The 53,562-nt window shown below is 45.8% G+C and overlaps 1 protein-coding gene across 1 annotated transcript; it reads left to right on the top strand.

Annotated features, from left to right (window-relative positions):
* The first annotated feature begins 12,799 nt into the window (after window positions 1-12,799).
* Window positions 12,800-36,093, top strand: LOC117710154 (myosin-3). The gene is made up of 40 exons (XM_034504813.2): window positions 12,800-12,860; window positions 13,668-13,885; window positions 15,831-15,974; window positions 16,410-16,566; window positions 17,002-17,029; window positions 17,354-17,462; window positions 17,680-17,772; window positions 18,396-18,459; window positions 18,544-18,642; window positions 19,997-20,100; window positions 20,180-20,318; window positions 20,903-21,021; window positions 21,107-21,256; window positions 22,291-22,461; window positions 22,547-22,853; window positions 22,968-23,038; window positions 23,915-24,002; window positions 24,091-24,208; window positions 24,576-24,699; window positions 24,793-24,929; window positions 25,496-25,751; window positions 25,957-26,199; window positions 26,293-26,469; window positions 26,578-26,723; window positions 26,803-26,893; window positions 27,609-27,998; window positions 28,090-28,216; window positions 29,153-29,271; window positions 29,460-29,656; window positions 30,045-30,228; window positions 30,844-31,009; window positions 31,315-31,439; window positions 31,822-32,130; window positions 32,243-32,446; window positions 32,519-32,644; window positions 33,447-33,617; window positions 33,717-33,821; window positions 33,960-34,055; window positions 34,151-34,288; window positions 35,947-36,093. The coding sequence occupies exons 2-40, from the start codon at window positions 13,682-13,684 to the stop codon at window positions 35,971-35,973; spliced, it is 5,823 nt and encodes a 1,940-aa protein (XP_034360704.1). The 5' UTR covers window positions 12,800-12,860; window positions 13,668-13,681; the 3' UTR covers window positions 35,974-36,093.
* Window positions 36,094-53,562: the final 17,469 nt, after the last annotated feature.

The raw sequence follows: 53,562 nt of genomic DNA, 5'->3' as shown, positions 1-53,562 counted from the left end.
GCATATCTGGGATATAAGACTTCAACGCTTAGTAACTTGCTCTAGTTTAGCACAGTAAAATTGAGTGATGCAAGGGCAGGCTACACCAGTCGAGAAAGGGAACAAAGAGACTGAAGAAAGCAGAGCTCTCAGCAAAGTTTAACAAACCCAGAGGGAAGAGAATGGTCAGACAGGGCTTGGAACCATGTCAGAGTCAGGGCCCATGTGCAGGGTCTTCCCATTCCCATTTCATGGCATAGAAAATCTATGGCTCCAGAGACCCCCCCAATATACCCTAGGCAGGAGAACAGCAACTAAATCTGTCATGGCACTGAGAGGCAGTGAGTTTGCTCAGAGGCCTTTGGGGGAGTCTCAGGGAAGAACATAGGGAAAGAGACAGCTGATCGGTGTCAGCCTAGCAGTGAGACCACTCCAATGATCCTTGTTCCCCATTTAAATTCCTTTTTATGAAATGGGCTGGAAATACTATCCTTACAGTCCAGCCATCTGAAGTATTCCTGGGTGGGTCTGCAGTTGGCAGCTCATTATCCATTTTCTATCCGAGGATGATGTAAATTTAAGAGACCAGGCAGAGTAAGAAAGAGCCTTCCCCTCTGCTTCCCCTTCTGGGCCTTGTGGTCTTGTGATGGTCTTGAGATTGTCTTACCATCACAGTATCAGGTCCATCATTGTAGTGGTGTTGAGAGGAAGGGCCCATATGGGTCCCTTTGGGTTTGTTGAAAAGCTAATAAAACTTTGGTGAACATGACAAATGCAAATTATAACATGGTATCAGTTTATTACTTTATAAACAGGATGTACATACTGTTGCATAGCCTTATATATGTTTACTCTTTCTGTCTAAAAAATTTAATATATAGACAGCCTAATATTTTTCTCCCACACAGCTGTGCTGTGATCCTGACTTTGGGGGCAAAGGCTCTGGCATTCTTGAGCTTTAGGTCCAGTCTACACAATGCTTTTAGTTCTTCCCTTCTTTTCTCTAGAGCTTCAAAGGGTGAGCCTTTGTTTCTTGTAACCATAATACCCAGAAATGCAGTTATGACATGACAGACAGCAAAGGCAGAATGCATAAAGTAAGTCATCTCTAGGCTTCATCAAAAACAAATAATTACTAACACCAATGGATGAGAAATGTTTATGGGTCCATAAGGAAATTACATATGAATAACTACAGAAAAAGCCAGGCAAAGAACGTAAGTGCATAGGTCCCAAAAGAAGAATAACATGTAAGTTATAGATAGAAAACATGGCATTACTAGTGATCAATAATGAAAATAAAAACAGTTGAATTTTGCCTCAGGACAATATCCATTAATGATGACTCTTGCATAGAACTGGTAGAGAAATTATGGAAATTCTGGATAGTGGTTTTTGCAGTAGGTAATAAGCCTGTTCTTCTTTATCTACGGAAATAACTGGAACAAGTACAAGCATTTGCTTATTACAACATTTTTATATTAAATAATGTAAATTAGTATGAGATGCAGAGCAACCTAGGTGGCTAACTACCTAGGTGGTTTATCTAGCTGATAAACAGTGGTACATTCATAAATGGAAAGCCACAGGATCATTAAAATGAAGCTGTAGGATTGTGAACACATCTCAGTGATAAAGCACTTAGCTAGCGTAAGTGAGGCCCAGGACCACAAAATAACTACATATAAGTAACTTTAAAAGAAGAGTTGTTGATTAATTTTTAATGGTATGAAAAGATACTCAGTATGTACTTTTAATCAGTAAGCTACAAGAGTTTGATCTCGTTTTTTTTTTTTTTTTTTTGCATAAACACACAAAAAATACCAAAATGTCAACAGTTGTTCAACAATGGAAGTACAGTCATGAACTTTTTTATTATTTTTGATCATCTGTTTGTTGAAGTAATTATTTTTTAAAAAGCCATCAGTCAAGCCGACTAAGCTTCAGCGGCTCTGCTTAGCTCAATCACATGGCCAGAAGCCACGTGCGCACCACAGCTAGAAACGGCCAGCCAGAAACACCAGCCCTGCCACCCATGAGACACCAGCATGGGAGATGGCTCTGCCAATCTTCCACACTGTCTCTGTAAGGTTGGGCATTGCCCAGACCATCCTGCCAACCATGCAGGCCTGGTAGAAAAATGAGACTCTAATGCTTAAAGATTAATCAAAGGCTTATATATTTGGTAATAATCAATAACAAGATTCCCTTACAATCAGAGGTGTAACCCAATACCCAACCTAGATATACCAACTACCTTTGACTGCTAAAGACAAGTGAACAACAGCCTCCATGTCTCCCTCTCTTATTCTCCATCTCTCCCTTAGCTGTTCCTCTTCCTTCTCCTTTTCCTCTCCTTTTTCCTCCTCTTCCTCTTTTTACTTCTCCCACCTTAGCTCCTCCTACATCTGTTTTCTTAGCTTTTCCAAGAAAATATACATTATGTTTATAAAAATGATGATATTATGTAATAAGAATGAGTTGTTGGGGCTGATGAGATGGCTGCATAGGCAAGAGCACTTATGTAAATACTGAGACCTGAATTCAAATCCTTAGCACCCACATAAAACAAAGCCAGGCAGGAGGCTAGCTGGGGCTTGCTGAGTGCCAGCCTTACTCTAGATTCCGAGAAAGATGTCTCAAGGGAATAAAGCAGAAGAGATAGAGCAGGACACCAGTGTCCTCTGGCATTTACATGTGTACATGGGGATATGTATCTTCACACACACATGTGCTGTGATCCACTGTTAATATCTGCAAGGGTTTTAGGAGTAGTCATCTTGATCTAATTTCCACCAGCCATGAAAGTGAGCCGTTGGGTTTGCTGTTGCCTTGTGTGCTGGGTTGTTTTGACTGGAGAGAGAGGCATAATAGGACTTGGGTTCCTCATGCATAGCCTGGGAAGACCCTGGGAGAAATGCCTTTGGTGTCAGGCTTTCATGTCACCCCAGAGAATGTAATATATTGTGACAGGCAACACTTCCCCTCAACATACCTACAGACTTGTGTCTCTCTTATACTCATTAAGTGACAGAGTGACAGACTAGAGATGAGGATTTATAGTTTTTTTTAGTTCACCTCCCTGCTGTCTTTTAATTTTACGTAGAAAGAAACTAAGATCAATTTAGCAAATTTAAACTGTACAGGGGAAATTTGTTTCTTCCATAATCCAAGACTATTCTCAGTGTTGAGGCAGTGAGGTAGCTACATGACCCATGCACAGAGCAAGGACCAGGACCTCCCCACAACCCCATCCCCCTGTGCAACACTCCCTGCTGAGTCATGGCTTCCCTATCAATTAAGTGGGGATCTGGCCACCTGCTCTGCCTATTCCCTGGGATTGAGGCAAGGCTCAAATAAGATCAGGAACAAATGAGTGAAGCATTGGTAACACACGCACAAGATTACTAAGACATTTGACATATGAAAGTTCCCAAAATAGAAATGAGAGAAAACGGACAAGGAATATGGAGATGAGAATATGAGTGGCCAGCAAATACAAGACATCCAACTTCACAAGGAAGCAACACCCTCAATACCTCAACATTGCAGTTGTCTAAACAAAACTTGAACAATAGCAATAACCATGCTAACACAGAAGGGAGAAATCTTACGATGTTCAATTCTAATAGACAAAGACTCACAGGCAACTAAGGAGTGTTGAGGGTGGGAAAATTGGTCTCTCCCAGAGAAGAGCCCCTTAATTGGTTACCCAATACAAGTGGTTAACCTTGATACCACGTACACACAAGCAACACCAAATGGACTCAGCAGGTTGTGTTTATATATTCATAAATTTATATATAATAATAAAATAGCAATAAAAAGATGCTATAAATTTAAGATAGAGTGAGGGTGAACATGGGAGGGGCTTAAGGGAGGAAACAAGTGGGGAAAGTGACATAGTTGGATTTTAATTAAAATTTAAAGTTTATATAGCAATCTTGAAAAAAAATAGAAAAGACTCAAATAAAATACACTGAATATTTTATTGTATTTTTGTCATTTGTCATTTGTGGTTTGACTATGCCAATTTTGTTTGCTATCAATCTTTTAAAATTATCATGATGCTGATCCTAACATCTCTCCTTTTCTGGCTTCCCTTACCCTGTAGGGAAAGTTCTTGAGGTTATGGGGCTCTAGAGCTTTCAACCAGGTCCAGGCTCCCACAGGTCAACCTGAGCACAGGGCTCCCCAAGCTCTACATGCTCCCTTTTTTTCAAAGACCCTCTCTGGGGGATTCACCACCTCAACCCACTCAAGGTCAGAACTGTGGAAGAGTATTCCAGTCCTAAATCTGGACCTGTCTTTTAGAATAAAATGTATAATTGTTTTCAGAAAGAAAAAAAAAAAGTGGGTGTTTTGAGACAAGGTCTCTTTATCTAGCCCTGGCTGTCCTGGAACTCACTATGTAGGACTAGGCTGGCCTGGAACTCATCGCATGGATCTGCCTGCCTCTGCCTCCTGAGTGTTGGGATTAAAAATGTGCATCACCATGCTTACCCTTGGTCTCATGGCCCAAGATAACTGCTAAGGAACTGTAAGACGGATGGGGCTGAGTTAGACAAAGAATCTAAGGACACTGGGGAATCTTCTGTGGAGGTCACATGAGCAGGTGATTTGTGGAGAAGTAGCTCTCTCTCTTTTCTCCCTTTATCTGGGTCCCTCACCTTCACTCCTCATCATCAGAAGATTTCCTGAGTTCCAGTGACCCAGCAGACTGGAAGAAGGCATATGGGGAAATCACACTTCCAATATTTATCTGGGGTCTGACTGTTAAACCGTAACATTTAACTCCTTCCCCAGATGACTGAGGGGGGAGAGAGAAGTGGGAGAAAGGGGAGAAGCTAGTGGCTGGACCTAAATGTGAGAAACCCACACCATATGTGGTGTGTAAGTTCTCAGCACAAGGGAGATGGAGTCTGACCCCTTCCCCTCTCTGTTTCAGGACAGACTGGTGAGGCCTCAGTCTGCTTCCCTAGGCCACGGCAGCAGCTATTTTAGAATATACCTATCGTGAATCTGCTCTGAGTGTCAAGATGGCAGAGAATAATAAGGAATTCACCTAGGTTTTCCTTAGTACTTGTTTCTCCACATTTGGACCTGACATGTTGTTTAATCTGATGTGTGCAGGCAGGTGTGCTTCCCACTTTCCCCTTCCTGAATGCTGCACTGCTTATCAGAGTCCATCTTGGACTTGAGATGTTGCTGCCTTCATTGTCAGCTACCTGTTTGTGTTTCACAGATGTCTCCAGAGCTTCTGTCTGAACTTTCTGCCATGTCCCTTTGTCTTCATGCACAGTATGACTCCATTATGTGTGGACTGTGGCATGTTTTGTTTGCTTCATTTGTACTATTTATTGATTATTTATTTATTTATTTATTTATGAGACAGGGTCTCACAATGTATACCCAGTGGCCTGGAACCCACTACTTACTACATAGATCAAACTACCTCCAACTCACAGAGACATAGAGATCCTATCTCTGCCTCTCGAGTGCTGGGATTGAAGGCAAGCACTGCCACATCAGGTTGTGGATTGTGTTGTAATTGTTGGAATGGCATTCCTGTGGCTTGTCTCGTCTCTGGTTTGTTTGTTTGTTTTGTTTTGTTTTACTGTTTATCATTCATATCTGAAATTTGGCATTGACTTTTAGGCTCCAGGGGGAAAAAAGTTGTTGGGTTTTTTTTTCTTGGGGTTTCAAGTCTTGCCATATTAGCCTGGGGATGGATGAGGTCTTTATGGTGTGGAGTCATTCCCCTGAAGCAGCACTCATAGGTTGCATACCCCTGTTCACCTGTTCATTTCTTTTCTTTAATTAAAAAAAAAAAATCATATCCATTGTTCTGGGTCTTCTCTTCCCTATGGAGTTCTGTCATTGAACTGGCCATGCCAATGCTGCCTTCTCCACAGCTCCTTGGCTGTGTTCCCATCCTTCAAGCCCATGTTATCCTTCAAATTAAGGGCTGTTTTAGGATGACTATTTCTGTGGTCATGATCAAGGCAACTTATAAGAAATGCGCTTTAATTAGGGGCTTGCTTATACTTTCAGAGGGTGAGTGCATGAACATGATGGTCAGAAGCATGGCAGCAGGCAGACATTCATGGTTCTGGAGCAGTAGCTGAGCGCTTAGTTCTGATCCGAAGGCAGAGGAAGATAGAGACTAGCCTGGGGAGGACCTTTGAAACCGCAGACCCCACTCCCAACAGCATACCTATTCTACTCCAACAAAGCCACACCTCCTATCCTTTCCAAACAGTTTCTCTAACTGGGAACCAAGCATCCAAAAGCGGAAGCCAATGGGGAGCCATTCTCATTCAAATCACCACAAGGACTACGATTTAAATCTTAACTGGCACCCTCTGCCTCAGTGACCTTTCTTCCTGGGTTCTGCTTTCACAGTGCCAATTGCTCTCCAGCTCACAGCATTGGTAACCTGATAACACCTTTGATCTCTGTCTTCCATGCTTGCCTATTGTCAGGGGCTGATATCTTTCTCCTGTAGCATGGCCGGTACCTTTCACTGTTGTTAGCGAATCTCCTGGCAAGGGCTTACTTACCTCTTTGCAAGTTCCTTCCTTTACAACTCCTTTTCTCCTGCCCCATTAGAGTGGTGGTTCTTCGCCTTTCGAGCGTTGCAATCCCTTCATACAGTTCTTTATGTTGTGGTGACCTACAACCATAAAAAACAAACCCATATTTGTTGAAAATTTCATAACTATAATTTTTCTACTGTTATGAATTGTAAATATCTGATATACAGGATATCTGGTATGCAACCCCTCTGAGTCATCCAATCCCCCGAAGGGGTCTCGACCCACAGGCTCACTCACTTCTTTCAAGGTACTCCATGCTTCCAACCACAAGAGTCCCATCAATCATCTCAGCCCAAGGCACACTTGTGACAGTAGCTGTCATCTCCTCTGAGTCAGCTGAATGTCCCAAACCAGATGAACACCCTCCCTTCCTGTCTTTTCCTTCTGTTTTTACCAGAGTGTGATGTTGTGTCCTTATGTGGTGACTTTTCCACACCAGCGCCGGCTCTGCCAGATTAAGAGTTGACATTTCCCAGAAGCTTCTTCTGGTTAATTTTGCAGGTATCTCAGCTTGTGGCATTATCTCTGAATTAACTGTCTCAGCTCTCTGCTCAGCTAGTTAATGAGGTGCTTCACCGCCTGGCTTCCACATTTTGATTCTAGCCCGGTATTTGCTGGCTGAAAACCCATGCTGGCTTCTTTTTCTTCCCCATGCTTCGGCTTCCTCAGCTCCCTCTTCAATAATCAAAGCTCACACTAGTGCCTCCCGAATAGTGTTTATATAATAGTGCACCAACTGTGCTCTCAAAATCTTCAGTGCCCAAGAGAGACTGAAAACGCTAGTAATTTTTACTCGTGTATTCACAGTTAGCACTTATAATGGGATACACAGTAGAATGCAGACAGATTAGCTTCTATTCCATTGGCAGAATAGGGAGCCTTTTTAAGACTGTGTTTTGAACATATTAATTTTTAGACTAGGTAACACATATGCCAGTTCAAAAGTATAAAAAGGCAAACTATGTCTCTCCTCCATCTCTTTAGCCATGTGCTTTTCTTTCCAAAGGAAAGGAGAAATCTGGGGCTCCAGAAGCTGCTTATTGACTGGTGATGATTTTCACTGGTCTACAGCTTACTGGGGGTCTATTTTTTTTCTATATCCATGTAAGTTTACTCCTCCTGTCCTTTTTGGTACTTCTGTTCCCCTCAAAAGACCTTCTTCAGACCTCTTCTTCACTAATTCTAGTTTTGCCCTCATTGATACCCATGGGATATGTTCTAAGGCCCCAGGAGAATGCCTGAAGCCACTGATAGTGCCAAGCCCGACACGAAGTACATTTTCTCCTATATGTACATACCAGTGATCAGTTGGATTTATAAACGTGGCATAAGCAGACATTGATAGCAATATGAATGAAGTCAAATCATAGCAATAAACTGTAATAATGACTTATGTAGATGTAGTTTCTGTCTTTTGAAAAATCCAGACAAGATCAGATGTGGTGGAACAGGCCTTCAGCACAGGAGGCTGAGGCAGGAGGGTGGTGAGTTGGAAGCCAGATTGAACTACATAGAGAGCTCTTGTTTCAAAAGGGCAGGCGGGGGAGTCTGCCAAACACTATAATAATATTTTCAGGCAGCATTCTACTTAGAGTAACAGAAAGCATGGGAGGTAGGGGACGGGTTTGATTCCACTTACCATCTTGTTCTACACAATTAGAGTTAATGTCTTACCTTCTTTCCACCCCTAGAGATAAAGGTGTCCTTGAAGACAGAGATATTTCTCTCCTAGGGTCTTCCCCCTTGCACTGTTTGGTTCTATGTCTTGTGTGTAAATCATCCTCAATGTATATGTCCATCACTCAAAAATGGATTTAAAAATCAGATGGAATATAAAGAGATGTAGCCACAAAGTCCCCTAAGTAGATTCACTCCTAATGTTGGAAAGAAGAGCTCTACAATGGGACAAATTTAAATATGGACTAAAAGAAATGATATAGAAAATTATTGTTCACTGTATTAGGTGGATAAGTGGCTTGTGGAAATGGTCCTTTTCTTTAGGAGATACTTAATGAAGAGTAAAGTTTCCTGTCTGCAGCTACTTATTCACAAATACACAGCAAAATGGCAGAAAGGGAGAAAGAGAAGATGAAGAGAAGAAGAAAAAGAGGAAAAGAAGAAGCAAGAGCAAAGAGGAAGAGAAGAAAAGGAGGGGAAGGAGGAGGAGGAGAAGGAGGAGAAGGAGAAGGAAGAGAAAGAAGAACTGAGCAGACTGGCTAAGTATTGTGTTGCTTTGCACAAGGGAGATCATTGTGATGCTTTGAACTTACCTGTACATTGAAAAACGTTTCATTAATAGAAACAAAATGGGAAAACCATGCCTTGCTGACTTGAATTGAAGGAAGAGCTTTGGCCTCTCTTTGCTTGAATTCCTTCCTGGCTCAGGGCCCCTACTCTTTGTCCCAGAACCAGGGAATGGTTTTGGACTAGAATAATGGAGCCCCTTATTTCCAGTGACACCTAATTCCCCTCACCGTGGGACGTGGAGAAGTCACTTGATCCAGGAGGTATGTGCTCACTGAAGCTGACTTCATGCTCTGGCACACAGTGGTCCTGGGAATGCTGCTTCATGGCTGGGAGCCCCAGCATCCACATTGTGGGTTCAGACATCAAACAGGAGGCAGATAGCCAGGGAGGAAGCAGCTAGGTCTCACAGGGCGGGTGGGGAGCACCTGGCCTCCTGACCCTGCCTGCATTCCTGAGACACAGTCCATGTTTTTCCAGCTCCTGAGGGATAAATGAAGCCCTGGGCTCCGGCTGTGGGGATTAGCTCTGCCTGTGTGATGGCTCAAAGAACAAGGGTTCCTCTGTTCCCCAGAGATGGCTAATAATATACTATATGTCATCTGTCCCTGTTTATCAGAGGAAGAATTCCATGCCAAAAGAGCATCCAGTTTGCCTCTGAAAGCTGCCTCTTCTGGTGGCAAGAAAATTCTAAGATTTTCTCTTTAGAGAGACACCTTAAAATATATTATCTGATCTCTTTCCTTGTCTGCAATTCAGTAAACACACATTCAGAATAATCCACTCAAGCTTACCCCTTAGGAAGGTAGTCATACCATAGTGCATTCAAATGGAGAAAACAGCTTACATTTGACAAACATCAGGGTGCCGAACACCCACGGTGAGCCAAGTATTCAATACTTGAATACCTTATGGAATGCATCTAACTAGTCCACAAGATACACATACCACTCTCATTTGGCAGATGAGAGAACAGGTCCCTGAAGCACAACATCCTATCCTATGGTTTAGGTGTAGTGACTGGGGTATATCTTAATCTCAGCCCCACGTTCTCTCTGTAGCAAGCCACGCCCACCACTGCTTTGCGCACATCTTCCCCTTTCTCCAGATCAGTTCCTAAAGCACCAGCCTCTTGGTTCTTTACACACACTCTTTATACTGCTTTTCTGGTCATAGTTACGGCTGCCGTCCATGTTCCTCAGAACTTGTGAAGTGCTGTCCTCTGTCTCCAATGCTGCTCTTTTCAAAGTCTCTGGAACCTTCCTCTTTCTCCCACCTTCAAATCCTTACACATAAAGAGGGGTATTTAGCAAGTGACTTCTTGGATCCCTCAATTGGACCTTTTGGACTCCACCGTGCTTTCTGCTAGGCTTGGATCTACTTGGATCTACTTGATGGCAATAGATGAGTCTGACGGCAAGAAGAAAAGATAGCTGACTTTAGAAGATTAGTAGGTACAAGCCACCTGTGCAGAGTATTTCTCATCTGAGTCCTGGGCGTGTGAATGGCTCCAGTTATACAGACGACAGATACCTACGTAGGACAAGTGCCACCCAACAAGGACTGCCGATGAAGAAGAAACTGGAGGCACTCATCTCTCCACCTGTGTGTGCTTAATGTCAACGACATAGCCACAGCCTCTTGCATTGTCCTTGGGGGTCTGTTGTTGCTCCCTTGATGATGACTAGCTGACATATGTCTGTCTTGCCCATGTCTTTGCAGGATCTGAACAGGAGATACCATGGAAGCGTGTGACAATGTGCCACTGGGCAAGAAACTCAGAGCCGGGAGACTATACTCTTCCAGGTGATGGGTGGACACTTCAGGACTAACGGTGCTAGAAGGAAGATGGACATTTCAGTCCAAACTAGAGCAAGAGGAGCAATAAGAAGGCATGACTTCACTGTGGCCTGATGGCACAGGCATCAGCCAGCCTCAGCATGCTCTCCAGATAGTCACTTCCTTTGCCCGGTCTCTCTGCTATGAAATTGCCTAAATCTTGGAAGGGAATATCTGAAGGCTATATGACTCATTGCCCACAACATGGTTTATGTTGGGGAAAGACTATCTTCTGATTCCACTGTATCTCCTTGAAGTGTCCTAGATAGGAAAGAACATACAGAGGATGTTTAATAATGGTCCCTATGAAGACTTTGGTCCTCCTTTCTCCCTTCTTTCCCTACCAGTGTATGGGTAGGCTGGGAGGGGAGAGTCTTTATCCTTAAGTGGGATATATTGGCATGCCGTTCTCTATTAAATGAACAACCATGGTCCCATACAACTCAGACCTTCTCCCCAAAGACTGGGTCAGGAAACAGAGGAATGGAAGTGGACAAAATTTTCAACTATACCTTAATTCTCTTGTTAAGGCTTAATTTTCAGGTCCTGATTTAGAAATGACAGCATCTGTTAGGCAATACCCAGCCCCCTTTCTCTTCAAGCCACTACAATCCCCCTCACCCCTTAGCTAGGCTGGCAGCTGGCCTTTCCTAATTGGTAATATGTCTTGATAACCACAGGCCCCTAAGCAGCTGTCGTTGTGAACATGGGCTGGTGGCATAACTCCCTGTCGTTAACTTGGCTTGTTGGTCCTGCTAGTGCTCAGGAAAGGATTAAGTAGATAATGATAGTAATGAGACAGAAAATAATGAGGGAAAGGAGAGAGATGGAGAAGGAGAAAAAAACTATAATCCAACAGCACAAGTTTCATAGTCGAACTGTCCCGACACAACCTCGGGTTGTGCCGAGTCTCGTTCATAACCCCGAGGGGGAATTTCAACAGGTTCAATCCTGTTTTATTCATTTTCTCATCGGTGAGCTTTCTAAGCAAAGAGCATAACTGTGTGTCCCCTGTTCCCAAGTGGTAGTGGCTTCGGCTGATTTCAGGGTGGGATGGTCTGCAGGCTGGGGTCAGGCGGGGCTCCTAAAGCAAAGACCATCCCATTGCATTAGGTGGAGAAGCAATAGCCCTGAGTCCAGAGCAAGGCATCTCAAATTCCCAGCTTTCTACAGTTGGAAAAATGGTTTCGGACCCTGCTCATTTCTATATATACTTTTCCCTTGGCAACGACAAAAAAATACGTGTGGAGGGGGCCAGTTCTCAGCCTGTGGTGTCAGTCATTCTCTTTCCAAATATAGAGGAAGAATGAGCCCAGGGGGTTAGTAGTGGCCTATAAAAGCCCAGGGGGCGGCTCTCCTCTGTGCTTCCTTCTGTTGCAGTCAGAGGTAAGTCTGATGCTCTCTTGTATCTCTTTGGCCTTTGCTGCTTCCAGACCTGGTTCGGCCACTGCCCTGGGCTGTGGCCCTCCCTGGCTTTGTTATAGCAGTGAGTCTCATTTCTCTTCTCAAGAAATACAGTGGGGTGAGATTGAGGCTCAGTGCCCAACAGCCCACTGCCTCTAGCAGGTCATGGAAACTGGGGTCCTGCACACCCTTCTTTCCTCTGCTTGGGAAGGATCCTGTTGGACACACATGGGCCTGTCCACCATGGCTCCACGTTCTCCTATTGCCTCCCGGATCCACAGAGTGAACAGGGCACACGACATTTCCTACCTGGACTCTTTACTTATTGGGTATTTAGTCACTTCAAGTCCCCGTGTTTGCTCACCAGGTTTAAAGGAGCCAATCTCAGTACCATCTGCAGTTTCAGACAACCAGGAAGCCTGACCCCACTCGCTAACTGAAGCTTTTATTGGCAGGGACTCAGTCCATTTAGAATCCTTGCCCTGTTCACAATGGAGGATCTTGCAGTCTGAAGAAATTGTCGGAGTGGGCCGGAGGAGCCAACCTGCCAGGCAGTTGGTAGCTATGCCCAGCTGTAGACCACGGCCTGTCTGCAGTTTTAGGGCTAGCCTCAGGGTTAAGGCTCTTTCTAACTTTCTAGTCCTTTGTGTGTCTTTGTTGAGCCTTACCAAGGTCTGGTTCATCCTAGAAGCAGACATCATGGATCCATAAGCTTCTCTGTGTGCTCGCTCTTGCAGGTCCCACAGGTCCACAGCTGCTGCTGCTGCTCTCTGCTGTCCTGCCGGTGTGACTCAGGTGAGAATTAGGGCCACATCCCAGGGCTTCAGGAAGTTTTCAGGTAAACCCATGTCACCCACTGGCCCCTCACGCCTGTGCCCCTGAGGAGTTACAGAGCTTAAACACAGAAGAACAAGCTTCCTCGCCAGGGCTGCAGCTAGAGTCTCTCTTTATTGTAGTGGTTTATTGCTTTTTTTTTTTTTTTTTGAGACAGGATCTCACTATGTAGTGCTGATGGCATAGAACTCACTCTGTAGACCAGGCTTGCTTCAGACTCACAGAGATCCACCTGCTGCTGCCTCTGAAGTGCTGGGAACAAAGGCATAGACCACCATGCCTGGCCTACAGTCTATTCTTAGTATTCTTAGCATGCAAGAAAAAAGCCATGTCAATTCAAAACAGTTCAAAGCTGCCTCTGCCATTTTCTGCTTAGGATTCTTTCTTTGAGGATCCCTTTACTTATGTTTTTCATGGTATTTAATTTTGAATGTTCTGTTTGCCCTACCTGTGCTTCTCAGAAAAGAAAGACAAAGGGTCTAAAGTGGCATTTCAAAGATGCCTTCACCAGACTGAAAGAATGAAGACACTTGGATTAAACAGATTCTATCTAAGCCCATGGCATACAGTAGCAACCCAACAAATATGAGCAGATTATATTTTTCCAGTGCTGAACCCTTGTGTGAAGCCCCACTGTGCATGGAGCAGGCCAGATCTCCTTGACCTTGTCTGAGAGGCTTTCCATCCACTGCAGGGTGGCAGGTTGATACGAGGCTGCGGGCTGCAGGCCCAGGGAGCAGCTGGGTTTACCTGTGGTTTGTTTTGCAGCCGACACCGACACCATGAGTAGCGACACCGAGATGGAAGTGTTTGGCATAGCCGCACCTTTCCTCCGCAAGTCGGAAAAGGACAGGATCGAAGCTCAGAACCAGCCCTTTGACGCCAAAACCTATTGCTTTGTGGTTGACTCAAAGGAAGAATATGCCAAGGGGAAAATTAAGAGTAGCCAGGATGGGAAAGTCACTGTGGAGACAGAAGACGGCAGGGTAAGGCATTTGCTCTTTCTCTTTCTCTGCTCCGGCTCAAGCTCCTCACATGACGTTGCATAAGCATATACCTCTCCTCCATCCACTTCCAGAATTCAGTATCTGAAACACAGTGCTAGGCATCTCAGACACCAGGAAAAAGAGGAAAGAAAGCATTAGCCTCTGTAGCAGGATGGGAAATGAACCCCTAATGGCTGACGAAAGCATTTAATTTGGGGTGTCTTTTATTACTGTATTGTTCTTCGCCAGACAACCAGCCTCACTGTCTCAAGGGTGGGATGTTTTTAGAACACCCATCCTTTGTAGGTTTGCCTAGCTCCGTCAGTGGTCATCTAACCAAGGAAAGAAGGGTGATGTATAAGGGGTCCTAAAAGACAAGGTCAAAGAACCAGGTTCTCCGTATCTGGAATGGGATGTGTGACTGAGTTCACTATATTCTGTGGGAGGAAGGGAGGGATTTGGGGCTTTAGAAAACCCCGAATCTGGAAATGTTACAAGGAAGAAAACCAAAGAGCTGCGGGTACGGCTCAGTGGTAGAGCACTGGGCCAGCACATGCAAAAGTCCTGCATTCAGTCACCACGTGTGTGAGTTTGTGTGTGTGTGACAGAGGCAGAAGCAGAGACAGGAGCAGAGAAGACACAAGAGACAAACGGCGTCATTTGGTGGAGCAGAGTTGAAATGGGCCGCACCAATGTGGAAGTTCCCAGAAGGAAGGCATCTCCTCACATCTGAGAATGGGCTTCCAGAGCAGGAAGACTTTCCAGAGCTAGACTCAACGTAGGATTTTCACAGGGTCTAGGGAGAACATGCCTGAGAGGCATCAAGAGAGCCCACAGCCCAAATGGATTAAAGGAGGGAAGAAGGGTAGTAGCTCTGTGACCCACAGTGCTCACAGACTGGCTATTTCCAGAGTTACTCCTAAAGAGAAAGGAGGGCAGGGGCAGACAGCCCGACCCAGGTCCTTCACAGAGGACAGCCCCGGGGCTTGGTAGTGGAAGTCTTCCTTTCAAAGCCAAGTTCTAGGGATATTGCAGAAAGGGAAGGGTGGGCTAATGGCTCTTCCCCAAGAGCAGGGAAGGTGGCAAAGAAGTAGAATGGGGCGTGGTTCTCATCACTGGGAGACTGCTTCTACATATATGGGGGCATGGCTCTCAGAGCTGTATGGCTGCTTTACATAGATGGGGCGTGGTTTTCCTTGCTGGACAGCTGCTCCTGCATAGATGGGGGCGTGGTTCTCAGGGCTGGACCTCTGCTTCTACAGGGCTAGTGCCTCTCTCACTAGCTCAGGGCTACAGTGCCTCTTCTCTCATTCTCTGTTGTCTCCAGTCAGGATTGCTGCAGACATGCTCTTTTCTCTGAGCAGGTGGGAGAGCTACAGGGACAACTAATGCCATAGCCAAACAGCTTCCTTTGGCTCCAATTCTGTGACACAGACCACCCCCCTCCCCCCCCCCCCCACACTTAGTCCTCAGAAATCTTTCATCACATCGATTGTCATCCCCTAACCCCAGGCCAGAGAGAGAGAGAGAGAGAGAGAGAGAGAGAGAGAGAGAGAGAGAGAGAGAGAGAGAGATAAAGAGAGAGATAATGAGACATAGAGAGACACAAAGAGAGATAGAGAGAAACACACACACACAGACAGAGAAACAGAGACAGATCAATAGTCCTGAATGGACTTCATTCATCAATAGAGATCATTTCTTTATAAATTATCAAAAGAAGTCTGAGATAATAGTAAAGGCAAAACTATATATATTCCCATAGACCTATGTGGGAGCAGACCACATGCTTTCCCACTGCCACATACCATCATAACCTTGTTTACCTTCACTGTCACCAGGCATTTCCTGTGCTCACCTGGTCTGCAGTCCTAGGATGCCAGACACACACAGAAGTCCGATGGCTGGGGAACATTAGATAAGCCTCGTGACTCTTCCCTTTCAGACCCTGGTGGTTAAACCAGAGGATGTGTATGCCATGAACCCCCCCAAGTTTGACAAGATTGAGGACATGGCCATGCTGACACACCTGAACGAGCCTGCTGTGCTGTACAACCTCAAGGACCGATACACATCCTGGATGATCTACGTCAGTGGCTACCCACCAACAGGCTATGCTGGGGCATTAGCTTGGGGTTGAGGGGATGGAGAGAGGGCGCTTGGAAATTCCTGTTTGCCTGGCCAAAAGAGAGAAGATTAAGTAGAGAAGTGAATGGCCAGAAAAGCCAGAGATAGATGGGATGGGAAGGGGAGGGATTGGAGGAAGGGAGGTAGGGAAGGAGGAAAATGGAAGAGGAGCAAAGGTTGGGAGGAGGAGCCTTAGAGAGCAAGAAAGCTGAGGCCATTGTGAGCATGGCGTTAGCTGTGGCAGGACTTGCTGCTTTCCCCCTTGAATTTCAGTTACTTCATTTGTCAATAGAAATCATGATTTCTTTATGAGTCGTCAAAAGAAGCCTGGGATGTTAGTAAAGGCAAAACATATATATGTATGTAAGTATGTGTGTATTTTTTTTTTCTCCCACAGACCTACTCAGGCCTCTTCTGTGTCACTGTTAACCCCTACAAATGGTTGCCGGTGTACAACCCAGAGGTGGTAGACGGCTACCGAGGCAAAAAGCGCCAGGAGGCCCCGCCCCACATCTTCTCCATCTCTGACAACGCCTACCAGTTCATGCTGACGGGTGTGTTTTCGAGGAGGAAGTATAGGTGTAGGAAGTGGTACTAGACAGGTTCAGGGACACGCTGGTGCAAGGCCCTAGAGAAGGAAGGGTAAGGAGGAAAAGAGGCTTTAGGTCCTTGAGGTGAGGAGTTTGCATTTAGCATAAGTATTGGTTAGACCATAGGGAAAAAATTATTCTTATGGATCAGAAGCAAAGACTGACCATATTTGAGGTCAGAGGACGAGAAGCCTCAGTTTTCATCAAGGGCTTGACTTTTCTGAGTCTTGTTCTCAGGGCAGACACTTTTTAAATCCCCACCTATGACTAAGCAGACAAACACAAACAAGTAAATAAATAAAGGGATAAGGGACTCAGTAGTTGAAACCTGCTGCTTGCATGACGGATAAGAACCTCTCTGGACATAGCCATCAGCTCTGCTTTCTTCCTGTCTCATAGATCGTGAGAACCAGTCCATCCTGATCACGTGAGTATCCCTGCTTACAGAGGTTTCTCAGCTGGGGCCATGGATGTATTCCTTGGCTCTGTTCATTAGACAGTGCTTGGAGCAAAACCCATGGTGGAAAGACAGGTTGGGGGAGGGTTAAAAAAAAAAAAAAAGCCCCAGAGAACTAGTAGTACCCATGCTTGGATCAACTAAGGCTGTAGCCCAGGTCCTGTGGCCCTCTGTGTGGTCACTCATGTTCATTTGCTGTGTGTGCCAGATGTGTTGAAGACTACTGGATGACATCTCAGGGTGCTGGTTTATGAGCAGGACTGATTTCTCTGTTTTTTCCGTCCTTCTAAATAGCGGAGAATCCGGGGCCGGGAAGACGGTGAACACCAAGCGGGTCATCCAGTACTTTGCAACAATTGCAGCCACTGGGGACCTTGCCAAGAAGAAGGACTCCAAAATGAAGGTGGAGACGGGAGCAAGGAAAGAGAGTGGGCTAGGGTGGAAGAGCATGAGGGATAGCGTGGGGTTGACCATGGGTCAATTGGTCCTTAAGTCATCAAGCTGCCAGAATGACAGGAAGCGAGGCAGGCAGGAAAAGCAGAGCAGTTGACCCTACTTTTTAAAATGAGGATTTTGGGCTTACAAACACATTTCCCCTTCCTCCTGGATTTCTTGCTTAGGGGACACTGGAAGATCAAATTATCAGTGCCAACCCCCTGCTGGAGGCCTTTGGGAATGCTAAGACCGTGAGGAACGACAACTCTTCCCGCTTTGTGAGTATGATAGACTCTTCTTTTCAGCCTGCTGGACAGTCCTAGTGCCTGAGCTTGGGGAACTTACAGCCCGGTGGAAAGAGACTGGGAAAGAGGCAAATGCACAGGCCATGTGTATGTGAGGTTCAAAAACTCACGGCTGTAACTGAGAAACTGGGGACCAGGTCCCCAACAGATAGGGCTGGCTGGTAAGGGCTTTCTGGGGGTTGGATCCATGAGTCAAAGCTGCAGGGTAAGGAAGGGTTGAGAGGAAGAGTGACTTCATGCTCCCGGTGGTGGGATGGTGTGTGGAGCACTCCTGCAGAGGCTCCATGTGGCAGGTGGAAGGCAGAAGACAGAGAAGAGACCGGTCACTAACAAGGGCATTAGACCTGAGGAAGACTTTGGGTTTTGTCTTAAGCACAGTAGGAAGGATTCTGTAACCAGGGAAGTGATTGGTTCAGCACCCTAGTTATTTTATTAATGAGATCTGGGAAGTCCACGGAGAGGTAGACACACCAAATGAATAAAGAAGGGACAGGAGGGAAGACTACTGAGGACAATGATTCTACAGGCAGTGATCAGGAATCCAGAGGCAGTTCCTCAATCATGGAGGGACTTGGTCTTCCTCTCCCTCTATGCAGGGCAAGTTCATACGCATCCATTTCGGCACCACTGGGAAGCTGGCTTCTGCAGATATTGAAACTTGTAAGTACGCTCAGTGGAATGGGTGAAGCCTCTGAGCCATGGAGAGCATTGTGTCCCCTGACAGGCCCTGTGCTTCTGTTCCAGATCTGCTGGAAAAGTCCAGAGTCACCTTCCAGCTGAAGGCTGAGAGAAGCTACCACATCTTCTATCAGATTCTTTCCAACAAGAAGCCCGAGCTCATCGGTGAGCTGATAGGGGTAGGGTGGGTGTGGAGGGGATAAAGTCACCCTTAGGGGACCCAGGAGAGTTAGTTGCACATGTAGATGACCCTACAGCCAATGGAGATTTATATCAGCCATGGGATGTGGCTCTTTGGGCAGCAACTGTATCAGTTTTTAAAACTATGTGGCATTTACGTGAGTATGTGTATGGAGGTGCATGTGTTGTCTGCTGGTGTATGTATATGCACACATGTGTGTACAGAGGCCTGAGAATGACACTGGTTGCCTTCCTTGATTTCTCTCAACCTTGTATATTAAGGCAAGGGCTCTCACCAAGCCTTGAGTGACTGTAGCTTGCCAGAATGCTACTGGGACCCATATCTCTGCCTTCTGATTGCTGGGTGCTGGGCATTACAAGCAGACCCCCACATCCACCTGACTTTTTTTTAATAAGTTTTGGGGATTCAAACTCCAGTCCTTATGCTTTTATGACAAGCACTTTACCTGCTGAGCCATCTCCCCGTGCTCACTGTACCAATTTGAAAAACCTGATCAGATGTGCTGTAATGGGGGCAAAATCGTTATTGGTTCCATGAGTAAGTCGGTGAGAAGTTAAGTAATTAATGGTCCTTGAGCGCCCCCTTGTGTTTCAACATAGGAACCAATCTCAGCTCACAAAAGTCAGTGCAAACTGATTAACAACCCAGCCAGGGAGGGTCATTCTATCTCTATATTTTTCAGCAGATAGAGACCCGTGTGCTCACTACCGTCCTTACTTTCTGTCTGTAATAGCTAAGCCTTCTGATCTTCATCCTGTAAACAGGCTGCTGGTTTCCAGCCAGCTTTAGAAAAGCTCTCCCAAACAGCCTATGCTTTCCCCAGCTTGGGCTCCTGTCCTGGCACACGGTCATCCAGTTTTTCTTATTCACTGTCCCCCACATACACTGGCATGCAAGATCCACTTGCAAAGCAAAAACACAAATATTTTTTTCTAGGGTTCTCAGCTTACATGGCGTGGGAGACTGCAGATTCCCCTAGACCAGTGGTTCTCTACCTTACTAATGCTGGAACACTTTAATACAGTTTCTTGGTGATCCCAACCATAAAATTATTTTTGTTACTACTTCATAACTATAATTTTGCTACACATAAGAAAATATCTGTGTTTTCCAATGGTCTTAGGAGACCCTTATTTTTTTAAAAAAATCATTTACTCCCAAAAGGGGTCATGACCCACAGGTTGAGAACCACTGCTCTAGTGAGTTCTACTTCTGCATTTAATTTTGACTCCAGTGGTTGAGGTCCCAGGCCAGGGCTCGGGAGCATACTTCCACCTGGTGGAGTTTTAATTACACGTTATGAATTCCTCATTTCAGAGTTGCTGCTGATTACGACCAACCCTTACGACTACCCATTCATCAGCCAGGGTGAAATCCTGGTGGCCAGTATTGACGATGCTGAGGAACTCTTGGCTACAGATGTAAGAAGGGTCACAGAAAGGCGGGGGAGCCTCCACATAGTGAGGGCCATGGGCAGACAAGCTGTTCTTTCCATTGCAGAGTGCCATCGACATCCTGGGCTTCACCCCGGAGGAGAAATCTGGACTTTATAAACTGACAGGGGCTGTGATGCATTATGGGAACATGAAGTTCAAGCAGAAGCAGCGGGAGGAGCAAGCTGAGCCAGATGGCACCGAAGGTACAGTGTCACCACAGCAGGCTACAGCGTGGAAGCAGAGAGGTCACTCTCCTGGGGCCATCCAAAGCCTCTTTTTGAAAATGATTAATCTGTTTTCCCCTCTGGAGAGGTGGATGAACCTTTTCTGGGCCTGCAATGGATATAAGAAACCACCACCATCTACTTAAAAAAAACACTTATTAGTTGTGTGTGTGTGTGTGTGTGTGTGTGTGTGTGTATGTGTAAGGATTCTATACCTCATGTGTTGAAGTCAAAGCACAACTTTTAAGAGTCAGCTCTCTCTTTCTACAATATGAGTCCCTGGGACCAAACTCAGTAGCCAGGTGTGATGCCCCATGCCTGTACCCACTGAGCCATCTCTCTGCTTCGTTTGCCCACTTTTGCTGAATTCCTGAAATGTCTTATTCTGGATGCAATGTGAAATGGCCAGGGCTCTCTGGAGCCCAATCCTGCTGCTCCGTGAAGTCTGCCATACTCTCTGAATGGTGTAGTGTCCCGGGCCCCACTGATACATTTAAGGGATGAGGAATATGAACACAGCTTTCCCTTTGCCTCTCTGAACATGCTCTTTCCTTTCTGACCAGTGGCTGACAAAACAGCCTACTTGATGGGCCTGAACTCTTCAGACCTCCTCAAGGCCTTGTGCTTTCCCAGAGTGAAAGTTGGGAATGAGTACGTTACAAAAGGCCAAACTGTGGACCAGGTAAGGACTGCCTCAAGTGCAGGAGGGGTGTAGGACCATGATGGCTGCTGCCTTCTTACTAGTTTGCTGGCCTTTCCTCCGACAGGTTCACCACGCTGTGAATGCTCTCTCCAAGTCCGTGTACGAGAAGCTGTTCCTGTGGATGGTCACACGTATTAACCAGCAGCTGGACACCAAGCTACCAAGGCAGCACTTTATTGGGGTTTTGGACATTGCGGGTTTTGAAATTTTTGAGGTTTGTATTGTTTATGGTTTTTATATTTTCATACAGGAGTTTTCATAATCCTAAAAAGATGATTTTCTTGTAGGAAGGATAGAAAGAGCAAGTTGGACAGGAGAGAGAGAGCCTATCAGGACAGTTTGTGTTATTTTAAGACAGTTGGAGAGGCTGGGGAGATGGTTTACTCAGTAAACTGCCTGCCTTGAAAGTAGAGAGAGCTCAGTATGATATCTACAATACCCACACTAAAAACAGAAATGCTGGGCATGGTGATGTGTTCTCAGAAGTGAAGACGCAGAGACAATCAGATCCACGGGCTCACTGGCCAGTTGGGCTCCCTACCAGAAATTTCCAGGCCAAGAGTTCCGGCCCAAAAGAACAAAAGAACAAAAGAACAAAAGAACAACAACAACAAAAAAAGATGGGAGGTAGATGGGTGAATGTTGCTTGAGGAATGACACCCAAAGTTGTCGTCTGTCCTCTGTAGGCACACATGCATACACACCACACACACACACACACACACACACACACACACACACACACACACACACACGTGTATCCACACATACTTGTGCACGTGTGAATATACACATACCTGCTGATACACACAGGGCTGTAGACTTCCTTCAAGTGGACTTTCAAAAGGTATCACCAAATAGGTAAAATAAAGAAAAATTGAATAGAATGCCAGAGAAGTTGGTACTGTTAATGATGTACTAGTTGATATCATTATCTGACTGTTTCTAAGCTAGAAGCAAATGTATATTTAGTGTTTGCCGGGTGGCAGCTATGCAGATGGGGATATGGGAAGCTTGTAGTTTAGTTGAGAAGAAACAGAAGCCTTTCGGGCATGCAGAAGCATAAACACAAAACCAGTACACAAGAGGGGCCCAGAGGCAGGAGAACTGTGTAGGTAGAAGACTCATGGTTGGCTCTGAAAACATAGCCAAGCAGGTGGGACCTGCTCCAGGAGGAGCAATGCTGACAGCGTTTGCATTTTGAAAGAGGTCTAATTTTTCCACATGAATGTTATGTTTTGGTATCAGTATAACAGCCTGGAGCAGCTGTGCATCAACTTCACCAACGAGAAACTGCAACAGTTCTTCAACCACCACATGTTCGTGCTGGAGCAGGAGGAGTACAAGAAGGAAGGCATCGAGTGGACCTTCATCGACTTCGGGATGGACCTGGCGGCCTGCATCGAGCTCATCGAGAAGGTATCCCACTCCCCTGCTCTGTGTCTCCTTCCCATGTACTTTCTGCTCTTATTCACTCAGCTGCTCTGCCTCACCTTCAATCCAGCCGATGGGCATCTTCTCCATCCTGGAAGAGGAGTGCATGTTCCCCAAGGCGACAGACACCTCCTTCAAGAACAAGCTGTATGACCAGCACCTGGGAAAATCCAACAACTTCCAGAAGCCTAAGGTGGTCAAAGGCAAGGCCGAGGCCCACTTCTCCCTGGTGCACTATGCGGGCACCGTGGACTACAGTGTCTCAGGCTGGCTGGAGAAGAATAAGGACCCCCTCAATGAGACCGTGGTGGGGCTGTACCAGAAGTCCTCCAACAGGCTCCTGGCACATCTCTATGCCACCTTCGCTACAACAGATGGTAACTAACGGATTGCAGACATAGCTTTGTCTTCACATAATCTCCCTTCCCCACAGAACGCCCAAAATCTCTATCCATCCACTCACAGTGCCTGGGTTCTTTTGTGTCTTGCAGCGGATGGTGGGAAGAAGAAGGTCGCTAAGAAGAAAGGCTCTTCCTTCCAGACGGTCTCTGCACTATTCAGGGTAGGACAAATTTGAATTAATCCACTCCCAGTTCACCTGAGTCACAGCAAAATGAGCAATGCTGAGATCCTAGGCTTGATTTACTCAAGGGAAGTAATGCTGCCTGATGGTGCTCTCGGAGTGAGATCAATTGACAGTCTGACAATATACAGATGAGGTTTAACAAATGTGGGGCCAGGGGTTGTTCCATGTGTACTGTAACTAACAGGTCTGGCCAGCTGCGGGCAGTGAGTTCTCAGTTCCAATTACCTAGCTGCTTTCAGTATTCCTGCAGTAGCACCCAGGCCCCTGGCGGGGACAGACACACTTTCTGTGTCAATTTTGGAAACCATTTTGTAGTTGGTGACTATCTTGCAGCCTGGGAGAAAGATGACCGAGGCAGGTCACATTTCCCTGTGCTTGGGGCCAAAAACCAGACTTCATTTTTTCCCCCTTTTTTGACTAATCTGTATATAATGAGATTTTTCAAGTATGGCACCCAATTTAAAACACAAAATTCATCTGTGTTTCATACATGCCTTGTACAGGAAGGATGTAGATTATTTTACATGATATTTGAAGCACACTGCTGTTTTGCCTACATAAGGTGCGATGTTCTATTTGTGTGTCATGTTGGTACTCAAAAACCAATTTTAGATTTATAGAAGAAAACTTTTAGGTTTTAGAGCATTTTAGATTTTAGATTTTCAAGATGGGAATATCCAAGTTATGGCAATTGTCTACATCTCTGGGTTTGAGACTATTCAAGGACAGAGTTAATTTCACAATTCACAAGTTGAACCATATAGTTTAGATTTCACTACCATACATGTATTTGTCTCTGTGGGAGTTTGAGGTAGGCTGCCAGAAGAAATATCTTTTTTTTTTTTCTTTTAGGAAAACTTGAACAAGCTGATGTCCAATTTAAGAACCACTCACCCACATTTTGTGCGCTGTATAATACCCAACGAAACCAAGACCCCAGGTGAGATGCATGCCAGCCCTGAAGTTGCTGCTCAGTCTTTAAGGACGGACTTCTGGGTGATGCTCAGTTGTCTTGCCTGTGTTCTTAGGGGCCATGGAACACAGCCTGGTTCTGCACCAGCTCAGGTGTAACGGGGTCCTGGAAGGCATCCGCATCTGCAGGAAGGGGTTCCCCAACAGGATCCTGTATGGAGACTTTAAACAGAGGTACATCATCAAAACGGTCTGTTTGTCCCTTGACATGGATAAAGGCTGAGATTTGAGGGAATAAATATCACATGAAAAGACCCATTTCAAAAGATCAGCTGTGGTTGGCCTTCCACATGAAATAACCTATGGTTTGTTCAAGGTTCATGCTCTTGTGTCATCCACATTTCTTTGGAATTTGTTTGTTATGTAACAGGGGAGGGAAAGAAAGCCCTGGCCTAAGAGTCCCGAGACCTAGATTCCAGCAAAGTGACTATGGGCAGGTTTCTTTACTTCTTGGGAACTAGGCTTTCTGGTTTGTAGGAAGAGAGAGCTGGATTCACTGATGTTTGTCAATAGCCTGATCTTTCTGTGTCCACAATGGCAGATACCGGGTGCTGAATGCCAGTGCCATCCCAGAGGGCCAGTTCATTGACAGCAAGAAAGCTTGTGAGAAGCTCTTGGCTTCCATTGACATCGACCACACACAGTACAAATTTGGACACACCAAGGTAATGCATCATTTCTGCCTCGTGCTATTGGCCTTTGCATCCTCTTAACACAATGATCTGGGTGGCTCATTCTTCTTATCCATCCTTCTGAAGGTGTTCTTTAAGGCTGGCTTGTTGGGTACCCTGGAAGAGATGCGGGATGAGCGTTTGGCCAAACTGATCACTCGGACACAAGCTGTATGCAGGGGGTTCCTCATGCGTGTGGAATTCCAGAAGATGATGCAGAGGAGGTTGAGCGGGGTCTTGGTTTAAGCATGAGCTCTTTGGGGAAAGGTGGAATGGGGAGAAGAGAATCCCTAATAGGAATGAGCAATGCTTTGTTTGTTTGCTTGTTTGTTGAGACATGGTTTCTCAGTGTAGCCCTGGCTGTCCTAGAACTCACTAGGTAGACCAAGCTGGCCTCTAACTCAGAGAGTTGCCTGCATCTGTCTTCCAAGCACTAGGTTTAAAGGCATGCACCAGGCTGCTTTTTTTTTTATTTTAAATTAGGCTCTCTCTCTCTCTCTCTCTCTCTCTCTCTCTCTCTCTCTCTCTCTCACCTATCTAATATCTCTATCTAATCTATCATCTGTCTGTCTGTCTGTCTGTCTGTCTATCTATCTACCTACCTACCTACCTATCTATGTTTTTGTGTTTATCTGTGAGTGTGTATGCCAAGGCACACTTGTAGTGGTCAGAGGACAACTTGCAGGAGTCAGTTCTTGACTCCACTGTGTGGGGCCTGGGATTCAAACTCAGGCTGTCAGGCATGGCATTGGGCACTTTTCCCTGCTGAGCCATCTTGCTTTGTTTTCAGGGAGTCCATCTTCTGCATCCAGTACAACATCCGCGCCTTCATGAATGTCAAGCACTGGCCCTGGATGAAACTCTTCTTCAAGATCAAGCCCCTGCTGAAGAGCGCAGAGACCGAGAAGGAGATGGCCACCATGAAGGAGGAGTTCCAGAAAACCAAGGATGAGCTCGCCAAGTCGGAGGCAAAGAGGAAGGAGCTGGAGGAGAAGCTGGTCACCCTGGTACAAGAGAAGAATGACCTGCAACTCCAAGTACAGGCTGTATGTCTTTTAAGAGTCTCGCTTTTTCAAATCTAGATTTGATTATGATCTTAGGAAATCTGGATTAACCCAAGGGTGGGGCATGGGTGGGTGTTGGGTTTATCTTGGAGTGCTTCATGAAGGATTTCACAAAGAAAGATGGCAGTGTCTCAAACCTTTAAGGGGTCAAGACCCCTTAAAGGGAATTGTGATTTTCTTTTTAAAGGAGAGTGAGAATCTGTTGGATGCTGAGGAACGATGCGACCAGCTGATCAAAGCCAAGTTCCAGCTGGAAGCCAAAATCAAAGAGGTGACCGAGAGAGCCGAGGACGAGGAGGAGATCAACGCCGAGCTCACGGCCAAGAAGAGGAAGCTGGAGGACGAGTGCTCAGAGCTGAAGAAGGACATCGATGACCTTGAGCTGACACTGGCCAAGGTTGAGAAGGAGAAGCACGCCACGGAGAACAAGGTACTCGCTCTTCTTGCGGTTTCTTTCCAGCTCGATGTACTCACTGCTAACCACGCTCTGCTTCTTCTTCTAACTGCTGAGGCTTCTTTTTAGGTAAAAAACCTTACCGAAGAACTGGCAGGCCTGGATGAAACTATTGCAAAGCTAACACGGGAGAAGAAGGCCCTCCAAGAGGCCCACCAGCAGACCCTGGACGACCTCCAGGCTGAGGAAGACAAGGTCAATTCTCTGAGCAAGCTCAAGAGCAAGCTGGAGCAGCAAGTGGATGATGTGAGCACTAGGCGTCAGTCTCAGGAGTTGAGGCTTCTGGGCGGAAGAGCCCTAGGCCGGGGCGGGGCTGGGGTTATCCAATCAGAAATCATTTGATGTCTCTTGCAGTTGGAGAGCTCCCTCGAACAAGAAAAGAAGCTACGCGTGGACCTGGAAAGGAACAAAAGGAAGCTGGAGGGAGACCTGAAGCTTGCCCAAGAGTCCATATTAGATCTGGAGAACGACAAGCAACAGCTAGACGAGAGGCTCAAAAAGTACGTCCCCCAAACACAGCTTCCGTTCTGTGAGTGGCTGGGTATCCCATCTTCACACATTCTCTCTGTCCTGCTGCAGGAAGGACTTTGAATACTGTCAGCTGCAGAGCAAAGTGGAAGATGAACAGACACTGAGCCTCCAGCTTCAGAAGAAAATCAAAGAGTTACAGGTAGGAGGAGGTGGTCAGCTCTCGCTTGCCCGTGTGGGTCACTCAGAAACCTCAGCGGTGTCTGCTGAAATCAGAGTAGGTAGGATAGGTCTGTGTGGCTGCCTCATGGGAGCCGCTGACAGGTTGACATAGCAGTGGTGACGGTGATGACCATGTCCCCCAAACTTGTAACAGAATGCATGGAGGTGGGTGGAGAAATTCCCAGGATAGTTAGTGACCATATTGGTGCAGAAAAAGATTAATTTGGAAGAAAATCAGTAGCATTTATGTTTCTCTGGGGGAACATCCATGAGCAGATTCATCTGGTGGGAACATAACCTCTTTTCCATCATCATCGTCATCATCATCATCATCTAATTTTATATATTAATGGGCTTTCATGTGCTAGTTCATCACGTGCTTATAGTGTTCCCTCACCCAGCCACCTCTTAGCCATGTCCCCACCTTCCTCACCTTTAGAAATCAGCGTTTCATATTCAGATTGACTTAAATAAATTTTTCACTTGAAAACAATGCACTACTTGTTTTTCCGATGTCTGGTGTCCTCCATTTTGCTGCAAATGTTAGGGCTTCATTCTTTTTCTAGATGAGTCATGTGTCACCATTTAAGTAAAGGATGTCTTCTTCATGCATCGTGGGTTGATGACACCTATTTAGATGCCGTGTTAGCTGTTGTGGGCCTGAGAGTCTCTTGGGCATCTGCTGCTCTCTCTAGGCTCGCATCGAGGAGCTGGAGGAAGAGATAGAGGCGGAGAGGGCCACCAGGGCCAAGACTGAGAAGCAGCGCAGCGACTATGCCCGTGAGCTGGAGGAGCTGAGCGAGCGGCTGGAGGAGGCGGGCGGTGTCACCTCTACTCAGATTGAACTGAACAAGAAGCGTGAGGCTGAGTTCTTGAAGCTGCGCAGGGACCTGGAGGAGGCCACCCTGCAGCACGAGGCCACTGTGGCCACCCTGCGGAAGAAGCACGCGGACAGCGCGGCGGAGCTGGCGGAGCAGATTGACAACCTGCAGCGGGTCAAGCAGAAGCTGGAGAAGGAGAAGAGCGAGTTCAAGCTGGAGATTGACGACCTCTCCAGCAGTATGGAGAGCGTGTCCAAATCCAAGGTGAGGGGTCGACTGAGCAGACCTGGAGGGGCACCTGCAGTGGGTCAACCTAAGGCCACCTGCCGACCTCCCTCCTCTTTCCAACCTGCAGGCCAATCTGGAGAAGATATGCCGAACTCTGGAAGACCAGTTAAGTGAGGCCAGGGGCAAGAACGAGGAGGCACAGAGGAGCCTAAGTGAGCTGACCACACAGAAGTCCCGGCTGCAGACAGAGGCGGGTAAGCCAAGCACCGGATGCTGTGTCCGGATGTCAAGCTGAAGGCTTTTCCTCCCAGGGGCAGCACCTTTTGCTGGGAGAGAATGTTTTGTTTTGTTTTGTTTTGTTTTGCTTTGCTTTGCTTTGCTTTATTTTAAAGGCAGGGTCCCACTCTATAACCCTGGTTGGCCTGGAATTCCTTGGGTAAAACAGTCTGTCCCCGTGTAGACCAGGCTGGCCCGGAACTTAACAGAGATCTACCTGCCTCTGCTTCCACAACCCTGACTTTAAAGGCCTGCATCACCACAGCTGGTGAGGGAGGCTTTCTAAAAACACACTTTAAGAAAAAATGTAAATGGAAGTAACACACAGGAGAGGCTGTCCCAAACCTGCTGGAGGAGAACACTGAGTCTCCTCAGTGAAAACAGGAAGTGAACACATGGTCAGACTTCCATTAGTAACACAAACTTGCATCTGATGAAATCTGGAAGGGACCAATAGGAGCCCAGCCTTTCTACTTCCTGCCCGCCTTACCCTCTGTCTTCTGCACATGCCCCAGATGACCATATTCACCCAAGAATATAATTTCAAATTTCCAGAGAGGCGAAGGAAGTCCTAAGTGTTTTCCTTAATGGCACAGCTGGAATCATCGGCCACTGGGGAGGTGCTTTGGGAGTGGAGAGGTTCCCTGGTGATGTTCAAACTCATAATAGTTCTCTCAGCTTTCACCGGCAGAGGTCACAGGGTCACACGTGGCTTTTTAGGGTTTACAGTAGTATTTTATTAGGCTGCTATTTACTTTTCATGGACACACCCCTACTTTCAAGAAGGGAGGTCTCACCTTTATTACTTGCACCCCCCACCCCCCAATTTGGCACAATGTCTTACACTTGGTCATCGAGTCAGTGAATGGATGAATGAATGAATGAATGAATGAGTTATTTCCTTCCTGACACAGGTGAGCTGAGTCGTCAACTGGAAGAAAAGGAAAGCATAGTATCTCAGCTTTCCAGGAGCAAGCAAGCCTTTACCCAACAGATAGAGGAGCTCAAGAGGCAATTGGAGGAAGAGAACAAGGTACCCATGCTGAAGGATGCTTTCTTGTTCTCGTTTTCAAATAGCATCTGCAAAATAGAAGCAAGATTGAAAAAAAAAAAAAAAAAAAAAAAAACCTGACACTTCGGCCAGTGCTGAGAGCAGGGCACACCTGACTTGTGTGCTGCACACAGTCCTAATCCACTGGGGTGTCTTTTGATTTTTTTAAGGCCAAGAATGCGCTGGCCCACGCCCTGCAGTCCTCCCGCCATGACTGTGACCTGCTGAGGGAACAGTACGAGGAGGAGCAGGAAGGCAAGGCTGAGCTGCAGAGGGCGCTGTCCAAGGCCAACAGCGAGGTGGCCCAGTGGAGGACCAAATATGAGACGGATGCCATCCAGCGCACGGAGGAGCTGGAGGAGGCCAAGTATGTGTCTCTGATGAGAATCCTTAAGGGACCTCACGGCTTAGCACGTTGGCTCCAGAGTGACTGTAGATGAATCTAACGAATGAATTTGTTTTGTTACCCGAGATTTCCCCCATCGCATGGGAGTCTTTAAATGTAACGTTGGCTGAAATGTAAAATTAATGGAATGAACATAGTTCGTTCAGACATCAACTTTGATCCTGGTTAGACCGGAGAAAGGCCATTGATCACAGACCCTGATCTGTGGCCTGAGATGGGGGATTCTGTTAAGGTTTACGCACAGAGGCGTGTGAGCCACGCAATTAGTATCTCCAGCTTAGCGAGCAGTGACGCTGGAGGAGAAGATTGAAACGTAATGGCATCGGCTTTCTTCTCGTTTTTCTTGAAGAAAAAAGCTTGCCCAGCGACTTCAGGATTCAGAGGAGCAGGTTGAGGCTGTGAACGCAAAATGTGCTTCCTTGGAAAAGACGAAGCAAAGGCTGCAAGGGGAGGTGGAGGATCTGATGGTGGATGTGGAAAGAGCCAACTCTCTGGCTGCCGCTCTGGACAAGAAGCAGAGGAACTTTGACAAGGTGCGGGGAAGCTCCATACTGGCTGGCCTCCACGGTGTGGGCAGGTTGTGGGGGCCGTAGGAGGAAGGGATAGGCTCCTTGCTCTGCCCTTCTTTAGCGCGGTGGCCTTAAAAATATGCCTTGGACTTCACTAGCAATTTGTTTCTCATCTGTGACATGGACTGGGAATGGGATGGGGCAGAAGTCCCTTTCGAGGATTGCTGTAGCAGTGAAACAGTTTTCACTAGGACACCATCTTTTCCATCACTCATACCTGTGCCTTTAGGGGGCTGAGACTCCAACTTTGGTCCCTCCTTGTGACAGACAAGCATGGTTTGAACCAGCGCTTTAATGAAATACTTCTGTTCAGAACTTTTTTTTTTTTTTAATTAGGAAAAGGGTAATTATGTCTAGGTAATTCCTTCTTTAAGAATTCGTTTGCCTTCTGGATATGACAGTAGTTACTGATTGATTATCTTGAATAAGCTAATGGAGTGAGATCCTTGCTCGTTCAGTAATCAAGACCAGGCAACAGTAGAGAACCTTAACTCTGAGAGTAGCCACTTCAGGGGGGGCCTTCTGTTAGACACTTGGCAGAGAGCTCGCTAACAGAACCTCTCCACGATGTGGCTCCAGGTGTTAGCTGAGTGGAAGACCAAGTGCGAGGAGAGCCAAGCGGAGCTGGAGGCGGCTCTCAAGGAATCCCGATCCTTGAGCACTGAGCTCTTCAAACTGAAAAACGCCTACGAGGAAGCCTTGGATCAACTTGAAACCGTGAAACGGGAGAATAAGAACTTAGAACGTAAGCCATTCCAAACTGTCTGAGGTTGTGGGAAACCCTTCTCTTCACCCATCCTGGCCAGAGTGTGTTGAGGGTGTGTGAGACTCTGTTATTCAGGCTCCTTCACACGGGTCTGCTGATGCACCTGTAGAAACTGTTCACTGTTGAAAAGCTGTTGCTTTGGGACTCTATACAATGTCTTATCTCTGAGAAGCAGAGGTCTTTAGAGTTACAGAGAGCTATTGACAGGAACTTAGTGGGTGCTTCGCATTTCCGGGAGCCTGTGCAGAGGCGACCAAATGCAATGCAAACTTATTTCATTGCAGAAGAGATAGCAGATCTCACTGAACAAATTGCTGAGAATGGTAAAAGCATCCACGAGCTAGAGAAATCCAGAAAGCAGATGGAGCTGGAGAAGGCTGACATTCAGATGGCGCTGGAGGAAGCAGAGGTGAGGATGGGTTGGGATGCAGAAGCCAGAACAGAGGCAACAACGTGTGCCTGAGACGTTCACACTTCACACTTCTGGAATCATGATCCTAACGCTTGCTCCTTCCCTGCGACTGTGAGGCTGAGTGAGATAATGCCTGTGAGTTATCTTATGTTTATTGGAGAGAATCGTGTTAAAATAGGTTTATGCCTGAGATTTTACAAACCCTTAGCTGACGTTAGAATAGCTGTAAGGGGCTCCCTGCTCTTAATAAATAGAAGATTGTAAATACTTTTTGTGTTTTGAGTGCACAGTCATAAATGAATAACCATAAAATGTTTCACTTTGGCACTAAATAAAAACTAAAGAAACTTTGGGTTTTTTTTTGTTTTGTCTTTTAAAGGCAGCTCTTGAGCACGAAGAAGCCAAGATCCTCCGGATCCAGCTTGAACTGACCCAGGTGAAATCAGAGATTGATAGAAAGATTGCCGAGAAGGATGAGGAGATCGAGCAGCTGAAGAGGAACTACCAGAGGACAGTGGAGACCATGCAAGGCGCCCTGGACGCTGAGGTGCGCAGTAGGAACGAGGCCATCCGGCTGAAGAAGAAGATGGAGGGCGACCTCAATGAGATCGAGATTCAGCTGAGCCATGCCAACCGCCAGGCCGCAGAGACCCTCAAGCACCTTCGGAGTGTCCAGGGACAGCTGAAGGTGGGGGGAGCTTCCTGGGGTGGGGGAACATTTTCAGTGTCCAGATACGAAAAAACTGGGCAAGGTTTGTAGTCCTTGGCTCTCCGCTTCACACACACTGTCTTCTGGCTAGGACACCCAGCTGCACCTGGATGATGCTCTCCGAGGCCAAGAGGACCTGAAGGAGCAGCTGGCGATTGTGGAGCGCAGAGCCAACCTGCTGCAGGCTGAGGTGGAGGAGCTGCGGGCCACGCTGGAACAGACTGAGAGGGCCCGGAAGCTGGCAGAGCAGGAGCTGCTGGATTCCAATGAGAGGGTCCAGCTGCTGCACACCCAGGTGAGGGCTGGAGCATTGGGATAGGAGGGTCCACCCCAGACGCCCCGTATGACATTCTCTCCTTCTTCCCAGAACACCAGCCTCATCCACACCAAGAAGAAGTTGGAGACTGATCTCACGCAGCTCCAGAGTGAGGTGGAGGATGCCAGCAGGGATGCAAGGAACGCAGAGGAGAAGGCCAAAAAGGCCATCACTGACGTGAGGCTCCTGCTTCCTCCCCACTGTGGCCGCTGATACTGTGTCTCATTAAAGCTCTTCTTTCCTCCAACCCCACGCATGCCCGGTAGAAGTCTACTCTCTCAGGACACACGTGGTGCCCATGCTGACCCCAGACCGTTCCCATCTCCCCTCGAGCTTGCCTGTGCCCTCTTGTACTGTTAAAAGCCGGCAGATGGGGGAAAGACAGGATAGGGGTATACTTTTTTTCCCTCGTCTCCGGAGAGGTGTTTCTTTCACTTGCATCTGAAAAGGAGACCGTCTGAGGGTCCTATTCCATCACATGGCTCCTTTCCGCTGGGTCTCCAGGCTTTCTGGCTCTGTAGCTCTAATGGCGCCACCTACTGTCTTTTATGGGAATATCACCCCAGTGCTATTTTACTTTCTTGTAGTAGTTACTTCTAGAGTCCCTCCATGAAGGGATTCTACCGGCTCTGATTAATCTCCTCCAAGCCTTAGGCGCTTTTGAAACTCTGTGTTGGTGATGATGAAACAACAACAACAACAACAACAACAACAACAACAAAAAACAAAACAAAGCAAAACCTGGGCTTTGGATAGGTCCCAAGGAGACCAGTTTCAGGATACTGCTTCTCACTCAGTCCTTGTAGAGTTTATTTTATAAAATGTATATGTCAGGTGTAGCTTTTATCCTCTTTCAACGTGAAAAGTATGCTCATTCATGGTCTTACACGCCTTCCTTTCTGTAAAGCATGCTATCCGCTCACTGTGGAATATCGGCTTCCACAGCATTTGAACCTTGCCCGAACACTTTGCCTTTCAGGCCGCCATGATGGCAGAGGAGCTGAAGAAGGAACAGGACACCAGCGCCCACCTGGAGCGGATGAAGAAGAACCTGGAGCAGACGGTGAAGGACCTGCAGCACCGTCTGGATGAGGCTGAGCAGCTGGCGCTGAAGGGCGGCAAGAAGCAGATCCAGAAATTGGAGACGCGGGTACTTGCCAGGGGACCTCTGCCTGGCCAAGCCCAGCTTCCCAGCCTATACCCCCATTCAGGGCTCAGCGCTAGAATAACGTCCCAAATATCTCTCCAGATCAGAGAGCTGGAGTTTGAGTTGGAAGGGGAGCAGAAGAGGAACACAGAGTCTGTGAAGGGCCTGAGGAAGTATGAGCGGCGTGTCAAGGAGCTCACATACCAGGCAGGTGTAAAGTTCACCTCTCCAACGTGCAAATACCACTCAAAGCTTAGAACTGGACTTGCATACCCCCAGACTGGCTAGGGGTCCTGGTACAACACTGACCCCCTCCTTTAATGACATCCCTATGTTCATTTGCAGAGTGAGGAGGACAGGAAGAATGTGCTGAGATTGCAAGATCTGGTGGATAAACTTCAAGTGAAAGTCAAGTCCTACAAGAGGCAGGCTGAGGAGGCTGTAAGTCAGACTCACGTGTGGCCTGGCCCATTTCCCACAGGGAGACCCGAGAACGGAGCATGCAGTTCTTACCCACTAAGCTCTTTGCTTTTTAGGATGAACAAGCCAATGTTCATCTCACCAAGTTCCGGAAAGCCCAGCATGAGCTAGAGGAGGCCGAGGAACGTGCTGATATTGCAGAATCACAAGTCAATAAGCTACGGGCTAAGACCCGGGACTTCACCTCTAGCCGGGTAAGCTGACCCGGGGAATGCTCACAGACATGCAGACACTTCAGCTGGAAGTTGCTGTAGGGGATCCTCTACTTCCCAGTTGGAGATTCTCAAGCTCAGAGAAAGAATGTTCTTTATATCTTTATATTCATTTACCTGGGTGGAGTTCCACTAGGAACACATTTTTTTTTAATTTATTTTTTTATTGGATATTTTATTTACATTTCACATGCCATTCCCTTTCCCTACCCTAGAAAACCCCATATCCCATCTCCCCTCCTCCTTTTTGCTTTTATACATTTTTAAATGTTAATCAAAGGCTTTATAAGTTTGGTAATGCTCAATAACAAGATGCCCATACAATCGGAAGTGTAACCCAATACCCAACCTAGATATACCAACTATCTTTGACTGGCGGAGACACGTGAACATCTGCCCCCATGTCCCCCCCACCCCTATCTTCTAGCTCCTCCTCTCCTCCCCCTCTTCTTCTCTGTACTCCTTCCACCTTAGCTCCTCCTACATATCACCCTTCCTGTTAAAATAAAACTTTTCTCTCAAAATACAATTAAAGCATAACTATACCAATTTGTGTCAGTAAGGTACAAGATAGACCTAATACCCAGTCCATCATTTTGTTGACTAGCCAGAACCTCTGTCATCTCTCCTAACTTAAAGACTAGGTTCTGAACCTGGCCTTTTTCTTGGCTTTAGAATGAATGTCAGCTGGAAACTATCCTCTCAAATCTTTTCTCTCAAAGTAAATAGCCGGGATTGGCTATGAGACTATAAGTCTTCAACCCCGTCAGAAATCCAGAATGACTGAGTTAACTGAAATTGTGGGAAGCACAAGGCATAGCTTCTAAAACTTAGCCAATTTTTCGAGATTGCTGAACACCTGGACAATCCCTATACTACAAGACATTGGAGCATCTGATCTTCAGCCTTTTGGCCCAGGATCATCTGACAGACCTAGTGATGCAGAATTATTAAGGGCTGATTACTCTGTCTTGGCAGATATAATCAGTTGACTATTCTGCAAGTGTGTCCTTTTCTGTACAGTAATTTGTCTGTAGACAAAAAGAGACAATTCTTGCCTAGTGGCAGTCTCACCACAACTAGAGTAACTCCAAAGATGCTCAATTTCTTCTTAGAATCCAAGACAGGAAGCTGTCAGGAGCAGACAGGTCTCTAATCAAAATGAACATTAATACAGACATGTTTGTAACATCAATTCTGTGGACTTATGGCGTTTTGACAACCAATCTGAACTGTTAACTCCTCTCAGCTGTTTCTAAATAAAATATAGAAAATACCCTAGCGATAAACTCAGAGCCATAAATTTGCTATGGGCCCTTAAAAAAAAAAAGAAAGAAAGAAAGAAAGAAAGAAAGAAAGAAAAAGAAAAAGAAAAAGAAAAAAAAAAGCACTGTCTCTTCAGCGCCCTCTGCTGGTATGAGAGACAGGCCCACCACTGTGGCTTTTAGAGGGGATTCACTCTCTCTGAGGACCTATTTCTCAGGCTATGGTACAACTTCACGTGGGCCATCATGCATCTTCTCAAAGAGCCCCCTAATTCCTTGCATCCCACTGAAATATACAAACAATGCTTGCGGGAAGAGGGTTCAGGAAGTGTCTCTGTTGCCTGACTTGACTGAGAGCATCCACATTCTCTCTAGATGGTGGTCCATGAAAGTGAGGAGTGAGCAAGCCCTCCTGGTGCAGGGCAGAAGATATGCAGAATGTATGTTTTCGTGGCTCCTGACAATCCTACTTAATTTCCATGTAACCCTTTTCCACATGCAATAAAGTTTGCCTTGTTTCAAGTTGGGTTGTTTTGTCTTGTTCATTCCCCTTATTCCCAAAGAGGAATTTATTCCTCTTTCGGTGATTTTTTTATGCTGAATGCTGAAATATTAGTAAGTGGATGTCTTGATAGATTTAAATCAGTGTGTGTGTGTGTGTGTGTGTGTGTGTGTGTGTGTGCACACGTGTACAGGGGGCTAAGCATTGCTTCAGTGGAGTGGGGAGGGAGAGTTTATGAAAGTCATCTATTAATATCATATAAGAGAGACACAAAGGTTGGGTTCAGGAACACCTTGTTTCAAATTGGGGAGGATTCCTTTCCTCCACATTTTATTAGGGAAATGTCTCTCAAAGCTAGTAAATAATGTTTGGGCTCCATATAAGATATGAATGAACGCCATAGTGTCTGGTCCTGTGAAGAGCTCAGAGGCCAGTGGTAGAGCTCTTAGCTCAGATACCCAGGACTCTGGGTTCAACTCCCAGTACTGCAAACTAAACAAACAAACAAACAAACAAACAAACAAACAATGCATTTGGAAAAATAAGGAAAGAAAAAGAATTCTGTCTTCATCCCCTGCTAAGTCTTGCTATCCTGGGTGCAATGCACCTTATTTCAGAGCCAAATAAACAAACCCCTCACACATCACCAAGCTGAAGAAGGCAAATGTGGAGAAAGACAGAATAACCACCATGCTGACTAGCCAGCAGGACAGAATCCTCTATTCAAGATCAACTTAACAAGTAGATTGCAATGAGCACGCTCATCAGAGCGGGTTGCCAAGTCCCTTTCCTTACTGAGGTCTAGAAGATTCTGGATGACCCAGTTTGACTCAAGTGGGAAGTAAAATCCAAGGGGCTTTTGATGTCGCTGGGAACCAAGTCAGCATCTCTAGGGTTTGAGGCTATGGAGGAAGGAGGGAGGGGTTCTGGTCGGGTTTGCCTTTTTGGTGATTCTGCAATCACTTTCTCTCTAAGAACTTGTTGTATTGATTTGCCTTCAATACTTCATGGCAACTCCATGGCTGACAAGTGGCATTAATGGCGGCTGTTGCTGAGCAGAAATCACTGCACCAAAAAAAGGTTTGATCCACAGCTTGAGCTGAAGTAGGGCTGGAAGAGGAACCATCACTCTGCTCCTCTCAGAAGTTAGGAGAACTACTGCATGCTGCCGTCTGTGGGAAGTGACAAGGGAGAAGGCAAAGCAAGCCTCATTCCCAGGAATTCTCGGTAGTGAGTGCATAAGAAATGAGAGGTCTGGGCTGTCATGGTTTTCCTACAAAGTAGGAGCCATTAATGATTTGCTATCAGAAGTAGGAAAAGATAAGGTTTCCAGGTATTCTCTGTCTCCCCAGATAAGGGCATACACATCAATGCTTGCATAGAATTCCCTATCAATGCCCTACACTGGGCCTCGTCAGGCCTCCAGATGGAACTGCTATCAAGTCAGGGATATAAGATGCAACCAATAAGTCCACAGTATGGGGAGCTCAGCTGAACAAATGATAGAGTTAAAAAATACATTTCATATAGAAATACAGACTAGTAAAAGGACTTATATATTAAGTGAGATTTAACAGACTTTATAAGCCAATTGCACTGTATGGATTAAACATTGTGCTTTATTTAAAATGTGTGTGTGTGTATGTGTTGTGTACACACTCAAAGCATGTTTGTGGAGGTCAGAAGACAGCTTGTGGGAGTCAGTTTTCTTCCACTAAGTGTGCCTTGAGGACTGAAGTCAGGCCATCAGACTCAGTAGCAAATGCCTTTACCCAATGAGCCATCTTGCTGATCCAAGGAGTTGTTAGGACTGAATTTGTATGACAGTTTGTTAAAATATGGAGACACAGCATTAAATAGTAACTATTCCCCTTCATCTTTAGGGAAGAGTCTGACAGTGTGATTCTGTTTTGGAACCAGTTTTTGTGTATTACAAGTCTATGCTGCATTTATACATGAGAAAGGAAGGGAAAACGAGCAAGCTTTGCTTGAAGTCAGTGTGCTTAAGAACTTAAGAATTCACCAAAGAAGCTCTTGATGTGCCTTATGCAGAATGGACACACACACACACACACACACACACACTCACACAAATACACATACACACACATACACACACATACACACATTCTCACACACATACACACACTCACACACATATATACACACTTACACATACATACACACATATACACACATACACGCACACATACATACACACTTACACATACATACACACATACACACATATACATACACACACATACATGCACACATACATACACACACACACACACACACACACATACACACACACACATACACACACACTCCTGAAAGTTCCTGAGGCTGTGGGCTCTGCCTTGTCCACTTACCAGTGAAACATGGCATTGCACACAAAAGCACAATTCAGTTCTGGAAGCTACCCTGGTGGTAGGCAGTCATCTTGTGAAAGATATAGGCAGGAAAAAACCATTTTCTAAGAGTTATGAATATTATAAATTTTTACCAGTTTGTTTATTCCATAAAGCAAAGGATACCCTTCATTATAGAAGACATCATCCCTGCTAGTGAACAGAGAAAAATGAGAACAGAAATCTCCTTCCAAGTGATGCTCAGGCATGCCACACGAGCTTCAGAGGGGCAGCCCACTCTGGCAAGGGAGAGCAGGATGAACGCAGCACTATTATTGAATCTTACAGTGTACACCGAAGGCACTTTCTCATATCATTGTACCAAGATTCAACGGTGACGAGACGGGCCTCTTTATACTTGCTCACTACAGAAAAAGAAGAGACACATGGTAACTTGCCCAAGGTCAAAATGGCAGAGCTGGGGTCGTTTTTAGATTCAAAGACTACGTTTCCCCTACAAAGCCTGTCTACAGGAGCAGCAGCCAGATCCTCAGGGGAAGCACCCCAAAGAGGAGGGGTTGACAGAACCAGCAATGAGCTTTCCCCCTTCTGATTATTGTTACTGTCTCTCCTTCAGGCGCTGCATCCTAAGCCTTCTGTTGTCCACCTGCATGTAGCACTGCATCCTTGAAGCTTTCGCACAGATCACTGGATCCTTCATTGGTACATAATGTCATTTAGCCCATTTGTGACATCCGCTGATGCTTCTGCACATGAACCCTAGGTCAGGATGCGGAAGAGGCTGATGGTGTTTTCTCTGCCAGCTTTTCTTTCCAGTTCTCAAAAGCCCCAATTCTCTCTTTCATTATTTTTTTTCCTGCTATCTGGGTAAAGAATTTGATTTCTTTTTCCTCTCTGTAATCCTCATATGATCCAGAATCTTCTGACTTGCTGAGTTCTTTATTGAGTCTCAAATCTCAGAGCTGTAAATGTCTTCTATTTTTATTACCATTTGTATTTTTTTAATTATAAAAGAAATATATGTTCAAGAATAAAACTTTTAAAAGGCCTGTCAAGTATAAAGGGACTGCCAGCTGGGACGGTAGAGTTCTTTATTTGGAGGGGCTACAAGGTTGATTTATGATTGGCAGATGGCCCCTATCTGAAAGAACCAAGGGACCAGTTTCTAATAGGAGTAACATGTCCTTATGTGGGAAGTTGGGGCAGCTTTCAGCCACTGGCAGCTGGTGAGGGTGGCTTTTCATTTCTTCACGCCTGGGTCACTTCAACAGCTGAGTTTTAATAAAGCAAATGTACCTCAGGCTATGGGGGGAGCAGGCCTCCCAGAACACTAAGGCCTATTTGCACCCCTCCCACTAATCCCACTGCTAAAAACAGCTGAGGCTGAGAGGCCCTCAGAGTGCTTGTTGGATCTAAGCAGTGATCCAGTTACCCCGAACTATGCTGAGACATTCCAGAGGCTCTTCTGTCCTCAGCTGCAGGCCACCAGGAGCCAGAAGCCTAAGATGGCACTGACTATTTTTATTCAAGATGGTCATACTATCTATAACACATGGGGGCAAGAAGCCTCTTCTTAAGGGCATGTTCTAGCAACTGAAACGTGGTCCTCTTTTGGGGAAGCTTTTTGGGAGGATTAGGTGAGCAATCGAGGCTAGACCCACGTAGGGCTGGCTCTCTTCACAGAAGACCCAGACAATGCTAAGAAAAGTTTCAGCTTCAATGAAGAAAACGGAGAACTACCATCTCCTTGGGTTTCTCAGCAACTATATGGTGTATAACCCATGGTATAAAGACAAGCAAGACAGAGCCTTGAACTCCAAGGACAGTAAACAGTAAATAAGTACCCAAGTAAAGATAAGAAGAAATGAAAAACAAAAGCAAAACAGAAAACTCTTAGTGCAGCAGGGAATTGAGGAAGGAGGCAGTGTTACAAAGACCAAAAGGAAGGCTTTAGCCACAAGCAAGATGCTTTGTACGCAGCACATCATGCCCTTGCCAAATCCAGTTCTTAGTAGGAAAGGTCGAAGGAAAAAACCAGGAGAATATGTTGCCTGTGGGAAAAACCTGTTCTCTCTACTCCCACTTTCTGCCTCGTTATTCTGATTCCCAAGTCAGTAAGGAAAAGACAATACAATTCAGAAGTGATTCCTTACAAATTTTCAGACAGTCATGAACTCCATTTTGTTGGCTTCTCAAACAACAAGGCCCTGAAAGCCAGGCTCAGGTATGAGAGAGGACGCCTGGGGGCTGAGGTGCTGCTGGCGGAAACCTAAGACCCAGTCAGAGCCTCCATCCTACACATTGGTTGTCTACTAGGCACTTCCGGTCTGTGTTTTCACACAGCTGTCATTTACCAAGCACCTACTCTTGCCCAAGACCAGGAGATAGGAGCAGGAATCTCTTGGAAAGTGAGACAGAAGAAGAAGGAGAGGAGGAATCCTTGTCTTAAGTCCTCAGAGTGGGGAGGGCAGGAGAGTGGGAAGAGAGACATACATTTCCAAATGTGGTTCAGCCTCTGCCCCGGGTGACACGTGCATCTTCAGCAGCTGCACCTATTTTGGGCCTGAGGTCTCTGTCCCTGGACAACAGGTGTGAAGACCTAAGATTTCCTGGCACACTCCCAGGGCACAATTTACCCTTTTTGTAAATGACCCATTTTAAGCTAGAAACATAGAGTCTTCCTTTTCTGTTTTCTGAGCCAGCTTCAGGGATCTAGGCCTCAGCACATAGGTAGCAACTTGTAGTTTCTGGGTCTCGCTCGCTTGCTCGCTCGCTCGCTTGCTCACATTCACACACACACTCAAGTATACATGCACACACTCACGTTCGCATGCTTGCATCTATGCATGCACTCATGCATGCACACACGCTCCCTTTCCTGAGCTAATGCAGAGTGAAATATGTGTCAGTCGCAGTCCATGCCTAGGAGCCCACGGAAGGGAGTCAGGTAAGAGTGTAGACAGGGAGCAGAGATTAACTCACCCGATTTGTCTTCCAGCCCCAGGCTTAGCATCCCCACACTAACAGGACCTTCCATGGGATATGTGGTCCATAAGTCCCCACTGATAAGATTTGACATTAACATTGGTCAGCAGGAGCAAAAGCACACAGTCCTTTGTCTCCAAGACACTGCAGAATAAAGACTAATCTTTTAGGGGAAAATCGGCACTTTGTGACCTCATCCTTATGATCAGAGGCGGCTTTTGCTAATGCTCCCCAGCTGCCTACGTCCTTTGCACTTACCTTAGGGAAGGATCAGATGGCAGTGCCTCCCCAGCTACCTGGACATTGGAATGGGCACTAGCCATGAGAGTCTTGACTTCTGGAGGCGTCTTCTAGCCTGTCATCAGAATAGTTCCCTAAGCTAAGACTCCATCCCCCTGACCCAGGGCTTGAATGCTTGGTGCTGAGCACATTGTTAGTATCCGTGTTTCCTCTCTTCAGGTTCTGTCTTGTCTCACGATACTGGAGTAATCCATTGACTTTGCTCCATTGTCTGAAGCATAGATAAGAAGTGCACACAGCCGTTTTGTGCCCCTTGACAGATGTCAGAAAATATTAATAGTGGTTCTGTGCTTTAAGCCATCCTGAGCTAGCTTCAGAGAATAAAAAAAAAAAAAAAACCAGTTTGGATATTAATCATTACTCTACATGAAAAAAGCAATTTTGACCAGTTTCTCTTACTGTGTTTCATAACTTCATTGAACTCCCCTTTTGAGTTTTAAAGGTTGGTGAGAAGAGGAACCTGTGATCTCTTGTAATATGAAAATAGAAGAGAGAAATACCAGGGATTAAGAATTCAAGTGAGAATGGGGTTGAGGAGGAGGAAAGAAGAGTAGGGTAGGTGTGGGTTAATCAAAAAATTAAGGGTGTATATAAAACCCATATGGAAATATACTACTTCACATCTAAATTGCAAAAACAAAAATTTTAAAAGCATTTGAATACAAGTACTCTTCATGGGTGAAGAGAGCTTCCCCAGGTATGAATTATTAAAATATGTCAGGCTTCTTTAGGAGTTACTGGTCAAGGAGGCTGTAGAGACCCCTCCCCTGAAACAACACAAGTTCTTTGTTTCCCACCATAACTACAGTAAGATCTTGTTGCTGAATACACAATACACTCAGGTTGTAAGAACTCAGGCTGGACCTGACCTGAAAACTTCCTCCCTGATAGATAGCATCTATAGTACCAGAGGTGCTATGACAGCAGCTGGGGAGAGAAGCCATCAGTAGTATTGCCCAGATGTGAACCCAGACTGCTACAACACTTATCTGATGGGCAAAGGTGTGTGCCCATGGGTGTAAGTGGCATAAAGGTTACAAGGCTAACCAACCCCTTTCTGAAGAGATTTGAGGTCTGGCATTGTAAACTCAACCAAAAGCCCATAGCTTAGGAGTTTCTAGGCCCTGGGGGAAAATCCACTACTGTTGTTCTGCAGATTGGATGCACTGTCAAGCTGCTATACATATAGATATAGACAGAGATATAGATATAGGTATAGGTATAGATATAGATGAGATAGAGAGAGAGACAGAGACAGAGATGAGATAGAGAGAGATAGAGAGAGATAGAGAGATAGAGAGATAGAGATAGAGATATTTGTGTTGTTTCCAACATTGGCCAGAGAGCTTTGCCTGTAATGGGTAGCAGTTAATGCAGAGACTCATAACCGAAGAAAGCTAGGAGAATAAGTAAGTTTTGAGCTCTAAATAGGGGACTCTATATTAACCTCAGTTCCCTGAATCTCAAGGAAAATCACACACACACACACACACACACACACACACACACACACAGACACACACAGGAGTGAGGAGATTGTAAAAGCTCGAGAACAGAGCAGAGTGCTGTGAAGTTTTGGTTTCTGAACACGATATGGCTGTTGTACTCATGGACTTACTGAAGTTATAATTACTGGCTGGCCAACAGGACCAGCCAGTGTTGCACCAAGCAGCACTAATTGGACTCAATGGGTAACAAACAGGAAAGGAAGAAAGACAAGGAAAGAACAGGAGGTGGGAAGGAGACAGTCTATATCCCCAGCCCTCCTGTTTTAATTACTATTTTACAAGTTCTTACCGAGTTGCTCAGGCTAGCTTGCTTACCAGGCCTTGACTCTTCCATCCGCCTGTTTCGGGTTTGGCAGATATAATCAAGATATGCTGTAAACATGTGTAAAATGTCAAAGAACAAATAAAACTATTCAAAACTAAAATCCCGTGTTCCCAGAAGCACATGGCTTTACTAGCTGTTGGTTCAAGAGCACCCAGACCACACCAATCATAAAGTGAAAGCAGCCATTGAGCATGTGTTTGATAACTCAATCTGGCAAACATCTTGGCTCTCTTGCCCGGAACACAGTAGGGCCAGTCACTTCCTTCATGGTCCTGGGACCCACTGGGAACAGCTTGCTGCTGCCACCCCATATGGAAATGCATCAACGGTCATGTTGCCAGCCCAGGAAAGGATCAAAATCTCAAAGTCCAGGTATGATTTCTACTGAGTGCATCTTCTTTTCACACTAGAATAAATTGAGCCATAGCAAATTGGGAACTATGTACAGCATCCAAGGTCACAGGTGAGTCCCTGTGGTGCAACAGAGGTCTCCTTAGAGGCTGTGTGAAACCTGTGTGACCTGCCACAGTTCTGCCTGAACACTTGGGACCTCTGTTACAGTTGGTCAAGCACTGGTCTCTGAATGACATCCACACTGGATCCCACCTGTGACGGAAGAAAGTACCCTCATTTGATTCTTCACAAACATGGTCACTTTCCATTTGCTGAAATTCTAGTATTGCTAGGTTGTCTTCTCACACCAGCTCAGCCACCAGGGCACATTCTGACATGTTTCTGGAAGCAGCCCCTGCCTTCCATCACGAAGGCCAAAATCTGGGACCTCACACAAGCTACACAAATACTTTACAACTAAACTATATCCCCAGCCTGTGCTTTATGTTTTATTTTATGACAAGGTCTCACAGAGTTGTTCAGGTTGGCTTTGAACTCACTCTGTAGCTTACCAAGCCTTGACTTTTCCCTGTTCCCCCCTCAGCCACTTCAGTACCCAGGTCACACCTTCGGTAATGCCAAACTTTCCGTCTTACAGATCTTTGTTATTTCCAGTGCCTACCCAGTGTTTTCAAAGGCTCTCCGGACTTGATTTTCTCATATTTGTCCTAAGTAGGCGAAGCGAAGATTATGGAAGTTAGTGACCTGGTATCTATTGTCTCTCTCATTTCACTAATGAGAAAGTAGGGGCAAGAATCTGCCTCAGGACCACCCTATCTGTGTGTGTGTGGCAGTGCTAAGTGTGTCATGAGACTTCTACCTTGGGGACACCCACCTGCTTACTCCCTTACCTCCTGACCTGTCTTTCCAGACAGTCTCCACAGTGCAAGTTCCTAAGCATTGCCTCCCCTATCAGAGACCTGCTCTGAAGCTAGAAGCTCCAGGATGCCATGCTGTGCTTGGCAACATCTTTAAGTGCTTGGTATTAGATTCTCCCACTAGGTGGCACCACTGCTCTGCCAGCAGCACAGTTCCCACAGATCTGTGATAACATTCCTCAGGTGCCAAGGACTGTAGGTGGCTCCTGAAAGATGTGGGTATACTGTGGAGGGCTCCCCACCTCCTTAGCCTGTATTCATTAGAAAATGCCACAGCAATGCTGTTGGGTATTCATGTTGGGGTAACAGGAAAAGCTGTCAATAAGGATTCTGACACAATTTAAAATGTTCATCATGGAGATTTGAGCAGTAAGTATAATCTGTTTTTTTTTTTTTTTTTTTTGGGGGGGGTGGATGCTCAAAGATGGAGATTATGCCCAAAGATGAGTATTGGGCCATGACGGTGGAGCTGTGCCTGATGAGTTGCTATGGCAACTGTTGCCCTTGCTGTTGTACATGGTCCTTTCTCTTTGTGAAGGCACTGGGCTAGGGAGGATTTCAGGCCAGCAACTGTTCCTGTGCATGAAGTTGTTGAGAAGAGTGGACCATTGGTCGCAGCTAATGTCTCTCAGAATATATGACCACATGGGAAGACCCCACTTTCCCTGTGAAGTCACTTCTGCTGTCTACACCATCCCCTGCTACCCCTTGCCACTTCCCTGCCTGGCCAGGTTCCCCCCAAAGCCCTGAAATCCACAGTGCCCCAAACAGGATTCATGTTAAAGCTCTCGTTAGTAGAAGGGGCAGGTTTTCTTGCTTTCTGGAACAATTCTTTGTCCTCCACATGGCTTAATTCTTTTCTGTAAGGAATGAAATACATTTTAATCACTCACTTTAGGCTCCTTCCTAAAGAACCTCTTTTATTTTCTCTCCTGTCTGAATTGTATTCTCCATCCCTCCATAAGATGCCCCTTTTCACGGTCCTCCCTTCTTTCTGTGGATCCAGCTCTACTGCAGATGTGGAGCAAGGAAAAGATGTCAAATAAGCTGCCCACCAAACCCACAGGAACCAAGGGGTCCCGTGTGCAAACTGTCACTCCTAACCTTGGTGGAGAGCCAGCTGGGGAGCTTTGTAAGGCATTGACGTTTATGGTCAGGCACTGAGGAATACATACATTCTTACTTCCAGCTACCTGGGAGTCTAAGGTAGGAGGATTATTTGATTCCAGACCAGCAGAAGCAACAACAAATACCTGTCTCAGCAAGCAAGTAAGCAAGCACCCAACAACCACGACAAATTGCCCAGGCCACCCACAAGATCATAAAAATCAGAGTCTCTGAGGAGCAGTCCCCATACATTAGTAGTTTATAACAACCCCAAACCTCCAGCTGAAAATGATTCCCAGCCGGTGAGAGAACTAGGGTACCAAAAACCAGGCTTGGGTTCTATTGAGCCTAAGCTGCCACCTACAGGCCAAAGTGGGTGCTGCTTTCAGCTGCAGGAAGAGAGGGCAGGGTGACACAGAAGCTTTGAGACTCTGGAATCTGTCTTCTGGCTCTCCAACACCCACCAGACAACTGCATGTATCATCCCTAGAAACTATGTCTTCTCAAGGTGAGAGAGTTTCCATGCTTGTGTCCTGTTCCCTCCATCCCAGAGTCTCCTTCTCTGCATGCCACGCTAAGAGCACATCTAGAAGTTAGTCTCAAATTTCAAAAACATCCAGAAAATATGTGCTTGTTTAAACATATTAAAATCATATTTCCTCGTCTATTCTGCTCAGGGTGGGACTGGGTACTGAATTACATCTTAACCGGTTGGTGACACTGGAGACTGAAATATTCATATGTTAAGTGCAAGGCATCGTCTGTGTACCTCTATTGCTTCATCTGCAACACGAATAATTATCGCACCCACTCTAGAGGATCAATGCTACAGCTCAGATAAAAGGCCTCACATAATAGTGTCTGATAGAAATGGCAGTTCCCAAGAGCTAGCTGGATTGTCTGACAACAGCGGGGCCAGACAGAGGCATGAGATACGCTGACTTCTGCTCATTTTACTTTCATCAGAGCATGACTTGGTTCACGCAGGTGGGTCAAACCGTCCTGAGACCCAAACACTGGGGGTATGTGCTCAAACAAACAAACTGGTTAAGCCAGATTAGATACCCCCCCCCCCCCCCCGCTCTTTAAAACCAAGTTGCATTTTTAGACAATGTCACCAGAGGGCAGTGGTGGGCCACAAATGAATGGCCGTGATCATGGACCAAGCACATGCTGCCTTGGTTTTAACCACTTGATTTTTCTTAAGCCTGGAATATCATGTCCACTAGTTTTCCCAGGTCTGAGTCTAAACTCGCTTCTGGCGTCCACCTACACCTTGGTGGGTTTGGTTTTCATGTCCATAACGGGTCTTCTATGTAACCATGTTCTCTCCTCACTCACTCACCTGCAAACATGGCAGATGGATCATAAAGTACATCCCCTCTGCTGAGTCTGGCCTGAGAACCCATTCCCATGTCTCCACCAACGAACAGCTCATGCTCACTATGGGGGATCTTGTCACTCGGGAGATGCTCACGGTGCCTGTTGACCTACCATTCTTTCCTTAGCTCAAGGCAGGTCCTACAAAGGGTTTGGTTTCTCTAACAGACACTGCACTATACCATGACCTCTCCAGATTCAGAATGACCCAAGAATTGAGCAAGGGTGAGCACAACCCCAGGTCTCTCTTGAGAACTGCCCCTAAACCTCAAATCCCCAGAGCACAGTTCATGCTCCCTTAGTAAAGTTTCCTCCCTGCCAAGCTGACTCAAACCTCAAAGCTTCCTGTAACAACTGTGACAAGGAACCAGAATTGTGGCGATACCCACAATTCAACTGTTCTGTCTTCAACCCACCCTAAGAGATAAATAAAGCAAAGACAGAGACTTACTTTCCGAGCCAATTAAACAGTGAAGGGATAGTAAACATCCCTTCAGTCTAGCAAGCACTCAGATGATCCTGCAGCAATGTGCCCCACTGACCTCAGGGCTGCCTGGACCACCCTACCTACAGGTTCTCACGGGAGAAAGTTTTGATTATGTGTGCTCCTTAAGGAGAATAGGGGAAAGGGTTCTTGCAGGATTACGCAATGTCAGAAGTCGATAGGATGCTCGACTTGAGTGTTGTGGACTATTTTAAGAAATGGGAGAGGAAGGATATGAGGACTCAAAGGATTTAATGCCGATTAAATCAGAGAGATCACAACATCCTTGTGGGGGATTTATTACTAAGATGGAATCGTGCTGAGTGAACCGACACAAGGTGCTCAAGACAGCCGGAGAAGAAAAGGGTATCTTCTCGGTCTGTTTGATCACCCTAGAAGAAAGAGAGAAACATAGAAGTTCATAGTGGAATCGCACTGTGAGCCTCAGGCTTGCCCTATCAGGACAAACATGGGGGAAAAAAAAACAGAAACAAAGAAACCCAAAGGGAAATGATGGTTAAAATGAGAGTTTAGGAGCACAGGGTTGTATTCAAGAAGTCACTTGATGGCCTAGTAACAGACTCCTAACAAGGGAATCTGGAAGCTGACAGACAGTACCCAGTCAGAATACTCCTGGAGGTCATCATGAGCAGGACTGCCTATCAACACCAAAGAGCCGAGGCTTCCAGGACAGGCAAGTGCTACTAATTGCACTGTTTAGAAACAGCTTTGTAGACCAGGCTGGCCTCAAACTCTTATAGATCCACCTGCCTCTGCCTCCCAAGTGCTGGAATTAAGGACGTGCGCCACCACTGCCAAACAATACTTTCAGCTTCTTATAGGTCCAAAGAGTAGATTCCACATAGGCATGAAACCTGTGAAAACCATTGCCCTGCATCTCTTTACAGGATGACCTGGGGTTTCCTCAGCCTAGGTTTGGGCGGTAGCTTCTCAAGTACACCACTGAAGGTGGAAGGATCCCATTAGCTGTGGCTCTGTTACCATGGGGAAGACGCATGCTCGCCTGATGTCTATGAAGTTGCTGTTTCTGCACATGGTGGCTAAGTCATGATGGGATTATCTGGAAAATCACTAGTGGGTACATTTTTTGGGGGAAAGAGACATACAAAAGGCTTCCATGAATTCTGAAGTGCAATGTCTTACTGGTGATGTGTGGCTCAGCAATAGCAAGGCTGTGGCCTTGAGACATAGAGCCGAAATAGGAGCAGTGTAGTCCAGGCGCCAAGTCCCCTTGAAGACTCTCCTCACTCTGAAGTATTTTTAGTCATGGTAATTGTAGGTGGTGAGCAGAACACTACAGCCCTCAAAATAGGTGGCTCTCAAACACGCAAGGTCATCAGGTGTCACCTCCGTAAGCAGACCTACAAGGAGGAAGGGATTAGCTGTGCACAGGACAGCTTTCCAGAAGAGGCCATCTTGCAGAGTGATCTGGGGTGACCTTACCCAGGAGATTAAAGTGCTTCTCCTCTTGTGCCATTAGCAAGCAGTAAAGTATCTGACACTTGGGATACTGTGTGTTGTAGTAACAGGGAGAGTAAACGCAGGGGCATGGTGGTCACTTGAGTGAATATCTGAGAAGAGAAGTTGGGAAATGAAGCACATCACTGCATCCCAGAGGTCCAGCAGGCTGTTCTGTCTCCTGATCAATGACATGGGCCCTGGGTGTGGAAATGACCAACAGATCTTCAAAGCTTGATAAAAATGTCCATTAAGAATAGCTAGCTTATGTTCTGTGCTTCCTCAGGGACACAGTTTGGATTGGGAATGGCCCCTAATGGCCATGTAGTAAAAGCTTGCTGTCCAGCACAGTAGCCTCTGGGAGGTGGGAGAATCTTGAAAAGGTGGGAACCAGGGGAAGTCTTACAGTCACTGGGGGCATGCCAGCCCCTTTCTCTGTCACTCACTATTCTACACCTCAGACACATGGTGAGATGTGCCACGTGCTCATGCCAGGATGTGCTGCTCCTCCTCCACCCATCAGAGGCCCAAAGGCAATGGGTTTTCCAATGATGGACTAAACCCTCTAGACTCTGAATTCAAATGGGCTGCTTTTCTTTACTTGAGCATGACTGCTTGGGGTATGTGTTAGCAGAAAGCTCGTAGATGCACCAAGCAACATTCTGACATCATGTCAGAATGCTCTAGACTGGAGACCGATTTTACTTATTGGACCTGGAGATGACTGGTTTGTAGATAAGTACATGAGTTGCTTGTGAGCTTGGTGACCATCAACAACATTTTGATCACCTGATTACTCCCATGTGCTCTGGTAAAACACATTCTAGCAAAGCAACATGAAACCTTTCCATTGAGTACTTACTGTATACCAAATTGACATAGCAGGAACTGGCAAAATATAGTCTCTACTACCAGGAAGCTTCCAGACCAGTGATGATCCAGGCCTGATCCACAGGCCTGCACCTGAAAGGGCAACCCACCTCCTCCACTGTCACCAAGACTTGTTTATAATCAATCTTCTACATGTCAGAAACCTTAGATACCATCTGGGACAGGGCCTTTCAGTTCTTTCTGCACATCACAACCATGGAAGGAACTTTGGAAAAGTGTCAAAACCTAGAGCCTGGACTCAACTCCTTGGCTGTCCATTGAGCTGGTTGGAAGAAGACCCCAGGCATTAGTATTTTGCAAATCTACCCAGATGATTCAAAGGTAAAGGCACGGCTCACAATCTCTGACCAGGTTCAACGGTTCTACTTTTTAGGTAGGTAAAGTAAGACCCATAGAATTAAAGGAACAATTCCAAAGTTAACCCCACACAATGCAGTGATTTTTAGCAGTCAATGACTATCTCCTAAGCCCTCTCTTCCACACATAATATTTATAATATTTCCGTACTCACACACACTTCTCTATATTCATAACATTTTTTTTTAAAAAAAAAAATGGCTCCCCACAATACTGTTTAAGCCATGTCTTTCCTCAGCAATAAACCCCGTGAAGTTTAAATTGAACGGCTATGGATTTAGTAGCAGATCCGTTTACATAAGCTGTCAATCACACTGCAGACTTGCATCTCCTCTGGAGATACCCAGGGCTGAGTGCTCTTGGGAAAGTCTGAGGCAGGTGCTATAGACCTTTGGTAGGCGTGGTTTGCACAGATAAGTGGGAGAAACTACAGTGGCCACAGGAACTGGGCAGGGGCTGATCCTCACGGGGTCTGTCAGGTCTTGGTGACACCCACCTCAGGAAGTGAGGAAGAAGGACACGAGGGCCAGGCGATTTACTTCGCCTCTTCTGGAAATGCCACAGGTCAGCCTAACTGAAGACTTTTGAAATGAGGCTGCCCATCCGTCACCTGGAATCTGCTGACATGACACTGAAGTTGATGTAGAAAAGGAGAGAAAATGATGCCACCAACCATCCAGAAACTGACGCCAGAGGCCACAGTTTAGATTAAATGCCATGCTTAGTTCTTTGGGTTCATAAGGACTCTGGATTTTCGATCCATCTCTCTACGTACTGAGATTTTTTTTTTGAGTAAGATCATAAGTTTTGCTCTCTTTAAAAATACAGTCTAAATTGACAGGTAGTGTTCTTAAATGAGACTGAGGTCGGGGGAAGATGTATTCACTGTCTTCTCAGTTCAGCCTCAGATGAGCAAGGTCCTTGAGATGACCAATAAATCATCCATAATTATGGTTTTAATGAGGAGGTTTTCTGGTTTTAAAATTTGGGAGAAAAGATATGAAAGGGATTGCCCAGCTGATGAGGTGGTGCCTTGGAGGGTCAAAGCACACAGGCTGGCTACCTCTGTTCAATCCTCGGAGCCCGTAGTGGAGGTAGAAAATATATTTCTGGGGACTGACCTCTGACCATCACACATACTGTGCCACAGTATTCCTGCTCAGACTAATAAACATAACACACACACACACACACACACAGAGAGAGAGAGAGAGAGAGAGAGAGAGAGAGAGAGAGAGAGAGAGAGAGAGAGAGAGAGGCAAACACATGCATGCATACATTTTTAAAAAATGGATTTGAAGATTCTTTGGTGAAATGAGAGGACCTTCAAACCAGCCCTGCAGAACAAACCCCAAGATTATGTGTTCCTTTCTTCACTTACACATAGATTAAAGGCATAAAGCATTGGGCAGGAGTGGACACACCAGCTTGAAGGTGAAGCTGCTGCCCCTGGAAGGAAAGCAAGGGAGAATTGTAGCATGTATTATGGTGATTAATCTTAAAGATTTGAAGTAAGTAAAAATGCTTGTTAGCTCTGGTTGGTGGGTTAGGGATACTTATTAAATTATTTATCTGACTTTCCTGTCAGCTTGTCTTCATAGATAAAAATAATTTAAGGGATTGCAGTTCTAATTCAGACTTCTGATGCGTGCACATGAATTCATCGGATACGCACACTCCCTGTGATCCAGAGGCTTGCATTGTTTATGTGGAGTGGCAGATGTGGTGCTCAGCTATTGTCCCATAAAATGTCCCACACACATTTGCAAGGAAGGGTTTATTTAAGAGTTAAGGGAGAAAGGGCTGGAAAAATGGCTCATCAGGTGAAAGCTCTTGTTCTGCAAACCTGATTATCTGAGTTCAAACCTGGAACATATGGACAGGCAAAAGGGTCTTCTGACTTCTACACACAGTTTTAGTACCTAGACACCCACACATATACATCCCATGTCCACAAAATACATCTGACATACAGCCCACAAATACACATCATACACTCATATATCACATTCATACACGTTACACACACACACCACTCTTACAATGAATACAAAATTTTTAAAGAGTTGAGAAAAATTCAGTTAAAATAGTTACACTAGTAAAATATGTTAATAAAGTGTTTAGTTTAATAAAACAGCCTTGTTTTTTTTCAAATCATGATGCTTTAAAAAACTTTTTATTTCTCGAGTTTACTTGAAAGTGTAATGACATATGTAACTACATTCATCGGGAAACTGAGCAGTATTAAAGAAGCTGAAGCTATTCTATCTCTCACTTCAATCCTTCCAACCCCACGTTAGCCAAGGTGAGCTCCTTGACTTTATCCTTTTGTCTCTTTCTCTACAAAAATTCTTAAAACTTGTTCTTGGAAATTTTCAAACCAATTAAAACTTTGTGAGTAAGAATAACTGTTTTTCCAGTACCCCAGTCATTTTATTATTATTTTTAAAAAGGCACAAGGGAATAAAACCAAGATAAAATAAGAACAGCTTAAGTGGGCATCCATTTCTAATTTGGCTGGAACAGACCTTGTACCCCTCAAATCCTGAATCAAAGACTTAGGCTAGACTCGACTTGCTAGCATATGTGTGTGCATCTTCACTTCAGTCGCTTTCTGTAAGCGTGTCTTGATGAACCTGGGGGAGTCAATAATTTCGGGAGGTAACCACCAAGGATGCCCTGAGATTCAACATGGGAATCGCTCCTTGTTTCCCAGAGCATAGCAGGGATATAGTCAGAGACCAGGAAGATCCACGGCCTTTCCCCAGACTTCTGATAGTCACAGCTCATCAGAGCCCCTCCCCAATTCTCCCTCCTCCTCCCCCTCCCGCTTCCCCACCTCACCCTTTCTCCTCTGTCCTTCCCTGCACTACCTTCCTTACCCCCTCCATCTTCCCCTCCAACTGGCAGAAGACGTGTCCATGTCACTGTCACTAACATCTTGGGTAACTGGAGCTCCTCAGCTGTTTGGGTCCTGGTTTGGAAGGACATTCCAGTGTTGTCCTGGCTCCTGGAACAACCATCCTC

Source organism: Arvicanthis niloticus, chromosome 6, assembly GCF_011762505.2.
Source record: "Arvicanthis niloticus isolate mArvNil1 chromosome 6, mArvNil1.pat.X, whole genome shotgun sequence".
Taxonomy (NCBI): domain Eukaryota; kingdom Metazoa; phylum Chordata; class Mammalia; order Rodentia; family Muridae; genus Arvicanthis; species Arvicanthis niloticus.
This window is presented reverse-complemented; position numbering and strand designations above follow the sequence as displayed.

Excerpts from the sequence above, each read along its gene's own strand:
- LOC117710154 (XM_034504813.2), top strand. The coding sequence starts at position 13,682 with ATGAGTAGCGACACCGAGATGGAAGTGTTTGGCATAGCCGCACCTTTC. Across the intron at positions 31,010-31,314 it reads GGAGAATAAGAACTTAGAAC|AAGAGATAGCAGATCTCACT; the intron begins GTAAGCCATTCC and ends ATTTCATTGCAG. Across the intron at positions 33,822-33,959 it reads TCAAGGAGCTCACATACCAG|AGTGAGGAGGACAGGAAGAA; the intron begins GCAGGTGTAAAG and ends GTTCATTTGCAG.